General features: G+C 33.8%; 4 protein-coding genes, 1 long non-coding RNA gene and 1 pseudogene across 6 annotated transcripts; 5 read left to right on the plus strand and 1 right to left on the minus strand.

Annotated features, from left to right (window-relative positions):
• Window positions 1–5,441: 5,441 nt before the first annotated feature.
• On the plus strand, window positions 5,442–7,250 carry LOC140173775 (uncharacterized). The gene is made up of 2 exons (XM_072198358.1): window positions 5,442–6,383; window positions 6,549–7,250. Exons 1-2 carry the CDS (start codon window positions 5,442–5,444, stop codon window positions 7,248–7,250), a joined length of 1,644 nt encoding a protein of 547 aa, XP_072054459.1.
• A 14,209-nt stretch (window positions 7,251–21,459) lies between these two features.
• On the plus strand, window positions 21,460–29,362 carry LOC112755782 (sister chromatid cohesion protein PDS5 homolog C). Of its 2 annotated transcripts, none has more exons than XM_025804078.2 (14): window positions 21,460–22,015; window positions 23,644–23,847; window positions 23,941–24,122; window positions 24,773–24,899; window positions 24,987–25,184; window positions 25,274–25,321; window positions 25,413–26,333; window positions 26,422–26,529; window positions 26,972–27,042; window positions 27,620–27,671; window positions 27,848–27,931; window positions 28,003–28,052; window positions 28,336–28,401; window positions 28,480–29,362. In XM_025804078.2, exons 1-14 carry the CDS (start codon window positions 21,914–21,916, stop codon window positions 28,964–28,966), a joined length of 2,700 nt encoding a protein of 899 aa, XP_025659863.1. In that variant the 5' UTR covers window positions 21,460–21,913; the 3' UTR covers window positions 28,967–29,362. The 2 variants fall into 2 exon arrangements, with proteins under 2 accessions (XP_025659863.1, XP_072053814.1); XM_072197713.1 differs by having other exon boundaries at window positions 21,578–22,015; window positions 23,305–23,847.
• An 8,352-nt stretch (window positions 29,363–37,714) lies between these two features.
• On the plus strand, window positions 37,715–40,495 carry LOC140173524 (uncharacterized). Its single transcript, XR_011862689.1, has 2 exons — window positions 37,715–39,254; window positions 39,939–40,495. It is a non-coding gene; the product is annotated as an uncharacterized lncRNA (long non-coding RNA).
• Window positions 40,496–49,816: 9,321 nt separating this feature from the next.
• LOC112757836 (serine/threonine-protein phosphatase 7 long form homolog) lies at window positions 49,817–50,824 on the plus strand. The gene is made up of 3 exons (XM_025806388.1): window positions 49,817–50,523; window positions 50,598–50,688; window positions 50,807–50,824. The coding sequence occupies exons 1-3, from the start codon at window positions 49,817–49,819 to the stop codon at window positions 50,822–50,824; spliced, it is 816 nt and encodes a 271-aa protein (XP_025662173.1).
• Window positions 50,825–52,505: 1,681 nt separating this feature from the next.
• Window positions 52,506–54,440, minus strand: LOC112757837 (uncharacterized). The gene is made up of 4 exons (XM_025806389.1): window positions 54,348–54,440; window positions 54,031–54,264; window positions 53,430–53,772; window positions 52,506–53,329 (listed from the first exon to the last, which is right to left on the minus strand). The coding sequence occupies exons 1-4, from the start codon at window positions 54,438–54,440 to the stop codon at window positions 52,506–52,508; spliced, it is 1,494 nt and encodes a 497-aa protein (XP_025662174.1).
• Window positions 54,441–70,125: 15,685 nt separating this feature from the next.
• The window catches only part of LOC112755783 (aspartate--tRNA ligase 2, cytoplasmic-like), a 4,785-nt pseudogene continuing 2,821 nt past the window's right edge, over window positions 70,126–72,089 (plus strand).

Below are 72,089 nucleotides of genomic sequence, written 5' to 3' on the forward strand. Positions count from 1 at the left end.
AAAAATAAACGTGCACGCATAAATATAAACGACTTGTATAAAATTGTATCAAAAAATGACTTATATATGAAGAATAATTGAAACAATAATTTGAAAAAATACTATACATGAAGAAAAATTTAATGTTGTTATTCAGTCAAATGAATATAAACTTTAATTCAGGCAACTAATTAAATACTTTTATTGAGGAGAGAAGGTAAAATTAATTATTTCTGTGAAATTCTTCTGGTAAAAGTATACATAATCAACTAATTCAATCTATATTGTAAATAATTTAAATTGGTCTAGTAGTTAGTTTACTAGTTCGCTTAAATAAATATTGAGAGTTTGAATCCTGTATCGCATATACAACAATTAATTAGTCACCAACAAACTTCTAAATAACAATTTATATCTATGATAAATTAATCCTTAACTTATTGGGTTGGAAAACACAGTGAAAAAAAAAATCAATATATATTGTACTAAAAGAATATCAAAATATTAATACATTTTTATATGTATATTGAGATTAATTTTGATGTACAATTATTTTAACTAAAATTTATGTGTTTATATAATTACTTAGTTAATTTAAACAAATACATTACAAATATGATAAATATGAAATATTATTCACCTACAGAATCATAAACTACTAACGAAAAAATTAAGTAGAATCAAACCACACTCCAGCCGCTTAATTGGATTCAAAATAATAATCAATTTCGTTCTGGTTCAATTGACAATCTAAACTTGAATTATTCATTATATTCAATAACGAGATAATTGATGATGGAGGATAAGGAGAAAAAGGATGGAGGAGAAGAAATTACAATGAAAAAAGATGGAGGAGAAGAAGGAGGAGGAGGTGGTGTTAGTAAGACCGATAACGAAAGAGAAAAATAATAAAGAAGAAGAAGAAGAACGTGCAATAACAGCACGAAAATAAACGTGCACGCATAAATATAAACGACTTGTATAAAATTGTATCAAAAAATGACTTATATATGGAGAATAATTGAAACAATAATTTGAAAAAATACTATAGGTGAAGAAAAATTTAATGTTGTTATTCAGTCAAATGAATATAAACTTTAATTCAGGCAACTAATTAAATACTTTTATTGAGGAGAGAAAGTAAAATTAATTATTTCCGTAGAAATCTTCTGGTAATAGTATACATATTCAACTAATTCAATCTATATTTGTAAATAATTTGAATTGGTCTAATAGTTAGTTTACTAGTTCGCTTAAATAAATATTGAGAGTTTGAATCCTGTATCGCATATACAACAATTAATTAGTCAGCTACAAACTTCCAAATAACAATTCATATCTACGATAAATTAATTCTTGACTTATCGGGTTGGAGAATACAGTGAAAAAAAAAAATTCAATATATATTGTACTAAAAGAATATATAAATATTAATACACTTTTATATGTATATTGAGATTAATTTTGATGTACAATAATTTTAACTAAAATTTATGTGTTTATATAATTATTTAGTTAATTTAAACAATTACATTACAAATATGATAAATATGAAACATTATTCACCTACAGAATCATAAACTATTAACGAAAAAATTAAGTAGAATCGAACCACACCTCAGCCACTTGATTGGATTCAAACAATAATCAATTTCGTTCTGGTTCAATTGACAATCTGAACTTGAATTATTCATTATATTCAATAACAAGATAACTGATGATGGAGGATAAGGAGGAAAAGGAATGAGGAGAAGAAATTACAATGAAAAAAGAAGGAGGAAGAGGTGGTGTTAGTGAGGACGATAACGAAAGAGAAAAATAACAAAGAAGAAGAAGAAAAAGAAAAAGAGGAAGAAGAATAAGAACGTGCAGCAAGTAGAAGAAGAAGTAGAAGAAGAAGAACGTGCAATAATAGCACGAAAATAAACGTGCACGCATAAATATAAACGACTTGTATAAAATTGTATCAAAAAATGACTTATATAGTGAGAATAATTGAAACAATAATTTGAAAAAATACTATACAATAAGAAAAATTTAATGTTGTTATTCAGTCAAATGAATATAAGCTTAAATTCAGGCAACTTATTAAATACTTTTATTGAGGAGAGAAGGTAAAATTAATTATTTCAATAGAATTCTTCTAGTAATAGTATACATATTCAACTAATTCAATCTATATTGTAAATAATTTGAATTGGTCTAATAGTTAGTTTACTAGTTCGCTTAAATAAATATTGAGAGTTTGAATCATGTATCGCATATACAACAATTAATTAGTCACCGACAAACTTCTAAATAACAATTTATATCTACGATAAATTAATCCTTGACTTATCGGGTTGGAAAACATAGTGAAAAAAAAATTAATATATATTGTACTAAAAGAATATCAAAATATTAATACATTTTTATATGTATATTGAGATTAATTTTGATGTACAATTATTTTAACTAAAATTTATGTGTTTATATAATTACTTTGTTAATTTAAACAAATACATTACAAATATGATAAATATGAAATATTATTCACCTACAGAATCATAAACTACTAACGAAAAAATTAAGTAGAATCAAACCACACCCCAGCCGCTTAATTGGATTCAAAACAATAATCAATTTCGTTCTGGTTCAATTGACAATCTGAACTTGAATTATTCATTATATTCAATAACGAGATAACTGATGATGGAGGATAAGGAGGAAAAGGAAGGAGGAGAAGAAATTAAAATGAAAAAAGAAGGAGGAGTAGAAGGAGGAGGATGTGGTGTTAGTGACGATGATAACGAAAGAGAAAAATAACAAAGAAGAAGAAGAAGAAGAAGAAGAAGAAGGTGGTGCAGCAAGAAGAAGAAGAAGTAGAAGAAGAAGAACGTGCAATAACAGCACGAAAATAAACGTGCACGCGTAAATATAAACGACTTGTATAAAATTGTATCAAAAAATGACTTATATATGGGGAATAATTGAAACAATAATTTGAAAAAAAACTATACGTGAAGAAAAATTTAATGTTGTTATTCAGTCAAATGAATATAAACTTTAATTCAGGCAACTAATTAAATGCTTTTATTGAGGAGAGAAGGTAAAATTAATTATTTCCGTATAATTCTTCTGGTAATAGTATACATATTCAACTAATTCAATCTATATTTGTAAATAATTTGAATTGGTCTAATAGTTAGTTTACTAGTTCGCTTAAATAATTATTGAGGGTTTTAATCCTGTATCGCATATACAACAATTAATTAGTCAGCTACAAACTTCCAAATAACAATTCATATCTACGATAAATTAATCCTTGACTTATCGGGTTGGAGAATACAGTGAAAAAAAAAATCAATATATATTGTACTAAAAGAATATCAAAATATTAATACATTTTTATATGTATATTGAGATTAATTTTGATGTACAATTATTTTAACTAAAATTTATGTGTTTATATAATTACTTAGTTAATTTAAACAAATACATTACAAATATGATAAATATGTGTTACGGATCCAGCCCGCGGATCCCGGACCCGAGGTTGAGCCCGAACCCGGCACCTCGGGTCCGACCCGCCTCTTTCTCCTAGAAGGCTCAAAACCGGCCCTCTGGAAATCCTAAACCGACTTTCGAATTCAAACGTCTCCCTTATCTTAGCCAGATAAGATAAGATAAAATATTCACCATCACCTATAAATAAGAGGACCCAGGTCCCTTCAGGTATTCATTCATTCCACACATCTTACACCTCTCAGATCCATTCTGACTTGAGCGTCGGAGTGTCTTTGCAGGTACCTCCCCCCATTGCTCCAGTCAAGCGACCCAGCTTCCGCTTTGATCCGCAGGTTCCCGATCCACCCTTCAACCCGTACCAGAGACTTCTCGTACATTGGCGCCGTCTGTGGGAAACTTGCGCCAGCAGAGCCGGATGGGGGACGTCCTAGAGGAAACCCCCTCAAGCCAGGATGACTCCCGACCGCGTAACCCAACCCCGGAACACCGGGAGGTCACAAACCAAGCAAAGATAGCAAGTACTGTCCACCACACGAACGACCACGTCGTCACGGACCAGCGACATCTGGAGAAAGCAAGGGACAAAGCGGCACAGATCATCCAGGATCTCTGCCTCCGGGTCCAGGAGCTCGAAGGCAAACTCATTAATAGAGAAAAACACAACAACGAACGCGGAAGCCAGGCAACTTCCAGATCAAGATCCCGCCACGGCAGGTCACCAACCCGACGACACGATAGGAGAGACGGTCGCAGCGCCTCACACGACCACGATCACGAGAAATCGCCGGAATGCCGATATAACAAGAAACACAACCGCAACGCTTCCCGAGATCTAAGTCGTCAACACGACTCAGACGAAGATCGGAGATACCGAAATACCAAGCGCACAAGAAACGACCACACAATAATGGGAGCTACACCCTTCACAAAAAGAATCTTAAGAGCAAAACTCCCCAAAGGTTTCGACAAACCTACCGACATGAAGTACGATGGGACCAAGGACCCCCAGGAACATCTAACGGCCTTCGAGGCCAGGATGAACCTAGAAGGAGTGGCCGACGCGGTCCGATGCAGAGCCTTCCCGGTAACCCTTGCAGGGCCGGCAATCAAATGGTTCAACGCCCTCCCAAACGGATCCATAGCCAGTTTCCACGATATAACACGAAAGTTCATGGCCCAGTTCACAACTAGAATCACCAAAGCCAAACACCCCATCAGCTTGCTAGGGATCACGCAAAAACAAGAAGAATCCACAAGGAAATACCTCGACCGCTTCAACGATGAATGCCTGACGGTCGACGGACTCATGAACGAAGATTTTCACAAACACCTCACCACCAAACCAGTATGGACCATGCACGAGATCCAGAATGTCGCCAAAGATTACATCAATGACGAAGAAGTCAGCCAGGTTGTCGCCGCCAACAAACGGCAGCACGGCAACACCCAACTCGGCTTCTCGCCAAAATCCACCACCCAGAGAGAATCAAAGGGACCACCCTAGACCGACAAATACAAACCGACCACCAAGAATTGGCAAATTCTCTAATTACACGCCCCTGACAGCACCAATTACTGAAATATACCACCAAATAGAAGATCGAGGCATCATTCCGAAAGCCCGACAACTCAAAGAAAGGACGGGAGGCAACAAAACCCTCTACTGCGACTACCACCGAGGTTACGGTCACAAAACACAAGATTGTTTTGACCTTAAAGATGCCCTCGAACAAGCCATACGAGACGGCAAACTCCCAGAATTTGCCAAAATCATCAGAGAACCAAGACATATGGAAAAAGACAGGTCGCCAGAAAAAGACGGGCGTAACCCGAGAACCCAAAAGCAACCCCCCAGGGAAAGCCCAAAAGACGACCTGACCATCATCGTAAACGTCATCACGGGCAAGGACATATCGAGCAAGTCGAAACTAACAATGAAAAAAGATCTCAAAATAATGGCGGTCAGAAACCAAACTCCAACCATTGCGGCCGACAACACAATAACCTTCTTACCAGAGGATTGCCAGCACGGCACCTCGGCCGAAGATGCCCCCTTCGTCATCTCGGCAAGAATCGGAACAGGACTAGTACGAAGGATACTAGTAGACACCGGGGCAGACTCGAACATCCTCTTCCGAGGAGCCTTCGATAAGCTCGGGCTCCACAACGACAACCTCCAAACACACCGCAACGGTGTCACGGGACTCAGAGACAACTTTTTCAAACCAGATGGCTCAATCACCCTCCCCATCACCATAGGAACAAGCAACCAAAAGAAGACAATCTTATTCGAATTCGTAGTTCTAAAAGACTCCACAGCCTATAACGTGATTCTCGGAAGAAAAACAATCAACGACTTCTCCGCAGTCATCTTTACCAAATACCTCCTCATGAAGTTTAGAACCGACGACGGCTCCGTCAGTACCATCCACGGAGACCAAGAAGTCGCAGCCGAATGCGACAACACCAGCCTAGCCCTAAGAAAGAAATCTCGAGATGCGGCCGGGGTATTCCTAGCCGATCTGGACGCTCGGCAAGACGGCCAACCCAGGCCAGAGCCAGAAGGAGACATGGAAAAGCTACAAATAGGGCCAAGCAAAGAAGAATACACCTTCATTAATAGGAACCTCCCATATGATCTCAAGGAAGAACTCTCCCAACTCTTGAAGCAAAACAGAGATTTGTTCGCATTTACACCAGCCGACATGCCGGGAATAAACCCCGACCTAATGTCCCACCGGCTAGCCGTGGACCCCAAAGCTAAACCATTGGCACAAAGGAGGCGAAAAATGTCACCAGACCGAGCCACCGAGGTCAAGAAGCAAGTCAAAGCCCTACTCGAAGCCAACTTCATCAGGGAACTCCCTTACACGACCTGGCTAGCAAACATCGTGCTAGTGAAAAAATCTAACGGGAAATGGCGAATGTGTGTCGACTACACCGACCTCAACAAAGCCTGTCCGAAGGACGCCTTTTCCCTACCAAACATTGACGGATTAGTAGATGCTGCATCCGGCCATCGATACCTCAGCTTCATGGACGCATATTCTGGCTACAACCAGATTCCGATGCACCGACCAGACGAAGAAAAGACAACGTTCATCACCTCAGAAGGGACATACTGCTACACAGTGATGCCCTTCGGCCTGAAAAACGCTGGAGCCACCTATCAAAGACTCGTCAACAAGATATTTCAAAACCTATCCGGAAGCAAACTAGAAGTCTACATAGACGACATGCTCGCTAAGACCGAATCCGACGAACAACTCACCGACGACCTCAAGGTCATAATGAACACCCTACGAAAGCACCAAATGCGACTCAACCCGGCAAAATGTGCTTTCGGGATGGAGGCAGGGAAGTTCCTCGGCTTTATGATCACGCAACGCGGAGTTGAAGCAAACCCGGAGAAATGTCGCGCCGTCCTCGAAATGACGAGCCCAAAAAACCTCAAGGACATCCAAAAGCTCACCGGCCGATTGACGGCGTTATCACGCTTTCTCGGGGCATCGGCTCAAAAAGCGATCCCTTTCTTCAAACTAATGAAAAAAGGGGCCCCTTTTAAATGGGAGACGGAATGTGAAGAAGCATTCCAGCATTTCAAGAAAGTCCTAGCGGAACCACCAATCCTCGCCAAACCCCAAACAGGGGAAACACTCTACCCGTACCTTTCCATTACGGAAGAGGAACTCGCAGCAGCACTCATCCGTGAAAACATGAAAAAAGAACAAGAACCTATCTACTTCATAAGCAAAGTCTTGTAAGAAGCGGAAACTCGCTACTCACGACTAGAAAAATTAGCTTTTACACTCCTCACGGCCTCCCGGCGCCTGCGACAATACTTCCAGGCCCACCCCTTGACGGTCTGAACCGACCAGGCGGTCAAACAAGTACTACAAAAACCCGACCTTGCGGGAAGAATGTTAGCATGGTCCATCGAACTATCTCAATTCCAAATCAAGTTCGAACCCCGGTACGCGATCAAAGCACAGGCCATGGCCGACTTTATCGCCGAGATGACCCCAGGAAACTCCACCCCCGAATCGTGGAAACTACATGTTGACGGCTCATCGAACGTCACCTCTGGAGGTGCCGGAGTCATTCTCGAAAGTTAGAACGGAGTCGTAATCGAACAATCATTACGATACGAATTCCCAGTCTCAAACAACCAGGCAGAATATGAGGCCCTCCTGGCAGGCCTATCCCTAGCTCGGGAGGTCGGAGCAAAGGTCCTAGAGGTAAATACCGACTCACAGGTAGTCAGCTCCCAAATCAACGGAGACTACCAGACACGAGACCCCCTACTCCAACAATACCTCGCCAAGGTAAACAAACTAAAAGAAGGATTCGAGCGAGTTACCATACAACATGTCCCTAGAGAACGAAACGCCAGGGCAGACCTACTTTCCAAACTAGCCAGTACCAAACCAGGACACGATAACAAATCGCTAATCCAGGAAGTCGTCAAAAGTCACCCTCCGTGTCAACGACAACCAACGCTCATCTGATACTCTCGAACCAAGGATCTTGGACCTACCCTATCCTATAGTACCTCCTTGACGGAACACTGCCGCCGGATCCCAAAGCGGGAAAACGAATAAAACGGGAAGCCGCCAACTATACCGTTGTCACAGGACAATTATACAAACGCGGATTCTCGCAACCCCTGCTCAAATGCGTCGAAACCGAGAACACGGAGTACATACTCCGTGAAATCCACGAAGGTTGCTGCGGCCACCACGTCGGAGGCAAAACATTAGCCCAAAAAATCATCAGAGCAGGCTACTTCTGGCCCACGGTTATCCGGGATTCCATACAAATAGTTAAAAGCTGCGACAAATGCCAAAGGCACGCCAATATCCACCAAGCCGCGCCACATCAGCTCAGCATCATATCGGTAGAACGGCCATTCGGCACCTGGGGGATCGACCTCGTCGGACCCTTCCCTACGGCACCCGGTCAACTCCGGTATCTCATCGTCGCCATAGATTACTACACCAAGTGGATCGAAGCCGAACCCTTAGCCTCCATAACGGCAGCCCAATGCCGTAAATTCCTCTGGCGACAGATCATCACCCGATTTGGGATCCCCGAGATCGTTATCTCGGACAACGGAACCCAATTTGCTGACAAAAAGTTCAGAGAATTCTTAGAAGGACTACGCGTATCTCACCGTTTCAGCTCGGTAGAACACCCCCAAACAAACGGACAGGTGGAATCCGCAAACAAGATAATTGTCAAGGGACTCAAGAAACGGCTCGACGAAGCCAAAGGACTATGGGCCGACGAACTCGGATCGGTCCTATGGTCATACCGAACCACACCGCAAATGACCACAGGAGAAATACCCTTCCGATTAACATACGGTGTGGAAGCGGTCATCCCGGTAGAAATCGGAGACCCAAGCCCCAGAAAAACGGTCGGCGGTAACGACGAAGAAGCAGAAAGAGACCTCATTGACGAGGAAAGAACCATAGCTCATATCAAAGAGCTAGCCCTAAAACAGAGAATCAGCTTAAGATACAACCATGGCGTCATCCGACGAGAATTCACAACCGACGATCTCGTCCTACAACGAAACGACATCGGTCCTCCGACCCCAGGAGAAGGGAAACTCACCCCCAACTAGGAAGGACCATACATAATCAAGGCGGTAATCGGAAAGGGAGCATATAAACTCAAGCGACTTAACGGCGACGAAGTCCCAAGGACCTGGAACACCACCAACTTACGGCGATACTACACTTAGGCCGACCTAACTAGGTCACCCCTTCTTATTTGTATTTTACAAAACCTGAATTTTAAATTTTCGCTTAAGTATCTATCCCGGGTACTCTTTCCCCCCGAAGACGGAGGGTTTTAATGAGGCCCGACCTTAAATAAATATTTCGTTAAAAGCTATTTTCACCTTTCTAACCGTCCCAAATACGGAACAAAAGACACGGCCACGACTGGGGGACTGATCACCCCCCAGGCCCAGCACACGGATATCCACAAAAATCCGACCAAACGACAGTCCAAGAAAACAAACGGAATAGCTCAAAACAAAACACATAAAAAGGCCCGAACGGCCGAAAAAACCATAATACGGAACATACAAAGGCCTGAACGGCCGAAAATACCATTAAACAGAACCCAATGTCACGGCCCTTGGCCATCCAAAATATTCAAAAACAAACAGTTCAACATAAAAATTACAAAGATAAAAAAGCTACTCAAGGTCGACAATCTGGCCGTCACGAACAATCTTGAAGGCTCCCATCACGGACACATCCACTCCCGGAGCCAGCACTAAAGCCTGAGCCTTCATTGTCTCCTCGGTAGCCGCAATCGCATCCTTTGCATCATCCAACAATTCCGTCTTCTCCCTCTTCAAAGCAGCAATCTCGGCCTTCAGAGCCTCCGACTCAGCGAGAAGCACGGCAGCTTGAGAACCTGCATCTGAAGCTCGCTGCCACTCCTCTGCCAATTGGGAAAGAAGCGAAGTCTCAACCTCGGAAAGCCGAAGAATCTCTGCCCCGGCCTCCTCAGAAGACTTCGCTGCCTTTTCCCTCGCAATCTCGGCAGCCTCAAGCTTCTCCTTCAGCTTAACCATTTCAGCCTGAGAGTGACGGAGTTTCTTATCCAGCAAACCAACCTGAGCCATCACGGGCTCAGCCTTCCGAACAACGACAGCAGATCGAAGGAGGGCACGGTACACCGACTTGGCCTGGAACGAAACATCGCAACCATAAAAAAACGGCTCCGTACCAGGCATCAAATGTTGATCAATAAAACCCGGGGCATCGAAACGACGATCCATCACACTAGGCACCAAACCCTCCTCCTCAAAAGTCTCACTGCTCGGGTCCTCAGGCCTTTTTCTCTTCCGAGAAGCCTCAGTAGCCGTCACCACGATGACTTAAGGAGAATTCGCAGGACCAGGAGAAACTTGAGCATCGGCCCGCGCACCCGAGGAAACCACCTCCTGAGAAACCGGCTGAGAATCCACGGCAGGGTTAGAAACAGGAGTAGCTGGAGATGACGACCCCTCCTCCTGGGCCATCGCCGCCTTCAACCGTGCCAAGGAAGTCAAACCACCAGCCATCTCAACTGAAAGAAAACAAAAATCCCAAGTTACAAAAACGGGAAAACAAACATAAAAACCAAAGGAAAGAACAGACACACACCAACATACGACCGACAAGCAACCGGATCACCCATCACATCCCGAGGATTAAGAGGATGCTCTCCAAACAACTGCCACAGAACAAGAGCGACATCCCGCTCCTCCGAGGAAAGGAACTCTTTCGAAACCCGAGTAAACACCGACGGCCCCGCCTTAAAGTTCCAATAGGTGGGGAACCGACGCTCACTCTCCAATGTCAGCCAAAAAGGATGATGCCCCCTTGCGGGACGAACCTTAAAATACCCACTCTTAAAACCATGAAAAGAATCTTCGTACAACCCGAAGACTCGACGATGAGGCTGAGCCCTAAAAGACACATATCCCTTCTTGTGCTTCCCCTCCTTAGTTGGAAGGGTACACAAGAAGAGAAAAAGGAAGACGTTTACCGAGGCAGGAAGCTCCAAAAACTCGCAAACAAGCTCGAAAGACCGTATCGCCGCCCGGCTATTCGGATGTAACTGGGACGGCGCCATGGAGCACCGACTCAATAACTGTTGAACAAATGGAGAAAAGGGGAGCCGAACGCCGAGCCGGGTAAACATCGCCTCGTACACCCACATCCAATCCGGCACAGTCGGGGAGTCAAGGTTAGTATAGCAGACCCTCTCGTCAACCCCAGGGAGGGAAAGCTCATAATGGCGTTCGGCGTCGCCACCCCCACAAACAGCTCCTTGATCACAGAGCCGCTGAAGGTCCGCCTCCGTCATTCGCGACGGCGTCCCCCACACGTCACTTGTGACCCAAGAAAAAAGATCGGGGACAACCCCCGCCGGGGCCACCGGAGCCCTCACACCCTCAGTCCTTCGACGAGCCATACCTAAAATAGCGACGAGCACCACCGTCAGCCAAACCCCGCGGCAGAAAACGGTGGATCAAACCAAACAAACACTACTAAACGCCACCAATTATACGACGGCGCTCGCCCCCTTACAAAACCCACTACCCCAACAGACCTATCTACCATAACACAATGCCATCATACACCAGAAAACAAAATTCTAATCTACACTAGGCAGAGACAAAACAAAACACGAAGGAAGATAAAAGGAAACAGAAAGAAGCAGAAGAACACCAACCTGATAATGCGAAGGAAATAAACCCAAGGAGAAGATGATACGGCAGAAGATCAAACCAAAACCACAGAGTGCGAAAGGAAAGAAGAAAATGCTCTTTTGGAAGAAGAGAGCAAATAGAGAAATGAAGCAAAACGAGGGAACTGAAGGAAGAAAACCAAAACAGATTTGAAAAAGTAAAATAACGCAAACACCCCCGGAAAGCAAAACAAAGTAAGGGCAAAAAAGGGAAAAGCCCCCTCACAATAAATGCCCCCTTGGAAAAAGCAATTAATAAATCACGCCTCGAAGAACGCAACAGGTGCAGCAGACACGGAAGGGTCACGTCAGACCAAAACGGTCAGACGAATCTTCCACGAGACGAAACCGAGGCGCCGACCTCACCTTAGAATAACCAAACGGCCACTAAAGGCCTAAACCCGTAGAAAAAACAGCATCTCCCAGCGACAGACTGACCTCGCTCGCTCTCCCGCTGCGGGGGCAACTGTTATGGATCCAGCCCGCGGATCCCGGACCCGAGGTTGAGCTCGAACCTGGCACCTCGGGTCCGACCTGCCTCTCTCTCCTAGAAGGCTCAAAACTGGCCCTCTGGAAATCCTAAACCGACTTTCGAATTCAAACGTCTCCCTTATCTTAGCCAGATAAGATAAGATAAGATATTCACCATCACCTATAAATAAGAGGACCCAGGTCCCTTCAGGTATTCATTCATTCCACACATCTTACACCTCTCAGATCCATTCTGACTTGAGCGTCGGAGTATCTTTGCAGGTACCTCCCCCCCATTGCTCCAGTCAAGCGACCCGGCTTCCGCTTTGATCCGCAGGTTCCCGATCCACCCTTCAACCCGTACCAGAGACTTCTCGTACAATATGAAATATTATTCACCTACAGAATCATAAACTACTAACGAAAACATTAAGTAGAATCGAACCACACCCCAGCCGCTTAATTGGATTCAAAACAATAATCAATTTCGTTCTGGTTCAATTGACAATCTGAACTTGAATTATTCATTATATTCAATAACGAGATAACTGATGATGGAGGATAAGGAGGAAAAGGAAGGAGGAGAAGAAATTAAAATGAAAAAAAAAGGAGGAGTAGAAGGAGGAGGATGTGGTGTTAGTGAGGATGATAACGAAATGAAAAATAACAAAGAAGAAGAAGAAGAAGAAGAAGAAGAAGAGGAAGAAGAAGAAGAACGTGCAGCAAGAAGAAGAAGAAGTAGAAGAAGAAGAACGTGCAATAACAGCACAAAATAAACGTGCACGCGTAAATATAAACGACTTGTATAAAATTGAATAAAAAAATGACTTATATATGAAGAATAATTGAAACAATAATTTGAAAAAAAACTATACGTGAAGAAAAATTTAATGTTGTTATTCAGTCAAATGAATATAAACTTTAATTCAGACAACTAATTAAATACTTTTATTGAGGAGGGAAGGTAAAATTAATTATTTCCGTAGAATTCTTCTGGTAATAGTATACATATTCAACTAATTCAATCTATATTGTAAATAATTTGAATTGGTCTAATAGTTAGTTTACTAGTTCGCTTAAATAAATATTGAGAGTTTGAATCATGTATCGCATATACAACAATTAATTAGTCACCGACAAACTCCTAAATAACAATTTATATCTACGATAAATTAATCATTGACTTATCGGGTTGGATAATACAGTAAAAAAAAATCAATATATATTGTACTAAAAGAATATCAAAATATTAATACATTTTTATATGTATATTGAGATAAATTTTGATGTACAATAATTTTAACTAAAATTTATGTGTCTATATAATTATTTAGTTAATTTAAACAATTAGATTACAAATATGATAAATATGAAATATTATTCACCTACAGAATCATAAACTACTAACGAAATAATTAAGTAGAATCAAACCACACCTCAGCCACTTGATTGGATTCAAAACAATAATCAATTTCATTCTGGTTCAATTGACAATCTGAACTTGAATTATTCATTATATTCAATAACGAGATAACTGATGATGGAGGATAAGGAGGAAAAGGAAGGAAGAGAAGAAATTACAATGAAAAAAGATGGAGGAGTAGAAGGAGGAGGAGGTGGTGTTAGTGAGACCGATAACGAAAGAGAAAAATAACAAAGAAGAAGAAGAAGAATAATAAGTGAAGAAAAATTTAATGATGTTATTCAGTCAAATGAATATAAACTTTAATTCATGCAACTAATTAAATACTTTTATTGAGGAGAAAGGTAAAATTAATTATTTCTGTAGAATTCTTCTGGTAATAGTATACATATTCAACTAATTCAATCTATATTGTAAATAATTTGGATTGGTCTAATAGTTAGTTTACTAGTTTGCTTAAATAAATATTGAGAGTTTGAATCATGTATCGCATATATAACAATTAATTAGTCACCGACAAACTTCTAAATAACAATTCATATCTATGATAAATTAATCCTTGACTTATCGGGTTGGAGAATACAGTGAAAAAAAAATCAATATATATTGTACTAAAAGAATATCAAAATATTAATACATTTTTATATGTATATTGAGATTAATTTTGATGTACAATTATTTTAACTAAAATTTATGTGTTTATATAATTACTTAGTTAATTTAAACAATTACATTACAAATATGATAAATATGAAATATTATTCACCTACAGAATCATAAACTACTAACGAAAAAATTAAGTAGAATCGAACCACACCCCAACCGCTTGATTGGATTTAAAACAATAACCAATTTCGTTCTGGTTCAATTGACAATCTGGACTTGAATTATTCATTATATTCAATAACGAGATAACTGATGATGGAGGATAAGGAGGAAAAGGAAGGAGGAGAAAAAACTAAAATGAATAAAGAAGGAGGAGTAGAAGGAGGAGGATGTGGTGTTAGTGATGACAATAACGAAAGAGAAAAATAACAAAGAAGAAGAAGAAAAAGAAGAGGAAGAAGAAGAAGAACGTGCAGCAAGAAGAAGAAGAACGTGCAGCAAGAAGAACGTGCAATAACAACACGAAAATAAACGTGCACGCGTAAATATAAACGACTTGTATAAAATTGTATCAAAAAATGACTTATATATGGAGAATAATTGAAACAATAATTTGAAAAAATACTATACGTGAAGAAAAATTTAATGTTGTTATTCAGTCAAATGAATATAAACTTTAATTCAGGCAACTAATTAAATACTTTTATTGAGGAGAGAAGGTAAAATTAATTATTTCCGTAGAATTCTTCTGGTAATAGTATACATATTCAACTAATTCAATATATATTTGTAAATAATTTGAATTGGTCTAATAGTTAGTTTACTAGTTCGCTTAAATAAATATTGAGAGTTTGAATCCTGTATCGCATATACAACAATTAATTAGTCAGCTACAAACTTCTAAATAACAATTCATATCTACGATAAATTAATCATTGACTTATCGGATTGGAGAATACAGTGAAAAAAAAATTCAATATATATTGTACTAAAAGAATATCAAAATATTAATACTTTTTTATATGTATATTGAGATTAATTTTGATGTACAATAATTTTAACTAAAATTTATGTGTTTATATAATTATTTAGTTAATTTAAACAATTACATTACAAATATGATAAATATGAAACATTATTCACCTACAGAATCATAAACTACTAACGAAAAAATTAAGTAGAATCGAACCACACCTCAGCCACTTGATTGGATTCAAAACAATAATCAATTTCGTTCTAGTTCAATTGACAATCTGAACTTGAATTATTCATTATATTCAATAACGAGATAACTGATGATGGAGGATAAGGAGGAAAAGGAATGAGGAGAATAATTTACAATGAAAAAAGGAGGAGGAGGTATTGTTAGTGAGAACGATAACGAAAGAGAAAAATAACAAAGAAGAAGAAGAAAAAGAAGAAGAGGAAGAAGAAGAAGAAAAAGTAGAAGAAGAAGAACGTACAATAACAGCACGAAAATAAACGTGCACGCGTAAATATAAACGACTTGTATAAAATTGTATCAAAAAATGACTTATATATGGAGAATAATTGAAACAATAATTTGAAAAAATACTATACATGAAGAAAAATTTAATGTTGTTATTTAGTCAAATGAATATAAGTTTTAATTCAGGCAACTAATTAAATACTTTTATTGAGGAGAGAAGGTAAAATTAATTATTTCTATAGAATTCTTCTAGTAATAGTATACATATTCAACTATTTCAATCTATATTGTAAATAATCTGAATTGGTCTAATAGTTAGTTTACTAGTTCGCTTAAATAAATATTGAGAGTTTGAATCATGTATCGCATATACAACAATTAATTAGTCACCGACAAACTTCTAAATAACAATCTATATCTACGATAAATTAATCCTTGACTTATCGGGTTGGAGAATACAGTGAAAAAAAATCAATATATATTGTACTAAAAGAATAACAAAATATTAATACATTTTTATATGTATATTGAGATTAATTTTGATGTACAATTATTTTAACTAAAATTTATGTGTTTATATAATTACTTAGTTAATTTAAACAAATACATTACAAATATGATAAATATGAAATATTATTCACCTACAGAATCATAAACTACTAACGAAAAAATTAAGTAGAATCAAACCACACCCCAGCCGCTTAATTGGATTCAAAACAATAATCAATTTCGTTCTGGTTCAATTAACAATCTGAACTTGAATTATTCATTATATTCAATAACGAGATAACTGATGATGGAAGATAAGGAGGAGAAAAAATTAAAATGAAAAAAGAAGGAGGAGTAGAAGGAGGAGGATGTGGTGTTAGTGAGGATGATAACGAAAGAGAAAAATAACAAAGAAGAAGAAGCAGAAGAGGAAGAAGAAGAAGAATGTGCAGCAAGAAGAAGAAGAAGTAGAAGAAGAAGAACGTACAATAACAGCACAAAAATAAACGTGCACGCGTAAATATAAACGACTTGTATAAAATTGTATCAAAAAATGACTTATATATGGAGAATAATTGAAACAATAATTTGAAAAAAAACTATACGTGAAGAAAAATTTAATGTTGTTATTCAGTCAAATGAATATAAACTTTAATTCAGGCAACTAATTAAATACTTTTATTGAGGAGAGAAGGTACAATTAATTATTTTCGTAGAATTCTTCTGGTAATAGTATACATATTCAACTAATTCAATCTATATTTGTAAATAATTTGAATTGGTCTAATAGTTAGTTTACAAGTTCGCTTAAATAAATATTGAGGGTTTTAATCCTGTATCGCATATACAACAATTAATTAGTCAGCTACAAACTTCCAAATAACAATTCATATCTACGATAAATTAATCATTGACTTACCGGGTTGGAGAATACTGTGAAAAAAAAATCAATATATATTGTACTAAAAGAATATCAAAATATTAATACATTTTTATATGTATATTGATATTAATTTTGATGTACAATAATTTTAACTAAAATTTATGTGTTTATATAATTATTTAGTTAATTTAAACAATTACATTACAAATATGATAAATATGAAATATTATTCACCTATAGAATCATAAACTACTAACGAAATAATTAAGTAGAATCAAACCACACCTCAGCCGCTTGATTGGATTCAAAACAATAATCACTTTTGTTCTGGTTCAATTGACAATCTAAACTTGAATTATTCATTATATTCAATAACGAGATAACTGATGATAGAGGATAAGGAGGAAAAGGAAGGAAGAGAAAAAATTACAATGAAAAAGGATGGAGGAGTAGAAGGAGGAGGAGGTGGTGTTAGTGAGACCGATAACGAAAGAGAAAAATAACAAAGAAGAAAAAGAAGAAGAAGAGGAAGTGAAGAAAAATTTAATGTTGTTATTCACTCAAATGAATATAAACTTTAATTCAGGCAACTAATTAAATACTTTTTATTGAGGAGAGAAGGTAACATTAATTATTTCTGTAGAATTCTTCTGGTAATAGTATACATATTCAACAAATTCAATCTATATTGTAAATAATTTGAATTGGTCTAATAGTTAGTTTACTAGTTCGCTTAAATAAATATTGAGAGTTTGAATCATGTATCGCATATATAACAATTAATTAGTCACCGACAAACTTCTAAATAACAATTCATATCTACGATAAATTAATCCTTGACTTATCGGGTTGGAGAATACAGTGAAAAAAAAATTCAATATATATTGTACTAAAAGAATATTAAAATATTAATACTTTTTTATATGTATATTGAGATTAATTTTGATGTACAATAATTTTAACTAAAATTTATGTGTTTATATAGTTATTAAGTTAATTTAAACAATTACATTACAAATATGATAAATATGAAACATTATTCACCTACAGAATCATAAACTACTAACGAAAAAATTAAGTAGAATTGAACCACACCTCAGCCACTTGATTGGATTCAAAATAATAATTAATTTCGTTCTGGTTCAATTGACAATCTGAACTTGAAATATTCATTATATTCAATAACGAGATAACTGGTGATGGAGGATAAGGAGGAAAAGGAATGAGGAGAATAAATTACAATGAAAAAAGGAGGAGGAGGTGGTGTTAGTGAGGACGATAACGAAAGAGAAAAATAACAAAGAAGAAGAAGAAAAAGAAGAAGAGGAAGAAGAAGAAGAACGTGCAGCAAGAAGAATAAAAAGTAGAAGAAGAAGAACGTACAATAACAGCACGAAAATAAACATGCACGCGTAAATATAAATGACTTGTATAAAATTGTATTAGAAAATGACTTATACAGGGATAATTGAAACAATAATTTGAAAAAATACTATACATGAAGAAAAATTTAATGTTATTATTTAGTCAAATGAATATAAGCTTTAATTCAGGCAACTAATTAAATACTTTTATTGAGGAGAGAAGGTAAAATTAATTATTTCTATAGAATTCTTCTAGTAATAGTATACATATTCAACTAATTCAATCTAATTGGTCTAATAGTTAGTTTACTAGTTCGCTTAAATAAATATTGAGAGTTTGAATCATGTATCGCATATACAACAATTAATTAGTCACCGACAAACTTCTAAATAACAATTTATATCTACGATAAATTAATCCTTGACTTATCGGGTTGTAGAATACAGTGAAAAAAAAATCAATATATATTGTACTAAAAGAATATCAAAATATTAATACATTTTTATATGTATATTGAGATTAATTTTGATGTACAATTATTTTAACTAAAATTTATGTGTTTATATAATTACTTAGTTAATTTAAACAAATACATTACAAATATGATAAATATGAAATATTATTCACCTACAGAATCATAAACTACTAACAAAAAAATTAAGTAGAATTGAATCACACCCCAGCCGCTTAATTGGATTCATAACAATAATCAATTTCGTTCTGGTTCAATTGACAATCTGAACTTGAATTATTCATTATATTCAATAACGAGATAACTGATGATGGTGGATAAGGAGGAAAAGGAAGAAGGAGAAGAAATTAAAATGAAAAAAGAAGGAGGAGTAGAAGGAGGAGGATGTGGTGTTAGTGAGGATGATAACGAAAGAGAAAAATAACAAAGAAGAAGAAGAAGAAGAAGAGGAAGAAGAAGAAGAACGTACAGCAAGAAGAAGAATAAGAAGTAGAAGAAGAAGAACGTGCAATAACAGCACGAAAATAAACGTGCACGCGTAAATATAAACGACTTGTATAAAATTGTATCAAAAAATTACTTATATAGGAAGAATATTGAAACAATAATTTGAAAAAATACTATACATGAAGAAAAATTTAATGTTGTTATTGAGTCAAATGAATATAAGCTTTAATTCAGGCAACTAATTAAATACATTTATTGAGGAGAGAAGGTGAAATTAATTATTTCTATAGAATTCTTCTGGTAATAGTTTACATATTCAACTAATTCAATCTATATTGTAAATAATTTGAATTGGTCTAATTGTTAGTTTACTAGTTCGCATAAATAAATATTGAGAGTTTGAATCCTGTATCGCATATACAACAATTAATTAGTCAGCGACAAACTTCCAAATAACAATTCATATATACGATAAATTAATCCTTGACTTATCGGGTTGGAGAATACAGTGAAAAAAAAAATTCAATATATATTGTACTAAAGAATATCGAAATATTAATACATTTTTTTATGTATATTGAGATTAATTTTGATGTACAATAATTTTAACTAAAATTTATGTGTTTATATAATTATTTAGTTAATTTAAACAATTACATTACAAATATGATAAATATAAAACATTATTCACCTACAGAATCATAAACTACTAACGAAAAAATTAAGTAGAATCGAACCACACCTCAACTACTTGATTGGATTCATAACAATAATCAATTTCGTTCTGGTTCAATTGACAATCTGAACTTGAATTTTTCATTATATTCAATAACGAGATAACTGATGATGGAGGATAAAGAGGAAAAGGAAGGAGGAGAAGAAATTTCAATGAAAAAAGAAGGAGGAGTAGAAGGAAGAGGAGGTGGTGTTAGTGAGGACGATAACGAAAGAGAAAAATAACAAAGAAGAAGAAGAAGAAGAACGTGCAATAACAGCACGAAAATAAACGTGCACGCATAAATATAAACTACTTGTAAAAAATTGTATCAAAAAATGACTTATATATGGAGAATAATTGAAACAATAATTTGAAAAAATACTATACGTGAAGAAAAATTTAATGTTGTTATTCAGTCAAATGAATATAAACTTTAATTCAGCCAACTAATTAAATACTTTTATTGAGGAGAGAAGGTAAAATTAATTATTTCTGTAGAATTCTTTTTATAATATTATACATATTCAACTAATTCAATCTATATTGTAAATAATTTGAATTGATCTAATAGTTAGTTTACTAATTCGTTTAAATATATATTGAGAGTTTGAATCCTGTATCGCATATACAACAATTAATTAGTCAGCGACAAACTTCTAAATAACAATTCATATCTACGATAAATTAATCCTTGACTTATCGGGTTGGATAATACAGTGGAAAAAATTAAATATATATTGTACTAAAAGAATATCAAAATATTAATACATTTTTATATGTATATTGAGATTAATTTAAATGTACAATTATTTTAACTAAATTTATGTGTTTATATAATTATTTAGTTAATTGAAACAATTACATTACAAATATGATAATACATAATTAATTATTTATATAAAATTAATTTTTACTAAGTATGGAAATTGAACTTATATATATTTAATTCAATGTTGTTAATATTTGTTTTAGACTTATAAATTGATAAAATAATTAGTTAATATTTTTAATATAAAAATAATTAAATTTGTTAACATCAATACAAATGTAACACAAAATAAAAAATATTGGTTACCTAATTTTTTTAATAATGTTTTATAATATAAAATTAAATTAAATTAATATAGTAAATTAATAATTAATTTACTTAAATTAGTGTTAAAAATTTAAATTTTATATTGTGTATGTAATAATTTATTGACTAATATTAAATAAAATTTTAAAAATATTCTAAAATATAAGGGATATATATAGTAAAATATATATGTCAAATCTTGCATTAAATACCAAACCAAATTATGGTAAAAAAGTTAAAAAATCCTGGGTGACGCAATAGCTACGTGGACCTCAAAACCACAAATGAAAATCCAAAACGCGGATTTCAAAACCCAACTTTAACTTAAATTCACAGACCCCGCGAGATCCGAGCCTCAATTCTCCTTTGAACCGCCCAAATTAAAATCCACAAAAACTTTCAATAAAACAAAAAATTAGTTTCCTTTTTTCCAATTCTCATTTTCTTTAACTCGCATATAAATCATTTCCCTGTCTTTAATTTTCTCACACAACCAGAAAAAAAAAAAAAAAGAAACACACTTTACTCTCTCTCTCCCCCCTCTCTCCGTTTCTCTGTATCGGAACGGAAGAAAGAAAAGTAAAAGAGAGGAAAAATAAAACATTGAGCGAAAAACCCTAACCTTTCTCTGTGTGTGTTCATTTCCGCATTTAGGGTTCCGATTTGGAATTGAGAGAGAAAGAGTGGTTTCTAGGGTTTCGATGGAGTGAGTGAGACAACGTTTGTGAGATCTGCGAAGAAGAGAACCCCCCTTGAAGGACCGTTAACAATGGCTTCTGCTGAGAGGCAGCTCGAAGAGCAGCTTCGTGAAGCTGGGAACAAGCTTCTAGATCCTCCTTCATCCGTCGACGAACTTCTACCTCTTCTCGATGTAAGCGCTTTCTTTTTCTTTTCTTTTTTTTTCCCCTTCAGTTATTTTCATCAATCGTTGTTAACCCTAAACCGTTAACAATGGTTTCCTTTTGCTTGTGATTCCATACCTGTACGGTATCGTGCTGTGTTGTTTGCTGAACCTCATTTTCAAAAGATTCGTGAATCAGTTTTTGAGTTGCAGATGTGTTACGTTTGCTGATTCTGTGTTTCTTCTGTTCTTCTTTTGAATTTGTAGAAATCTGATATTGCTCCGTATTCTTAAATTTTGTAAAAAAAATTTCAATTGTTTGCAAGTCCTCAAATTTTGATGCAGGGGGATGATTTGGAAGTGAATTAGATTGCTAATTTATTGTCACTTGAATGAATTATTTGTGTGAATGAAATGAAGCCTTTTGTATTTGAGATTCCGAACACATTGTCTCGTAATATTATTTTAGTATTTACACGTGTGATGCTCTTTTGCCACTTCTCTAGCCGTACTGACTACTGAGTATACAATGTGCTGGGATAGAGTGTGAGTTACATTAATATCTACTGTTGTCTGCTTAAGGAAAAACAAAACGTTTTAGTTGCCCGCATCTACTGACTGAGCTGATATAAAAGATTGATGCAAGTGGCAAACATGGAATTGTATGCTGTCTTGTGTAGTTTTTATTGATTACAGAGAGTTATTGTTCGGGATAGTGGAAGATACTGCTGGGTGTGTTTGGATTTCTCTTTGATAAGTAGCATTTGCTGTAGATAAAATTATTCTGTATTAGATTTCATTTTGGGAGAAAATATCATCGTATAAAATCATATGATAGCATAATAATTTTTACTACAAAACATTAAATGTTTGCTGTTAATGGTTGGTAACAAGGAAAATTTACTCATCCAGTCACTTAGGTTAAACATATGATCATGATATCAAATTTTAATTTTGAATCCATATATCTTATATTTACAAGTTAAAGTCTTGGCCACAGTTTTAAATTTTGGTTTTGCTGTGACTACTGCAATGCTGATACGGTGGGTGCTGCAACAGTGTTGTGGCTGCCAGAACACTGTACTTGGCTATGAAAAAGCAGGTTTTATGGTTTTAATATAAAAGAGAAAGAAATTATGTGCAAAATTTTTATCATTAGTGGCTCTTATGTTACAGTAGGGTGTTCTTATTTATGAAAAAGCCTCATTATACTAGTGTTTGTTGATATGCTTAATATTGTGTTGGAGAAATTACATAAATTGGTAATGTTCCACTGGCCAAACTTGGCTGTCAATTTTGATTCTTCTTAATGTCCACAGAATGATGGTTTCCTGTTTGGGAAAGCCCAGACTTTGACCTGAGCAAAAGCTGTCTTCCTATATTGAGTAGTATGTGTGTGGTTTTAGATGTCTGTTTCTTGTTCATTCTTTACCTACACTTAAGTTGGTCATTTGATGTTGCTGTTCTTGGAGAAAATTAGGGGTTGGGGGTTTTGAGAAATATTGCACATTTTGCAAAACAAAAGGAGTGTTCAATATTCTCTGAGAAGTGTTTAAGATGAACATGATTTGAAGTAAAGTCAAATCAAGAATTCCGTTTTTGATGAAACTTGATAATAAGGTTGATTGCTTAATACATGTGTCCCACTGGCACTGCAGCAAATTGAGAATTGCCTATCAAGGGTTGAACAGTCACCTAGCCAATCTACACAAAATGCACTCTCTCCGGCGTTGAAAGCATTAATTGCAGATAAACTTTTCAAGCATTCGGATGTTGATGTTAAAGTCGCAGTTGCCTCTTGCATCAGTGAGATAACAAGAATAACTGCACCTGATGCTCCTTATGACGATGACCAGATGAAGGTGTGCATGATTATTTTATACCACAAATTGGTTGGTGCTTCTTTTATCATGAATTATGTCTCAATTTTTTACCAATATAATTTTCTCTTTCAGGAGGTTTTTCAATTAATTGTATCTTCATTTGAAAGTCTGCATGATATGGCAAGCCGATCATATACAAAGAGGACTTCAATTCTCGAAACAGTTGCAAAAGTCAGGTCGTGTGTGGTAATGTTGGATCTGGAATGTGATACCCTGATTGTAGAGATGTTTAAGCATTTCCTGAAGTCTGTTAGGTAAGAGCTGCTGTATATAAAGTTCTTTGAAACATAATTTTTGATGATTTTATTAGTTACTTTATGATGTAATCTTTTAGAATATATTCTACCTAAGCTTTTTCATTCAGCTGGCAAGTTTTTGAGAATTAATTGCTATTGATTTGTCTTTTTAAATGATAATTATGTTAGTTTCCGGTGACTTGCCAGTGCCACTTGATTTTTTTTTTGTGTTGCTAGGTTTTGACATTTATTCCACTTTAATAATAATATTATTAGCATAGAAAAAGCATATAATATGAATGTCGGTAGTATTAGTATATGAGAACATTAATTAAATGAACGTCATTTTTACATATCTGTCTATTCTCCATAATAGAATTTCTTTTTTGTAACAAAAGAGATCCAAGACAATGTCCAGCATCCCAATCATTAGTTCTTAGCAAGGCATGTTACATCTTTTACTGATTGTTTACAATTGCTATTAGGCTATGTAGAATGAGCATTATCATTACATCAATCAAAAGGTTTTCTTTCCCACTAGATGGACTTGACTAGATTAATAAATTGATGTAATGGTGATATTGTAAAAGTGATAAAAATTTATTTAATGATTAGAGTTGGTGTTTGTAGTGTGAATGGAGTTGACAAGCTTGATTTGAAACTTACAGGGAGGAACATCCAGAGAATGTTTTTTCATCTATGGAAACTATCATGACCCTTGTTATAGAGGAAAGTGAAGATATTCCCCTGGAATTACTTTCCCCAATCTTAGGCAGTGTAAAGAAAGACAATGAGGTTGGTTACAATTCTTTTATATTTAATTATAGCACGTTTTGTTCTCAAATTATATAAATTTTCATGATCAATATCATTGTGATTCAGGAAGTTTTGCCAATCGCTCGAAAGTTGGGGGAGAGAGTCCTTGAATGTAGTGCAAGCAAGCTTAAACCTTCTTTGGTGCAAGCAGTGAATACATTGGGCATTTCTTTGGATAATTACAGTAATGTTCTTGCTTCAATATGCCAAGATACACCTGGAAGCATGGAGCAAAATGATGCATGTGCTACGAGTGAGCATGTGGTATATCTCTCTGTTTTTATCTTAATGATATTCTGATTCAGTTGGATAATTTTCATGACATGGTAGCTAATAAGTGTCTTATCTTCCAGGAAGGTGAGAGCAAATCAACGAAAGAGCCAGTTGAGGAGTCAGCACAGGTGTGTTCTTCTCTCTCTTGAGTTAATTTTTCTTTTTTCTCTTTTATCCTGGGCAACTGGAAACTAGAACATTTCAATTATGCTTCGCCAGGTGGCCGGGGAGGATGCTAAAGAAGCTGAACCACCCCAGCAAGATAGTTCTATCACTGGCAGATCCCCTAAGTCTGTCATGAGCAATGGCATTGCACAGGCTGGAGAAGAAGATGCTTTGGTAGATTCAAAATCTGGAAAGACGGAAGATGATACCAATTGTTCTAATCAGACAAAAGGTATTGATATGCCAGGTAAGGAGGAGCCCAATGATTTGGACGCTGGTAAACCCGACAAAAGTGAAAAAAAGTTGGTACAAGCTACTAAGAGGAGAGGAAGAAAAATCAACCCATCAGTAAGATCGGCTGAGCCTTCTGAGGGTTCACATCTTGCTGTCGAGAAGGAAGCTGAAAAACAGACCGACTCTAAAAGTGACAGAAAGGAAGTTCCCAGTTCTCCTCAACAAGATGGGTGTGTTGAGGCTGCAGAACCATCAGAGAATGACAAGGAGACTGACACCAAGGTTCCATCACCCAAAACAACTGAAGGTGAACCTGATATCGCTTCTCCTTCGCCAAGTGAAAACAAGGATGAAAACGATTCAAAGAAACATGTACGGTCCAAAAAGAAAGATAGCTCTGCAAAAGAAGTCACTATAAAAGAAGTGGCCACAGATGATGGTTTGAAAAAGGTGGATGAAGGAACCAGTGATTCAGAAGCAAAACCCTCCAGGCGATCAGGAAAAAAGATAATTGATCGTAGTTCTGATGGGAAAAAGACTACTGTAGCTGATTCAGATAAAAAGGGAAGCGGGATAAGTGATGCAGATGCTAAAAAGCAGTCAGCAAAGAAGGTGGAAGAAAGCAAGAAGGGTAGTGTTGGATCCTCCTCAAGGCAGTCGGAGGTCAAGAAAAAGCGTGCACCGGGCAAAGTGAGCTCAGATAAGGGCATAGCAAAATCTGCCACTAAAGATGAAGAGAAGGTATTTTGTCATTTCTTGCCCTGCTTTTGGAACTATGCTGTTATTTGTTCAGATTATATCAGTTTGTTTAGTAATGATTCTACTTTAGGAATTGGTGTTGTCACCCAAGCCCGCTTCAAAATCAACTAAAGATGACCATCCAGAGGAGACTCCCAAGACAAGTGCAAAGAGGAAGCGCACTCCAGCAAAAGAAAATGTAAGAATCTAGTTTTTTTTCTTTTTGAAATTATGACTTCGTGATGTATTTATTAGGGTGGATGCTCTATTGGAGTTTATTAGTGTATCTAGCAGTAGCTATGCACTGTCAGATATATGCAGTACGGTCAAATCCTGTTTGTTTCTTTCTCATTAGCTTGCTGTTATGGTGAAAGATTAGTAAGCACGGCTCAATCCATTTGTTTCCTTTCTGTGCCTTTTGTCTTTCTTCTAGGTTTATTCGACCTTTATAGTATTTAGTATCAGTATGGTAATTTATGTGCAGCCTACATATTTAATGTATACACCAATTCAAAAAAGTCTAATTCTGACACCCCCCCCCCCCCAAACACACACAAAACCCTCCTTCTTCTTGTGCTCGTTAAGTAGAGTACACTTACAACTCTCATTTTGGTTGCCTAATCTTTTGGCTTATGTCCCAGGAATCAAATATCAAAGATGGTGAAGGTCTTGTTGGTACACGGGTAAAAGTGTTTTGGCCAGATGATGACATGTGAGTACTTGGTGTTATTCATTTGCAACATGCTAAAACTGGAAATTAGATTTGAATTGGGACACTGAATGTAATATACTAGTGAATTTAGCTGAAATTTGCTATATGCAAGCATGTCTGCATAAGCTGTTTGTTTCCTTTATAATATGGTTTCAAGGCCCCCACACATGTCATCTTGATTGCTGCTGCCTTGATCAACAGTTATTATATTGCTTTATCTCATATTGGCAGTCTATCAAGAAATAGATTTATAAACAGTGAATGTTTCTGGAGGAGATGATGTTTCCGTGAACTCTTGGTATTCAATTCATCAACAGAATGTTAACTTTAGATTTCTCTTAAAGGCTTATTTCTTTCTTGTTTTAACTGCTTTTATAATCGCTGAGCATGCCCATTGGACTTTGGTAGAGAATAAAGAATTTAGTTGAAACAGGCGCTATGTTGAACTTTTTTATAAATAAATTTATTTGGGTTGGTTTTTCAGTCTATTATGTGCCTGTGTTTGTGCATAAATTCCCTTATCATTTTGGTGCAATTACAGTATAAAAATCTATTCTTGTTGGCATGTTCTTTACAGGTATTATGAAGGTGTAGTTGATTCCTTTGATCGTTCCAAAAAGAAGCACAAGGTGATTTTGCAGCTATGCCACCATCTCTTTACCCTTCCATCTCCTTCCTGTTCTGTCACTCACCAAAACATTTTGGCTTCTGTTTGTTGAATGGTTTCCTATTTGAGTGGTACATCTTACAACCCAGTCTATCTTAGATTCTTGTCTTTCCTGACAATCTTGATTTTTCCATTTAGGTTTTGTATGATGATGGTGATATGGAGATATTAAATCTTAAAAAGGAAAGATGGGAAATCCTTGATAGTGCTGCTCCAGATGGGGTGGGTCTCGTCTCATAATTTTAAACTCTCCTGCATTGCATAAATACTAATGACGGCCATAATGTTAACAGGAGGAAGGGAGCGAGCATAGAAGTCCTGATGTTTCTGATGATAATGACATGTAAGTGCTGCTTATAAGTCGTGTCGTTTATTGTAGAATATACTTATTGTTATGCCCCCCCCCTCCCCCCCCAAACACAAAAAAAAAATCAATATTGATTTGTTTCTGTGCTTCAAACCTCCGGGAAGCATATCCATGTGTGCTTGGTCTAATTGTTATACAGCTGTGTTGTGCATGTTTGATGGATATCTTGTTGTCACTGCTGTATATGGTTGGTGATGTGCTGTGGATTTGTTTGTCAGCTTTTATGTTTGACCTTATTTATTTTTGTCATGATATTCAGCCTGCCCGAGCCAGCAAAGAAGAAAGGAAAAACAAGTGATGGGAAAAAGGCCGCTTTTTCTAAAAGGTTTGTAAATGTTACTAATTGGTGTATGTTTCATCCCTTGATTGTTGTCTTATTATCTTCACTTCAATCTCCTTATAGTGGAGGAGCCACATCCAGCAAATCAAAGGGATCATCTGGGAAGTCGAGCCAGAAGTCCAAAGACAGTAGCAAAGTTGATCGCAAAACCAAGGACAATACTCCCAAAACAGGTGGCAGTAAATCTATTGATGCTGCACCGAAAGCATCTGGCAAGTCAAAGAACTCTGACGGTTCGAAGATAAGCAAGCCAAAAGATGATGATGTTAGTGTATCGAAACCCTCTGCCAAGTCTAAGCAAGAAACTCCGAAGACAGGAAAATCAAAGCAAGAAACATCCAAGAGTGCTGCTTCCAAATCAAAATCCACCAAAGGTGGGAAGTCCAATGGCACAGGCAAGATGAAAGCTAGTTTATTGCAGGTAAAAGATTCAGAGAGCGAGGACTCGGAGGGTTCAACCAAAGAGATGGAAGAAGTGAAGGTGAAGGCAACTAGTTCATCAAAGTCTGGAACTGAGGTGAAGAGTGGAAAGAAACGTGGAAGAAACTAAAGGTTGATGCCTACTTTGTAATTGTTCATTCCTTGCTGCTCGCTCGTCTTATGGTCTCTGCATTTGGGATATTATATGTTCTGGACCTTCTAGTGCGATCTAGGCCGTTCTTCATCTCTGTTAAATATTGTGGTCATGCCTTGATTATTGGTAGCATTTTATTATGTGGTTAGCCTAGTTTAGTGGTGGTAGGGGCTAGTATTTATTGTTTTCTTTCATCGCCAGATTTCTAGATGGATTTTGTTTGGAGTACAGTAGAAAAACATTTGGTTAGCCGTAAATTAAGTGAATGTTTTGGCGCTCGTGATTATTAAGTTCGCAAAATTTTCCTACATAAGTGCATGAATACATGATTACTTAGATTTAATAATAAATAGGTCAATTTTACTTTTCAAACAATGTGTTTGGTAACATTGAGTTAACGTAGCATTGTGTATGTTACATGCCATTATTAGTCCCTACGATAAGTAATTGTGGACTGGATCAAATGTGTTGACAAAAGTAGGTAATAATTGCTTGACTACTATAGTTCTCGATCTTATGCAAGTTTTTGGAAGTTAGGCCCACTGATCCCTGAAGTGCCACTGGAGGACCTTAAAAAGGGAAGTGTACCAGTCCAATTGTCCAATATACTTAAATTGGTTTTCAAAGAATTTTAATTTTTAAATAGAATACTTTGATTCTTAACCAACTTTTATTCTCTGCAAGTCTTTGATAATTATTTTTGTTAGATAAAATGGTTTCTTCGTCTTTTTTAATCAAATTTTTAATATGTATAATAGACAAATGAATTTCTAAAAATTCAATTATATAATATTTGGGATAATTCACGTCAATATGATGAATATAGTTTAAAATTATGCAAATATCTTAAATTAAAACTTGTTATATGTTCTATCATAAACACATGTATATAATTCAATCAGGGTAATTCGATTTTAGTTATTTATATGTAAATCGAATTTGCTTGATTTAATTTACTAAGTATATATTGTATTTGTGGTAAATCAAATCAGTATGTAAATAGTTAAAAACTTAAAATTGAGTTATCCTAATTTGATTTATATATATGTATGTAACCAGTTTTAATTTAAAATATTTACATAATTTTAAATTCTATTTATTTTATGCAACTGAATTATCCTAATATTTAGGTCAGATATTTTGTTGAAGACGAGATGTCTTGTATGAATTTTTAAAGACTAATTTAAAGTTTATTAAGAAAAAATAAAAAACATCTAATCAAATCGATCCAAAGAAGTCACCAAAAAAAAAAAAAAAATAATAAATCGATCCAAAGAGGGCAAGTAGTTGAATGGTAGCAAATAGCAATATCCTTTGTGTCGGTAAAAATCTAAATCTCAGTATTCCAACCAATGGTTGCCTCCCCAAATGTCGCAGCCTTTATGTCCTATCACCCTAATTCCCTAGAAGATTACACCACACTTTATTAAATAACTAACATGAATGGGACCCCCAACACTGAACAATCTAACGGCAGGGAATAAGGTACAACGACATCAACGGCTGTGACATAACCACCATCTTGTAATCACAGCTACTAATGCTGCCTTTATTACTTTGTCGTTTACTCTTTGTTTTGTCGTTTGTCATTGGAAAATGTTTCGTCTTCTTTCTTCTTTTGTCTTCCCAAAACAAAAGAGATAGGGCGTTTGGGTGGTCATCAGACTCGTCTTAATAAATGGTTTTAGTAAACGACAGAATGATACATATAAATTTCATGAAATAATCATAATATTTTTAAAAAAGAATATATTTATAATTTTAGCCCTTGTAATTATAAAAAAGATTTTTCTAAGAGTACTTGTCAAGAGTATTTATCTACAAATATTTTGCAAGTAATTTTATACATTCTCATATAAAATAAAAATTTAATTATAATATACTAATAATATAAAATATTTTATACAGTAATCGAGTCTTTTAAAAATAATGGGGCCATATCTCCCTCTTCCCAAATATTTTGTAAAATATATAGTAAAAATATTATAATTAACATGATAAGCTCATTTGACAAAAGTGTTAAATAACAATTTAAGGTATTTTTGTTCAACTTTTCATTTACGCACTCGATAATTTTTCAAATTCAACACGATGGGTTGTTCAATTCTTCACCCACCATTCACTCAATACTTATTTTTCAAATTCAATATGTACTATTTGGCTAATTAAAAAGGTTCATCATCATAATCATTACAATAATTTATTTATCTTTTTAATGTTATTTTATGTTTTATTGATTTTTATGGATAATTTAATTATTTATATTACAAAAAATTTGTTCTGATTCAATTATTAAAAAATTTAAATAACTTAATATGAAAAATACAATTTTAAGATATTTTATAATATTTATCTTTAAAAGAATTCATTTATTGTCATGGTAATGACAAAATATTAAAAAATTGTGATATTTATAAATTTTGTTTTTATATAATGCTGTTATGTTTATTTTTTGTTAAAATTTTTGGCTTTCAAAATTTTTTTTCAAGTTTGCTATTGCGTCCAATTATATGTTCTTTTTACAACAATTCACATAGTCAATATATGAAAGATAATTATTTTTATTAATGTGACATTACATCATTAGATATACGTATACAATTTTATTATATTGATAATATATCAAAATAAATTTTTAAAATAATGGCTTAAAAATTCAAAATTTTAAATTTTTCAACACAAATTTTATGCATTCGAAAAATTAACCTTATAAAACTCTTTTTTTTTTTTTTTAATTTAGCTAAGAAAGCATTTTAAGATACTTGTTCAAAGGACAATAATAAAAAATTGAGAATTTATTTGTGTATTAAATACATTGAAAATATATAAACAAATATTTTTAATGATACTGTTTTGTGATATTTTTAAAAACGATACTAATAGATGAACGAATCATTATTCAACCAAACTCCTAACAAATGCGCTAAAAGTACCCAAAACATATACACATTAATTTTCATATTTCTTTGCAAATGAGATATGATCGATTAACTATTTACTTAATTCGTTTATTCTAGTAAATATGATATATGTATTTTTTTTTTCCTTCAAGGGTAAATAAAATGTGTAATAATATATGAAAGGATTTGATTAACATACATCTGCTCTAAAAACACATTTCAAGAATACTATGAAAGAAAATCATTTATTAAAAATTATTGTAAAAATAAACTTTTATATTTTCAAAATATTAAATACATCTAAAAATTTAAAAATTTTCTATTATTATGTATGTAGCAATTTATTAATGAACGACAAACTTTTACATAGAACTCACATTTATAGTAGATTAATTTTTAATAACCAGTCCAGTTGAAAGATTTCGTGGGCATCCAAATCCCACATAAAAATATATATTTTTTTAATTTATAGAATTACATATATTGATATTTGATAACCTTTAATTTTCTTCTCCTTTTGTGTTCGTGTGTTTTTTTTTTATACATAATTTGAATTTTTATGTTTTTATAAAAAAACATTTTTAATTTTGTTTTGCTTTTAAAAAAATTTGTTATTAAACAAAATAATTTATAAAAGATGAAAATATTATTTTTAAATTAATAATACCACTCACTCTTAATTATACTTTTTATCTTTTTCTAAAACTATATACAATCCTTATATATATAAATATACATGACAAAAAGTATTAAAAAGTTTTGATATGACAAATAAGAATTTTAAAAATAATTTAAAAAAATAAAAATATCATTAAGATTAAGACTGCGTTTGTTTACAGAGACAGGACACTAAGATAGGAACATAGATATACAAAATCGTATTTGACAGAAGAGATATAGACAGAGATAATGTGTCCAGCGATACTAAATTAGTGTATTTTGTGTCCATCCTAATAGAAAAGATAGATACGGAGACACTAACAAATGACACAACTTATTTTTCATTTTTTCTTTTATTATTTTTGTTAATTTTTTATAATTATATTTTTTATTATTATAATTTTCGTCTCAAATTTTTGTAATAAAAAAAATAAATTAAATTTTCATAATTTATTATAATTTATCACCAAATAGAATATAAGAACATAAAAATTTATGTTTTTGTACTTTTTATCTTATTTTCAATGTTTTATCTTATTCTATTTTAAAAAACAAACGAGACTAAGTGTGGCTGTCAATTTGAGAATAACATTTTTTTCAAACTCTTTTAACGAGTGCTATTAGGCATTCCTTTAGCCAAATAAAAAAAATGGAAAAGATAACGTTCACAACATCATTATTGTTAATAATTTAAGTCTCTTTGGACCTTTCACACACCTCACAATAAAGGCTACTCCATCCGCTTATTGCTGTGTCTGTGAGAGAGAGAGAGAGAGGGAGAGAGAGATTTCAAGCTCCAAACTTTCTTTGTTCACTTCTTCTGAACAAACACACAGCAATATCAATTCGATGTTGTTCCTCATATTTAAGATCTGGATTGGACATACGTGTCATCCAGTTTGCATCAACAACCTAAAAATGAAGAGAGAGAGATTGATATTGTTTGTGTCAAAACTAGTTTAATTTCTTGCTTCTAGATTATGGCATTAGTTTTATACATATATGTAAATATTTTTCCTATATATATTTTTCCTCATCTCTTTGTCTCTAAAGTCTACTCTTTCTCAACTCATATGATGATGCACTTCTTGTTATGTTTCTTTATTTCTTTTTTTCACTCTTAATTTTATCCCTTTTACTTGTACGGATGCAGGTTCTTTGTCTCAAACCCTAATTTTTTTTACCAAATAATTATTGATTTTATTTTTGAGCATATGATGCATACATATAGGTTTTGTTTTCCTTTCCATTAATGTATATATATAACTCTTTGACTCTCTTTTCATCAGATCTGTAAAATTATGAGTTTTCTTTTCTTTCCTCTTCCCCCAATTTTTTCATCCTGGGAAGTTTCTAAATTTGGGAAATTATTAATTTGGCACATAGAAATTGACAGAAGAGAGTGAGCACACAGAAAATATATTGTATAAATTTATGCAATTTTTTTTGTGTGCTCACTACTCTTTCTGTCAGATTCTGTCCAAAAATTTGTTGTTTCTGGTTCTTATTTGCTCGTTTCAACCATTTTCTCTCTCATATATATCTCCCTCTCTCTCTCAATGGAGCTCAAAGACAAACATCACTGAGTGAAGCAAGTTAATTAATAGTTATGGTAGGGTAATAATATATTAATATCATATTATTCAACATTACTCAATATAATTATGTATCAGTACTTCCTTTTTGTTCATTAATATAAAATACATTTTAAAATATAAATTATACATTAAAAATAAATTAAATATATATATTTATATATAAAAGCTGATTTTGATAAATAATTTTAGTATGTATACTACATAAATTTTTTTCTACACTATATCATTATTATTATTATTATCAAGTGTATGATGAATCTAAACATTCTTGCTTGCGTTGTATTGATCCTGGTGATTTAGTATACTAGTCATAATTGTTAATTATTCAATTTTATTACTTATTCTAGTCATAAATCTCATTTTCAACATTATTAAAAAATAATATATGCTTTCTTTTTATGTATTTATTTATTTATTGTACATTACTTTTTTATTTTCTCATACTGATAGTACTATTTATAATCGTATTGTCTAATTATATATATTGATTTATTTTATTTTATTGAATTGCAATTGACAATTGCCCTTCATTGCTAATAATGCTTCAACTTTTATATTGGCGTTACCAAACTTAAAAGTCAAAACTCTGACTTTTGATGGTGCACAAGAAGTTGCCCTGATTACTATGCAGATCTTAAGCGACAAATTTTTTTTTTCTATACATGCGAAAATAAAAATATATTGTTACAAATATATGTAGCCTAGCATGGAATGGGACTTATATATATATATTGGTCCTCACAAGCTTTTTCTCTGGCTGTTCCATTTCACAACTAGTCTCTATCTCTCTCTATATATAGAGAGAGGATATTGGATTAATATGCATGTATGCACAACCTTGTATTGTTATATTTTTTAATAAATGTTTTATACAATTATTTTATTTATTATATAGTCTTCATGGTTTCTTATTATTACCCTTTAATTTATTTTGAATATATATAGAGAAATTATCTACATCTATATTTACATTAGGCATGCGTAATGTTCTGACGGACACATTAGGTAAGTGTGTGCTCGTTTACTGGTGTTGTTCTCACCTGAAATGTGGTTAGATATAAATTGTATTATGATTAGTTCTTGAATATATAAAAACCCTATGATTCATAGGGTTATTTTGTTGTTGAAGAGAAAATTCTATAATGCGTATGAATAAATTCTTTCTGTTACTTCAATTAGTTTGTTAGTTTAATTTCATTTTTTTAATTTTCTGAGAATTTTTTTATTTAAATCTGGTGAGTGCCTACTTTCTTTTTGAAATCATATTGAATCAGAACTCACGAGTAACATTTTAATTTGTTATTAGGAGTGACAATGGATAAGATAAAGTTTAAATCTAGTCTTTAACTCTAATTTTATCTTCGAATTATTTTTTTATTCAAACTTAATCTTATTCTATCTTTTTTTTGGATTTATAACTTGTTAATTTTAATCTTATCCGCCCTTAAATCGTGAATAGGGGTGTTCATGAATTGGCCCGGCCTCAAATTTTTTAGAGATTAATTTGGTATAATTTTACCGGGTCTAGGGTCGGATAAGGATATTAAAATAGATCCGGTCATTATTTCGGGTCGGGTACAGGCCATAGCTCGGGCCGTCCGAATTTGACTCGATAGTCCGGTCATCATACACAACTAATATTTTGTGTTATTAGTGATGGATGATGACTATTCTTATGTAGAATTTAAATATTGTAAATCTTAATATTTTATGTTATTAGTCATTATAAGATTATTTTAAAATGCATAAGACTTTAGACTAATACATAATATTGTATTATTTGTATTGATTTAAATATTTGGTGTTATTAGACAATATTAGTATTGATTGTGGTTATGCTTTAATTTTAGGTAAGGGTTGGTTCTTGTTATATTTTTCTAAGTGAATTTTATCATGTCAAATAATGGTTGGAGTCTTGGAAATTTGGATATTTTCACATGCTAGTTTATAAGAAGGTAATGTTAACGGTCTGATTTTTACCCAGTATAATCGTGGCTCGAAAGTGTGTAAGATTCATCAGGTTTAGGGTCAGGTTCGGGTCTAACAAATAATTCCGGTATAAATTTTGGGTCGAGTCTGAGTCACATCAAATCCGGTTTCACCCGACCCATGAACATTTCTACTCGTGGATATCTGCCGCAATAAGTAAGTTATAAAAAAATGTAATATTTAAAATAAAAGAAAGTCTAGGGGTCAATAAGTTTATTAAAATCTGACCCATATTTAATCATAAAAAAAATGAGTAATTTGACATCATTAAATATAATTTTATTATACTATTAAAAATATTAATAATGGTTAATTAATAGCTACAAATTATAAAATTGTTGACCTTCTAACACTTTATACTCCTCATTTAATAATCTGACAAGATTTTAAAATTATAATTTGATATTTATATATCACTAAATAGATTTAATTTTATATAAACAAAAGTGTTAAATTTCTAATTGATAATCTTATTTTAGTGATTTTTTTATATAAATGAACGATTCTTAGTAATATATAGATCGACATGCTTGATACCTAACTCGATGTAATATTATATAAAAATATGTTATAATAAGCCAAGGTTGAACCAAAAACTCGAGTATTTACGAATTAAAAACAGATAAAATTAGAGTTGATATATTTTCAATCCAAAAATAAAATAAAATTAAATTTTAATAAAAAATTTAACTCATAAATAGAATTAGAATTAAATTTAAATTCTACCCTACTTTATCTATTGTGGTCCTTATTTTATTACAGTTTATGTTTGTCTCTACGATGGTTTAAACCTAGGTGTTGACTGTTGAGGGCATTGAAGGGTCGAAGACTTGAAGTGTTAATATAACAATATCAATTAATTTCATTTTCATATTTTCAATAATCTTGATTGACTTTATCACTGGCACCTTGTCCTGCATAGTGCATAGTGTATTGTGCTTGTCAAGCCATATCTTTATTGATTTCTTTTTTAATTTTTTTTTTGGGTTTGCTATCTTATATTCTTAAGGCATAGATTAAGTAATGTTTTAATGTTATTTATTATATTTTTATGTATTAAAAATATAAAAAATTATTTTTGCTAAAAAAAAATAATAATAAAATATTTTCGTTTACGATATGTTTAATTTATATCCTTGGCCATAGGATAACAAAACCTTTTTTTATATATGATAACACAATAAAGACAAGGGAACTACTAGTGTACAGATGTAGTTGTAAAGGTTTTTGTCTTTTATGGCTGAAAAAAGCGTATCACTCAAAGTGTTGCTTAAAAAGAAAGTGTTATCTTTAATCGTTAATTTGGCTCTGATACCAAATTTTATCATTTTTACTAGTCCTTGATGTATATTGTGATTTCATTTTTATAGTTTTTAATCTTGTTTTAGTTTATAATATTTTTTTTTGCATGGATTATTGTATATAATATCTTTTATCTGTTTGTCTTTTTCTTTAATATAATTTCTTAAATCCTCAAAAACTTCTTTTATTTCTACACTTTCTGTTGTTTCTAAACACCTTCTTAATTTTTCGACTTCATTCTCCATTTTTTCTTTCAACAGTTTTAATTCTTTTAAGTCATAATATGGTTTTCCAGGCATTTATAAATTTTTTAAATTTAATTCCAACTTATTTATATTTATTCTTATTTCTATCCTTTTTATTATAAGGTCATCAATTTCGATCTGAAGGTTATTTAATTCCCTTTTATACTTTTTTATTTTACTTTTTAATTTTTCCGCCCTTTTTCTTTTTATTTTATTTTCTGGTTTTTCAATCTTTTTATGCTTCATTATTTATTTTAAAATTTCTACAAATTCTATCATCGATTCATCACTATTTTCTAGAGATTCTATTAATTTTTCTAGCTCTTCAACTTCTTTTCTTAACTTGTCATAGATTATTTTTAGAGCTTCAAATGCTCTTTGATTTATTTCAGAAAACTGTAAATAATTCAAACGATTTTCTCTTTCAAAGAGCTCTTGTTTCTTGTCTTGATAAGTTACATATATTTCTTCTTTATTTATTGTCATAATTTAGTATTTAGGGTTTCATTTAATTTTTCGACCTTTTTTGTTAATTCTTTTATTTCAGAATTTTCTTCTTTAATCTTAGATAAACTTAAAGGGCTATTAATTTTAGATTCTCTTATTAGAAAATTCGATGAGAATAATTTTCCTGATGGTTCTTTTAATAATAGACCTGGGTTTTCAATAGCTTTATATTTTGGTATTTCTGTTTTTACAATTTTCTGAAATAATTCATCAACATAAATTCTTTCTCTGTTTTTAAATATTATACTATGATGGCTATTTGTTAAAGCATAATTTATTGCATATGTAATTGAAAATGGTTCATCATCTTGGTCCATTAGATTCTTTCTGTGAAATTTATAAGCCAAACTTATAGATCTTCCAAGATTTTCAGTTGATAAAGGTATAGCATACCCAAGATGGGCATTGAATTTAACATTTACGTTTGCCAAGTTTCCATGAACAATTCCAATTATTTGATCCAATGTTGTCAGAACCGGACCGACCCGGCCGGTCGGACCGGAAAACCGGTGAACCGGTGCTATAACCGGTTCGGGCGAGACATATAACCAGACAAGGAATCAAACCGGAATGACCCGGATTGAACCGGCCGGGTTTGGTAAGAATCGGAGAACCGGCGGGTTTCATTTAACCCGGGCCGGTTCGAACCTTTTTTTTTTTTTTTCCTTTTCGCTGGAAACGACGTCGTTTCCTAATAAAAATAAAAAGAGCTGCTGCTGAAACTAACCCTAGCCTCCATCCGTCTCATACCCTCATTCACTGCATCTATCCCCTGTTTCCCCCTTTCCCTTCCCAAACGGTTACTTTGGCCATGAGAGCTGACAGCTGAGAGATAGAGAGTCTGCTACTCTGCTTCAGTTCGTCGCCGGCGCGGAGACCCAGCAGCCAGCAGCCAGCAGCTTCAGCCAGAGTTCGTGCGCCACTCACCACCGCGAAGAAGCAGTTGCCTCCTCGTCGCCTACTGCCTCCAGGTTGTCAGTCGTGAGTCGCCACCTCCTGTCTCCCTCTTCTCTGCTCTGCTCGTCCCTCCATCCCTCCAGGGTCCAGCCGTCCAGCCGTCCAGGTATGTAGTTTTAATTTTTTTTCATTTTTTGAAGTTAATTTTCAATAATTTATTACCGAACTACTACTGAATACTGATAGTTAGAAACTTAGAATTAATTGATTATTGTAGATTGATTATGTATGCTGGTTTCTGTTTGATTTCTGTTAGAATTTACCCAAATTGGTTGTTCACATATGTTTGATACTTTGATTTCTGTTTGATTTTTGTATGTTTTCAATACTTCCACATGTTTTTCTGTTTGATTTTTGTATGTTGGCATTACTTTCACATGTTTTTCTGTTTGATTTAGTACTGATAGTCAGAATTAATTGATTATTGTAGATTGATTCTGTATGTTGGCAGATGAGAACATGAATACTTCCACATGTTTTTCTGTTTGATTATCCATTGTTGTTAGATTGTTATTGTTATCTGTTATAGTGTTATATATGTTGGTTGCTGTTGTATATTATTCTTAGTAGTTAGTGGATTGTTGTTGTGGATTATTCTTGGAGATTAGTGTTATATATGTTTGCACACATAGGACACTCCTTGATCCTGTTTTTTTAAGCACTTGTTTGGCTAAGCCTTTGATTGCAGTCACATATAGCTTGAGTAAGGTGTCAGAGTTCATAGCTCCAATTAGGATTGTTACTCACAAGGGATAGAAAACAAGATTGTGATTTGGTGTGTGGAAAACAGGTGACTTGATAGTATGTCCAGAAGGAACAACTTGTAGGGAGCCATATCTATTAAGATTCAGCTCATTGTTTGCTGAGTTGCTGATGAAATAGTTTCTGTGGCTATGAATGCTCATGTCAGCATGTTCTATGGGACCACAGCGGCAGGCTTGAAGTGTTGGACCCATCTTCTTCTTCATGAATCCTCGGCCATGTTACCACATTCACATTATGTTTATTTTTAGGATTTGAGACTTAATGTTTATTAAAATGTTATTGGAGATATGTTTTTTAACTGTTAATTTTTAAGTTTTTAGTTATTTTATACGTTTTACTTATGTGGGACCGGGTTAACCGGTTCAACCAGTGACCCACCGGTTGAACCAGTAATCCAGTGACCCAGTAACCTGACCGGTTCGATCACCGGTTCGGTTCTGACAACTATGATTTGATCTATTGGGTCATCAGTAATTCTTTTGTCACAGATTGCTAAGCTTATTGGTGAATTAATTCCTTTCATATATGTTGATTTGATTAAGACTTGTATAGTACTAATATGAATCCATCCAATTTTAGATCTTTTTTGTTGATCCTTAATTTTTCCAATCTGTTTACTTAATTCTTCATCGTTTATTAAAGCTATTTCAAGTTCTCCATTGGCGGATTTTATCTTTATAGGGGCTTCAAGTTGAATTTTTCCATAGTATATTATATTTTTTCTATTAAAAACTTCTTTTAAAAGGTTCTGTTTATTAAAATTTTCATTTGATTTGAGATTTAATTCTGTTTTTAGAACAGCCTATTTTTCATTATCTAATAAAGCAGTTAATCTATAATAATCAGATTCTTCTGTTAATTCTAAACTTTCTAAATAATTCATAAATGAAAGACTAGGATGAAGATGTACCTTTCTGGAGAAAAACTTCCTTTATTTAATATATTTTACATAAGATGTTTTTATCTCCAGAGGGGAGATTGTAAATACTAACTCTAGAGGGGAGTTTAGAACTATTTTTTCCCTAAGGGGATTCTTCCTCAGACTATAGAATCGCCTCGGCAGCTTCCTCCTTGCTCTCCTAGCATATGAGTACTCTTAGCCTCCTGCTTCCTATTGTCTGATGATTCTACAATTGCCTAAGCAACCTATTTATAATGGTTGGGTCTAATGGACAATTCCCATCCTTACCCTTCTTATGACGTCATTGCTTACGTCATTTTTTATTATCTTGCACCAGCTACATTGTTGGTGCTCTATGACCTAAGCGCTTACGTCACTATGCAATAATGTTGAGAGATGCTTCAGATGTGCTGTCTTCCTCTTTCATTATGTGACCTTCAGATGCGTTGTCTTCTTCCTTTATCATGTGGGTTGATTCCGTTTTATTATTGCTTTCTTCAGATAACTCTGAGACGCATAGCTGGCACTTGTGGTCTTCTCTGTCTTTTATCAAGTAGCAGAGATTCCTCTTTATCCCTTCAGGGAGCTTTTCTAAGAGTCCAGATAAGTTGTAGAATGCTGATTCAAATTCCACTAAGAGTCTCATCTCTCTTTCTTCAATTTCATTCTTTTTACTAGACACAAGCAAAGTATTTCTACTTTTATAATTAATTCTTGTGTGAGATTCCCTTGTTATCTTTTGAGTTCTTTCGAAGACCCTTGCTAGTGTGCTGGCTAGCCTTCCTTCATGACTGTAGATTGTTAAATCTTGAACTTGATCAATTGGTTGAAAATTTCCTGGGAAGACGGACATGAATATTACTTGGTGTGCTGGAACCAAGCATTCTTCTTCTTCATTAAAAATAGGCTGACTGTTCGTAAATTTTAGGGATATATCCCTTGGATTTACGTTGTCAATCATATTTTTAAATCTCTTCACTGCATCAACGAATCCTGCAGAAAACTCACTAATAATTTTTAGATCATTAAAAATTAAAATTGTATCAATTAATCCATACTGGAAAAACTGATAGGTGTCCGATGGGGATGCGTCTGGAAATATAACCAGCTTTGTTAGCTGTTCTTTGGCAATAGGATAATATCCCAAAATTGCTCTTTTTTCTTCAGTCCAGTTCAGGACTATATTAAGGGTTTCTCTGAGATTTGATCTACAGACCCTTTTCTTTTCTTTGATTTCAGCCCTTGTAGGAATGTTTCTTATTATCCCTGTTCTCTGGGTTTAAATTGGAGCTTTATCTGCTCTTTTTAGGGTTTGCTCTGGATGAAGAGCTTCATATTCCCTGAAAGATTCCTTTGCTTCTTCCAGTGTTAAAAACCCTCCTTTATGAATTATCCTTGATTGATGTGTAAATGGTGCTGCTTTTTCCCAGGCATCATATACTCCTTTCATGGGGCCATTATAAATTACATAATATTTTTTATCTTGGGTGGATTTTTTGATAATTTCAGCAATTGTTTTATTTTCTGGAATTTTTTCACCTGATTTGTCCACCACGCTTAGCTGGCTGAGCTCTGATGGTTTTGGTTGTTGTGTTGATTTCATTGCTTCGATGGCCTTCTTGAGGGATTGGATCTGTGTCCTTATTTGCTGACAATGCTTGCATTTTTCAAGTTCTTGTTCGTATTTCTGAATTTCTTGATCTAATGCGTTGTAGACGAACTCCATTCTCTTGTTAATGTATCTGCAATAACATTTTTGTCACCCTTAATATATTCAATTTTTATTGGATATTGTAACAAAAATAATTGCCATCTTACCAATCGTCCATGATTATAATCAACTTTTAAATTATATCGTATGAAACCTGTTAGGTAACTTGAATCTGTCCTTAATGTAAATTCTCTGGGTAGTAAATCAATTTTCCATTTCTTAAGAGATTTAATTGCTGCTAGAGTTTCCTTTTCATGAGTGGTATATCTCTGTTCTGTTGGAGTAAAAGTCCCTGAAATATACCTGCAAAGTAATTCCTTTGGGGAATATTTAGAATCTAGTGATTCTTTTTCCTGTTCCAAACTTTTTATAGCTTTCTTAGCTTTTAGACATCCTGACCAGGTTATGTCTGAAGCATCTGTTTCTACTATTAAATAGTCATTTTCTTCTGGAATATAAAGTTCTGAAAGTTTTTCACACAATTCTTTAATTCTTTGAATTTGCATACTATCTTTTTCATCCCATTTCCATTCTTTTTTAGTACTTATTTTTGGAAATAAGCTTTTAGTGTATTCTGTTATATTCTTTAAAAATCCTTGATCAGAAATATAATTTATACACCCTAAAAATCTTTGTAATTGTTTTCTATCTTCTATCTTATTAGGAAATAAATTTACTTTTTCTAGGACATTTGGTTGAAGTTTTAGCTTTCCTTGAGTGGATAGAATTAATCCAAGAAACTCTATTTCTTATTTTGCTATTCTTGCTTTCTTTTTGCTAAGAACTAATCCTTTTTCTTTACATCTTTCTAAAACTATTAATAATTTTTGAAGATGATCTTCCTTATCCTGTTTTGTAAAAATTAGTATATCGTCAATGTATACTAAAACAAATTCATTTAACTCTTTTAGATTTTCTTCCATAAATCTTTGATAAATACCTGGGGCTTGTTTTAATCCGAATGGTAATACATTCCATTCGTAGAGCAACACACTTGTTGATTCCTTTGTTGGGCAAGTAAAAGCAGTTAATTTCTTCGTTTCTTCGTTTAAACGAAGTTGCCAATATCCTGATTTTGCATCAAGGGATGAAAACCAAGTTGCTCCTTTGATTTTTTCTAAAATAGAATCTTTTCTTGGAAGTTTATGAGCATCACCAATAGTTGCTTCATTCATCTTCTTATAGTTAATAACCATTCTTCGTTTTCCCCTTTTAATTTCATTATTGTTTTCGACATAAAAGGCTGGAGCCGCATGAGGACTTTTACTTAATCTTATAATTCCTTTTTCCAAAAGATCTCTACATTCTAATGAAAACTCTTCTTTATCTCTTGCGGAATAAGGAATTTTATTTGAAACATTTATCTCTTTTGTAGGATCTTTTAATTTAATACTTACTAATTCGTTATTTGTATTTTTAATATCTAAAGGATTTTCAGCACAGATTTCATCCAAAAGTTCTTCTATCTTTATTTCAAGATTATTTTTTGGGATATTTATCTGAAAGTATAGATTTAAATAACATGTTTCTAATATAGAGAATATTTTAAATTTTAAGATCTTATCTATAGTAGTAGTTGGTATTTTTATACGTTTTGATTTTTGATTTATTGAAGAATCGTGTGGAGCTTTTAAAACTATATATGTTAATTCTTGAATAAATGGATGATATAGCTTTAAAAAGTTATTTCCTATGATAAAATCCATTCCGGAATCTAACATATATATAGATGGAACAATGAACCTATAATTTTGAATAAAAATTTCAACCATTTCTGCTTTTTGGTCAATTTTATGTATTGATTTGTCAGCTATTCTAACTCTTAATGGTTTCTTTAATTTTTTCCAATCAAGTTTTATATTTGAACTAGCAAAGCATTGTGTTGCTCCAGAATCTATAAAAGCATTTATAAACTTTTCTGTTATTTTTATAGAAATAAATGTAGCATTATTACTCAGTCTCTGAGTCTGTTTCCGAGACATACTCAAAAATATAGTCTAAGTTATCATCAGATTCTTCTAATGGTTCCATGAAACAAGACTTAGCAATTTCTATTTGTTTAGTAAGATCCTTTTTATCCTTCTTTTTCGGGCATTCATTTGCATAGTGTCCTTCTTCTTGGCAATACCAACATTTACAATTTTCTTTTTTATTCGGGCAATAGTTATTTCTTTGTCTTTTGTTTTTATTATTATTTTCCTTTCTAAAATATCTCTTTTTTCTCCAGTTTGGATAGTATTTTCTTTTTCTAAAATGATATTTTCTTTTTCTTTGAAAATTTTTATTAAGACCATATTTTTGAGGTATCTCTTCATTATCCTGACAGCAAATTTTAATTATATTTGCAAATCTTTTTTGAGTTGCTTCTTGCATACAACGTTCTTTTATTTCCTCTCTTATTACAGAAGTTGCTCCACCAAAATTATTCTCAATTGTCCCTCTATTTATTTCTCTTATAAATCTTCCCATTATAAATTCGTTAGCAGGATATGGAAGTTTTGTTATATACATACTAAGATAATGATTTTTATCTTCTTCTTTTAATTTGTAATAATGTATTCTATATTCACATATATAAGATTCCACATTACATAAATCATATATCTGAATATTAGCTAAATGGTTTTTTGCTTCTTGATATTCTTTATTATAGACTTCTTGTCTATGATCTATAATATTTTTTCCAAAAAATTCTTTATATAGAATCATCATTATGTATAGTATTTTATCATAAGCTGATGTTTTTGTTTCTAATTCTTCTATTACTTGGTTTTCTATTGATGTCATATAATCTCTTATAGTTCCTTTAGTATGAAACCCTATGTAGTTCCAAATGTCTCTTCCAGACAATTCACTAAGTTTTGGATTAGTAAAGGCTTCTAATAAGAAGGAATTCAACCAGTTTTCGAAAATTTCTTTTTCATTCTTTTTACAGTCTAGATCGAGCATTCTATCTCCTTCCATTTCCTGGATTTTAGGAACGTATTTTGATGGTATTTTTGTATATTTTGAATCTTTATTTATAAACCCTTTTTTAAAAGCATAATTATCAAAACCTGTTTCCCATTTAAATTGAGATTGATTATCCTTAGATGTTCCAGCTTCATTTTTTACTTGTATTGGAATTGCTGGTTCTTCATCACTTGAATAATCTAGGATGTGTTCTTCATTTTCTATATTTTCAGGGTTTACTAATTCTTCTTCTATTTGAAAACCATGTTCCATAATATTATTTTCTTGAGCCATCTTTAATTGTTTAAAAAGCATTGTAACTTCTTCTAATTTTTCTTCAATATTCATAATTTTAGTGGTGGTTTTACTTTTAAATCTGTTATGTTGATTATATTGTGAAATTTTTCTTCTTTGGGATTCTCTTTTTCCTTATTTCTTTGAAATTTTATAGATACTAATATTTCTTCAAGCATGTCTACTATCGAATTTAATTGTGGGTTAAAGGTATGATAAAGATGTGGTGAATCATTTCCATGGTAACATTTTTTAGAAATTCCATGTGAAAAATAAGTTTTTTCAGGTTTTTGAAGTCCTTCAATAAAACTTATAGTAAAATAAAGATTTTGAGAAAAATCATTTTGTATTGATTTTAAGAATTCGGTGTCATTACAGTTGACATTAGTTAAAATCATTAATTTTTGATCTATTAATTTTGACAACTTAATTATTTCTTCTCTTAAATCTTCTAATTTACTTTTTTCCATTAGGTGACGCTTTTCTTTTTGAAGAGTTACGGTTTTAAGTAAAAAGTGTGGCTTTAGAGTGTGTGGTTAAGATTTTGCCACATAGACAAATCTTTAAAATTGCATCTGTACCTTAAAAATGTCCTAAAGACAAATATTTATAATTCATTATTGGTTAAAGAATTTGTAAGGAATCTAACTTAGCTTGAAGGGACTAAAAAGACGATTTCTACAATAATGGTAAGCTTTTGGTTGGGTAAATAACTTAATTAAATTATTTTTGAAAAAATAATTTAAACAATAAATATTTATATTAAAAGTAATTTATAAATAAGTTATTTTGTATTTAGTTTTTTAGTTCTAAAATTACTTATTTTAAGAGAAAAGTGATAAAAAAAATTTATTACGAGAGAAGTTATTTTTTTTTTAATTTTTTCTTAAGCACCAAAATAACTTTTTAAAAAATTATAATTTTGCTTTAAAAATTATACCACATTAATATTATACTTTTTTATAAATTAAAAAAAAAATCACTTATAAACCTATCCGAACGGACCTAAATATATAAACAATGCTTATATGCTTGTTACAGCTCATTTATATATCTATAATGATTAATGAATTTATATATATATGGGTTGCGATTAATTGACATAAGAGTAACTCCAATAAATGTTATACGTTGTTTAGTAACTTTTTATTCGTCTAACTTATTTTTCCCCTAAAAAAATAACCATTGTATTAAAATTTTATATATTATACATTATCGCTAAAATCTTTCATGTCAATCTAAAATCGTTTGGTATATTTTGTACATATTTAAAAATCAGCATCATATATATATTCCTTCAAGATATATATTACATAAACAAAGGATTATTCAATTACATGATTATTGATGTTCAATTCCAATGAAATTTGGTATAAACAAATTTTATATATTCATTGGAAAATATCTATCTTCAACTTCGTAAACTTTTGTGTTTTCATTAGAATTCTGCAACTTTTTGTTTCAATTTTTTTTTTATCTTAACAATAAATATAAAAACTTTTAAAAGATAATATAACTAGTCACCAAAAAAATATATATATAACTTTATAAATAAGAGTGTCAAAAATATCTAGAAGGTGGGAACCCCGCCGGGACCGCCCCGAATGGAGCCCAATGATAAAAAAATTTTTCCGTGGGGATGAGAATAGGAAGCAAAATTTTTTCGAGACAGGCGCAGGACCCGAGCGGGGATCTCCGCCCCATTCCCATAATTTTCCAAATTTTTTAACTTACTTAATAGTCCTTACTTTATTTTTAATATAGGAATTTTTTTAGTAATTTCACTCGTTGAAAAACTCTAACCCTATTGTTCAAGATTTTATTTTATGAACTATGATTTGTTATGTTATATTTCTGGACTTATAATATTAGATAAGATATGTTTGTGTGTTTGTAATAATATTTTGTAGTTTGTTTTTTGATTTTTTTGATATTTTTTATTATAATTTTCATATGAATGTTAAACATAAAGAGATGGAGAATAGGGCCCGCAAAAAGTACGGAAAACGCAAAAAATGGGGATGGAGACAATTATTCCCTCATGGCGGAGAATAGAGCGAAAACAGAAATTAATTCTAGGAGTGAGGACGGAGAGCAAAAAGGCATCCCTCGCTCCTATCCCGCCCCACCCCATTGACATCTCTATTTATAAATAATAATACATAAATTTTATGTTTTTTTTTCCTTCCTTCTTTTGTTTCTCCCTCTAAAAAAAATGAAACACTATAAAAAATTAAAAATGCAAGAAGAGGAGGGATTCACACCCGTTTTATTTGAGTGGTATATTTGTTAGACCATTCAGTAACTGGACAAACTTAATTAAATTTATTTACCAAAATGCTTGTACTTGTGGCAATACCATTAAGGCATTAATAATATATTGGCTGCAAATTACAACAAACAAAATTTCAAGATCATAGAGATCAATTAATTTGAAATATAAGAGTATTGATGTCAACTTATTGCTCCTTCCCATCCCATGGAAGGAATTTAGATTTTTGTATTTAACTGAACAAAATTATCCTTCCTATTGACGCTTTTTAATTTACATATTGGTGCATGGATGGTGTAGTACTTTAGTATGGGAGTGGGAAGTGCTTCACAAAATTGTGGTGTTAGTCTCGGACCCTCCGAGTGCCAAGCAGAACACGCACGGTCCGAGAGGTGTGGATTTCGTTCACTGAAGCTTGCAACTCGGACCCTCCGAGATCGATGCAGCACACGGACCGTCCGATTACCTCTCCACCCATTGCACGGTCCGAGTTCCTCACCAAGTTGACACGCGTCGCGCTCATACTTAACCCTGAACGGTGCCCCTGAAACCCAACAAAGACCCCTCAACACCCTCTCTCACCATCCGATTACCATTTACTCTCTCACATTTCACTCTCAACTTCAATCACCTTCTTCATCCTTTCTCTTTGGCTGCTTTGCATGGTGGAGGAGCTCTAATCATGCCAAAAAAATATAAAGTTAAAGATGTTGATCGATTTGAGCTTCACATTATTCATTATCTCAATGATATCGATTATGTAAGTTTTTTTAAAATTTTTTTAAATTTTATAAATTTAGTATGTTTATATTTATTAATATTATAAATTTAATTATTATGGCTGTTGTGAAAAATGCAATCAAAGAAAATAAATAGAATGATTACTACTAAATTTTCAGTATTTGTTAGATTTTTAAAAAAATGTTTTACAGATTTTTAATTATAAATATTATTATGAGAAAATTAATATTGAAAATTTAATTATTATGGCTGTTGTGAAAAATGAAATTAAAGAAAATAAATAGAATGATTATTACTAATTTTTCAATATTTGTTAGATTTTTCAAAAAATTTTTTACAGATTTTTAATTATAAATATTATTATAAGAAATTTTTTATTATTATTGTTGTTAGTTAGTTTTTCCGCCTGTAATAGAAAAAGAGAAGTGAAGTAAACAGAGTGATTTTAGTAGAGAATGTAATTTTTGTTTAAATTTTTAATTAAATTTTAGGATAATTATGTGTGAGGAACGTAGGTTCATTTTTAAATGTTATTTTAAAAAATTAAATATAACTGTTATTGATGAAGTTGATGTTAATGTTATTGTTATTGTGAGATAGTGTTATTGTTGAATGATTAGTAGGATTATTGTAGGCATGTTAGCTTTTTTGTTATGAGAATATTTAAATTTTTTTAATTGTAGTAATTAGTATTAGCAAGTTACTTATTGGTACCGTTGTTAGAATATGAATGATGGCATATACTGATTAGAAAAATTTTTTTATTGTTGAGAAAAAAATGTTTAACAAATGAGTCATTAATATTAGATATTATTGTAGATGTTGTAATATGGTTGAGAATTTTGATTAGGAATATATGTATTAGTAATGATTTTTATTTGCAGTTATAAATAATTTTAAGGATTAATTAAATAATTTTAGAAGTTAGAATAATTAGTTATATAAGGATTCAGTAAAATGATTGATGATAGTAAGGTAGTAAATTTTTTTATCTGACTAGTAATTTGTTAATTTTTTTTGTAGAAATCAAGAATGTTGATATGTAACCACCCAATTCTTCCGGATCGGTACAACGATAGGGTGGAGGAGCATTTAAGAATTACCGGTTTCTATCATGTATCTCAGATTGGGATAGTGCAGTGTCAGAAAGCATTGGTAAATGCTCTAATCGAACGTTGGCACCCTGACACACATACGTTTCACCTTCCCATTGGTAAATGTTCCGTGACTCTTGAAGATGTGGCTCTAATTCTTGGTCTTCCCACAGATGGTCTTCCAGTTACAGGGATGACAATGAGTAGTTTTGAAGCCATGGAGGTGGAGTGTTTGCTTCAATTTGGCGTTGCACCGCGTAAGGAGCACTGTAGATCTAGCTGCATAAAACTCACCTGGCTGCGGAATCTAAAAGAGAATTTAGAATTGAACGATGAAATCAGTATACAAAGGTATGTGAGGTGCCACATTATGTTGCTGATTGGGATGATCTTGTTTGGGGATAAGTCTGGGGCAGGCGTGCACTGGAAGTTTCTACCCTTGCTTCGTGATTTTGTCAATATTGGACAGTATAGCTGGGGTTCGGCATGCCTAGCACACCTTTACAGGGCGTTATGCAGGGCATCTCGCTATAACTGTAAGGAAATAGATGGTCCACTGACACTTCTGCTCGGTTGGGCTTGGATCCGACTGCCATATCTATCACCGCTTCCTAGAGAACCCCGCAGCTTTTCACTAGCAAATAGGTAATATTATGTTACAATGTACCCGTTTATTGATATTTAAAAATCAGTTGAGCTAATTGAAAACATCATATTAGGTGGCGTAACTGGGAGCGTGGTGACCGACGATATAGATATCTGAAGCTAGCTCACTTTAGGAAAGTCTTTGATGAACTTCAGGAAGGCCAGGTGCGTTTTAATTAAAGAAGTATTAATTTTGGGTTTAGGGTCTTCAACAAAAATATGATACATTGTTATTGTTATTTGAATTGTGGGTTGTAATCATGAGTTTCTTGAATTTTTCCAGTTTGTCTGGGTTGCTTAAGATATGGATCGTGTGGATCCGAACATAATTCCTCCGGAAATCTACATGCAATCGGTTGTATGGAGCGCTACAGTTCCATTGGTGTCCTTTGAGTGTATCGAGTGGCATGTCACCGATAGGGTAAGGCGACAGTTCGGTTTCGTTCAGGGAGTACCTAATCAGGAGCAGAATCTGGATAAGGCGCATGGGGAGGTTCTTACTGGTCCTAAGAATCTGAACTGGGCCACGGCACCAAGTCATTCAATTTGGGTTATGCATTGGACAAACAGGTATCACTACGTTCTTTCTGAGCTTCCCATCCCTTCACAGCATCCATTGGATACTTACATGAACTGGTACCGATCAAAATTTGGGAACCGCTTAGCCTTGTCAAATCTTGTAGGTGAAGAGGATGCGGGTAATGAGGATATGGATGAGGGTAATCAGGATACCGATGAAGGTAGTCAGGATATGGATGAGGACAATGAAGAACATGAGCCACATATATCACCTCCAAATCCGCTTCCACAAGAACAACCTCAGTCCTCAAACCAGTTTGTACCTCATACACAGTTCACCCCATCATTTCCAATGCACCAACAATATCGGGGTATGTCACAGTTTGAAACAGGCGAATGAGGTTCTTTTAGCCAGTTGCTTGGGTTCATGGCTGCAGATGCCGCACAATCACAATATGGCCATCAACCTGAGTTCATGCCAGGCAGGTATTCGTTGGATGCGAGGTATCCAGGCCATACCTCTTCCGTTGCTTCCGGGGGGTTCGTATCTGTTGATGACTCAAGTAGGAGTGAGGGTGGACGAGGTGTTCTCAATAGTCAAAATCCTAACCGTCTTAACATGAGACTCATTGAGGAAGACACTAACACACTCGAGCAAGAAACCGATGCTTATCTAGTAGACGACCCGGATGTCGAGGGCGATGGTGAGGATGATGAAATTGAGGAGTTCGATGAGGATGAAGAATCTCGTAACGATGGTATTATGTTAACTATTTTGCTTTACATATACGATAAGTTATTTTTTTGGTTCTCATACATGGCATCTTTGACTTGGTTATCCTTCTTGATTTGTGGTATCTATGTTGGTAATGAATATGTAATGTGCTGCATATACTTGTTTATTCAAAATTGTATACAGGTCAGGCGGACACTCCGGAGGACAACGTCAAAGGTTACAATCTGAGGATTGATCCGCCACGTCGGAGTGCTAATCGCTTCACTCCTTCTGTCTTCAAGAAAGCGGCCAAGAAATGCAAGAACTTTGTGAAGGATGTAAAGTGGGCAATGAAAAAGTAATTGTGGAGTTATGTTTAGGGTAATTTGTATGTGTTGGACTTTGTATTGAGTAATTTGTATGTGTTGGATTTTTCATTGAGTAATTTGTATGTGTTGGACATTATGTATTAATGACTTGGACTATGGTAAGATTATATTGTATGTTTATTATCACATAGTTGTAATGAACTTTTTGATGTATTAACCATCTGGAGTATGTAATAATGTTTCATAAAATACTAATATGTTCATACAGATATTGATGTATTAACCATCATATTATATAATGCAACAGATATGTGATAATACTAGATTGTCATAATTTATAAGGTTACATATAGCAGGTCATGTTAACTCAGATTGCTCAATCAGGTTACATTATACAAGATCATCTTAAAACTATGAACCTAGGGGGCATCTCTGTTGGTATTTGAACCAGCTGACTGACGGCATCTGCTACGACTATGTCCCTCAGCCCCACATAGCGTACATCGCCTGGGACGATGTAACATCCGCGTGTCCATCTCATTCAAAAAGCGGGTCATCCTGGGGCGACCTTTCGTGACCCGTCTTAGGTACGGATTTGGTATGAACCGAGGTCCGTTATAAGCAGGCCATGTGATAGGATTACCTAGTGGCATAAACCTAGCTCGGTACACCCGCCGAACTTGGTCCATCTTATACACATCATTCACGTATAGTTGCCAATCCAGTCGTTGGTTGGCACAACATGCGAACACATGTCTGCAGGGGATCCGGTCCACCTGAAACTCACCACAGTCACATCGAAGGCCACGTAGATCGACTGCAAACTCCAGCCTGCTTGGCATCTCACGAACCTCAAAGACCTCATTCTGGCGGTCAAAGCAACTAACTTGGATGTTTCCTGATGCAAGTTGGTTTGCATGCAACTTCGATGTCACGATATCAGAAAACACATGGCCAGCATTGATCCGGGCTTCCGCCTCTGCTCTTTTCCGGGTGAACAACTCGTTTAGTCTGTAGAATGTTGCCTTCACAAGAGCAGTAATGGGAAGATTGCGTGCACCCTTCAAAACTGAATTGATGCACTCCACTAGATTCGTCGTCATGTGACCCCATCGGTACCCATCATCAAAGGCCAATGCGTACTGTTCGCGAGGAATTCGGTTTAACCAGTTTGTGTACGCCTCGCCACGTTCCCGTAACCGCTGGTAACGCACTTCGTACTCCCGCACCGTCCTCGAATATCCTGGTAGATGTCGACAAATAGAAAGAAAACTAATCGTTTTCAATAGAATTATTTAAGGAAGAATCTATTAATAATTTGATTAAATTTACTAAATGCTTACCAATGTTGACGATCAATTTTTGGAGGTACGGGGCCTTGAACTTTCTCAGAAAATTTGACTCTATATGTCTGATGCAAAACATATGAAAAGCTCTAGGCGGTGACCAAGCTCCGTTACTGCGTTCCACAGCTGCATTGATGGACTCGTGCCTGTCGGATATTAGACCGACACGATCCCGAGTTACAACATATTGACGCAGGTTACTAAGAAAAAAATGCCATGCATCAGAAGTCTCTCCCTCCACAATAGCAAACGCAATTGGGACGATATTGTTGTTGTCATCCTGTGAAACTGCCACAAGCAGACAACCCTTATACTTTCCGTACAAGTGAGTCCCATCCACCTGGACAATTGGCTTACAATGTCTGAATGCCCTAATACAAGGGTAATAACTCCAAAATACACGATGCAGTACCCGAATATCAGCCACCAAGTCATCGCCTTGATATGCAGGCATAGTCTCAAAATGGACAACAGCAGATGGCTCCTTGTGACACATGGCCTCAAACCATATAGGCAACGCCTCATAAGAGGCTTCCCAACCTCCAAATATTTTTTCTACTGCCCTTTGCTTAGCCAACCATGCTTTCCGGTAGCTCACGGTGTAGTTGAACTTCGATTGCACTTCTGCTATAACCGATTTTACCTTCAAGGAGGGGTCAGCCTCAACCAGTGGCTTTATTGCTTCTGCAATTGTGATAGAATCCAGTTTCGAATGATCCTGTGAAATGGTGGCTCTGGTACAGGTGTGGCTACCATTATACCTCCTTATAACCCAACAGTACTTCCTGCTGATCAAGCTAACCTTGATAACCCAATCACACCCTGACCCATACTGTGTACACTTGGCATAAAATGTCAACGGCTCAGACTCATACACCCGGTAGTCTACGCTTGTCGTATCGTATACTCTTTTACCGCCTTAATAACAGCTTCTCTGGAACTGAACTCCATACCAATGGCAAATTCACCATCTGCGACAATAGGAACTTCTGCTGCGACAGCCACCATTGGAAAAAATTTCATTAATACACAGGTATTTCAAAACCGATTCTAAAGGTAAATCAAATTTCACTGCATCCAGTATGCTATAACTCCAGACTTTGCAACATGTTATTATGTCACTCTAAACAAAATAAGAACATAAGCAGCAAATATAAAAAATAGAGCGGACCGACCGGTTCAACCGGCAAACCAAACAAACTGGACCGATCCGGTTCAGTTCACGGAGTTTGAACCGTACAACGGGTCGAACCTGTGCAAATAATAATGTCCACAAACTCACGCATTTTGTCATAACCATATTATAGAGAATTTAAATATTATTTTTTAATAAATACTAGTAGTATATAATAGTTAAAAAAGTCAATTTTCTATTAGTGGTAAATATTGTAATAACCCGGTTCTATCCTGACAACAACTACATTCAACTAATTAATGGTAAATAAAAAGTAAATTATTCATAACTCAATCAATGTCTAACCAAAAAAATCTTTGTACCACGATTACTTTACCTGCAGTCATATATTCCGGATATTCCGGAACATGCATGGCTTCCAAGTCCAACACTCGCATGAATGATGGCTCCTCAAACGGCACTTCGTTTGCGAGTGCATTTGCCACTTCTGTCACATCTGGGGCCATGGTTCCGTCACCTTGATCTTCATCTCCATCTGGACCAACAAATTCGTAGTTGCTTTCGAACTCTTCTTCACTGTCACTATTATAATCTTCCCGTAGAATATTCCGGTCAGCCTCATATTGTTCAAACTCAACATACAACTCGATGAACGAGATCTGAGACTGGTTTTCAATATACATTGAAAACATCTCCTGCATGCTCGCTTCGTCCGTCACATATTTGGTTTGATACTGGATGAATCCACCAAACACCGGTACGGGATATCTGTATAGGATACAGGATATCTTTCTTGCCCGCTCAGAATTAATCTTTTCGCAGATTACACCTTTGAGTTCTTCAAATGAGATAATAAAAGGAATAATAAGATCTAATGGGTTTTCACAAATAAATTTTACTCCTTCACTCGTTTGTAACAAAATCTGACCAAAATAGTATATTTTTAGCAATACTCTGTCACTCATTTTTTTCACTCAACAAAAAGTAAGCATAAACTTATCCTTAGCAACTAGACTTTCAAAATCAAAACTGAAACTCACCAAGATAGAAGAAGAGAGGAAGCAACCGTTCAACAAGGAAGAAGACGGAACTAAGCTCCCACCAGTACACTTCACTCTTTTATATCAGCATGCTTAACGAACTCGAACCCTTCGACTAGGTTAAACTGAACCCAAAAAAAAAAAAATGTTTAAGAACTCGGACCATCCGAGTTCCTCTTAGCCCTTCCACAAAACGGAGGATCCGAGTTCATTGTGCCTCAAACTTATAATTATCTAAAATCGTAGGGTCCGAGTTCTTTGATTCCTTTAGCTACTAAAGAAATCGTAGGGTACGATTTCAATTACCCCAAATTTTTCTCCTCCAATGCAAATCGGACCGTACGATTTGTTATTCAAAAATTAAATCCAAAGAACTCACACGGTCCGAGTTTCTCAATATCACACTGACAACAAAATTGTCCCACATATTTGTCCAATATTAAACTTGAAAGCGCATTAAATGAATGAAGAAAAATACGACAAGCATACCAATTACCGACTTCAAAATTTGAAAATGGAAAAAAATCTTTCATAAGATACCGTAGATACGTGTATAACCAACATTACAATACAAATTTGACGGTGCTTCCTTTTGTTTTATTCACAATGTTTCATATCTCAAAAGTTTATGGTTAATTGTGCTGAATATTATTTGGATAGTACTTACACATTAAAAAAGTATTTTTTCTCTTTTAAATTTAAAAATTATTTAAATAAAATTATAAAAATAACTAAAAATACGATATTATCATCATCTTTTTATTTCGAATTTTTAATGTCTTAAATTTATTATTTTTAATAATGAGAGGTATATTTATAGAAATTCTTACACTCAACTTAACATAAACTAAGAAAAGAATTAAAATAAAAATCATACATGAATACATGTATTTAGTATATATATTTTGAGATTGTGATATTATAAACTTTTCTTTTTATATCATTTTGAGACTATGAGATACATTTTAAGTTCAATTAATCTAGAAGAATAAATTGTTCTTTTTTCATGAGTTGTTTGATGTTTTAATTTGTTGTGGTATCATATATTTAATCATGACAAATCTATAATTTATGATAATTTTTAGATTGAAAGAATGAAATTATCAACTTAATTAACTTGTACTTATTTTTTAAAAATACATATTTTTATGAACTTTTTTTTAAATTGTACTTAATTGATTGAAACATATTTGTTAGGTCTTTAGAATCTTTAAATTAATTTCATTTTTTTTATTCGATATCTTGATATGTTTGTTTAAGGTTTTAGAGGTAAGAATGATTTAGAAAGATCGAAAAAAATCATGCAAAAATAAAAATGTCGTGAAAAAATAAAAAATTGTTAAAGTTGGATATGGTACGTACGCATCCATGATGCGTACGTTAATCACATTTTCCTAGATACATATATAATTAGAGAAAGTATGGGGAGCTAATGGAATATTTGTACAATACGTATAATGGAGGTTTAGGGAGTATTAGAGATATAACTATTAGTGTTACCTTTTTTCATTAGTGTAAGCTTTTGGGATGAGTGGTATCATGACATGGTATAAGAGTTCTAGATCCAAAAGGTCAAGAGTTCGATCTTTGGTAAACCCCAAAATCAGTTTATGCTTTTGGGATGAGTATGTTTGTAATTCATATAGCCATTGTACACATTGTACAAATAAGTCATTGGCTCCCTAGCAGAACTCAATTAATTAATAATGTCATTCGTAATGTTTTTCTTTTGAGAAAGACTTTTTTTGAGTTTTAGATCTCAACCCAATTGTTTCATCATTCTCGCTGAAATTTTTTATTTTACTTACCTTTCTTATAAAGTCTAAATTCTAACCATAACTTCTATCAGTCATAAGTTACCACCTTGATTTATGAGTTTATAAATCGAAGTTTTTAATCAAATTTTACATATTATAATTTATAATTCTAGCTTCATGAGTTGACGTTTTTATTCCTTAAATGTCAGATTGATTGACCTCCAAATTTGGTATGTCCTTTTTTTTAGAAAGACTTTTGAATTTCAAATCTCAACCAAAAGTATTTTTTTTTTAAGGTGTTTAATTAAAGTTTTTAATGTCATTTTTTATTAATAGAGAACAAATTTTCATCTTCCAACTTTGTAAATTTAATCTCTATAACATCAAGTAGTGTTTTTTGTGATAATTTTTTAAAAAATTCCAATCGTTATTTAATTAATCTAATAATTATAAGCATTTGAAGCATATATAGTGATATGTAAAGTAGTAATTTCTATGAGAGAATGTGCTCATTTATTAAATCAAATCAATGTATTTTAAACACATTTATTATTCATATACATTTATTTTTTAATGCACTAAATAAAAAAAAACTAAAGTTAAGATTTTATTATTTTTATCAGTTATCATCAATTCGTTTATAAAATCCTTTTTCTGGGTAATTTTTATTTATAAAATCTTAAAAATTATATAGGCCCTTTTTATCTATTAGTTTTTTATTTTGGGCTGATCTATCAATTGGTTTCATGCCATTGATTTATTACATAGTATTTTGCCAGCAATATTCACCCATGGTGAGTGGCCATTGTTTTCAAGGTCTAAAAACTGTAAGCAAAATGCATTTAATTTCCAAAATATTTTTTGGTATTATACAGGGCTAATGCCCAAAGAAACAGACTAAGAACACACTACACGGGATAAGGTAGTCCCTAAAACATGCAAAAAAAGATCTTACAAAAGAGTCCATTTTATGGCCTAGAAACTTAGTTTGAAGCCCATTTAGATAAGACCAAAACCGCTCATTCAGACAAGGCACAATAATTTCTTCTCTATCATTTAACTGTTTCAAACATAACTGTACAGGACCAAAAAAGGAAACAAACTAAAAAACAAAGTGCGAGGTGTGCGTTACAAATTTCCTGGTAGAGGTGAGCACGAGTAGCGGGTACTTGATTATCCGTTCGAAATCGAACCGAACCAATTAAATTAGTTCTGAAACTAATAGATAATCGGTTTAAATCCGAACCAAACTTATGGTTTTTTTTAGTGATTGGTTCGGGTATCGATTTTAGAGGTGCGGAACCCGAATCAACCAACGAACCCGATTATATATTAATTAAATAAAAAAATAAAAAAATATATATGGTTTTTTTATTAGACAATGATTATTCATTATTAATATATTTAGATTTTAATGAGTTTAATTTTTAATGTATTTGGTGTTTAACATGTTTGGATTATTTCTATTGATGTTACATGTTTATTGTACTTGTTGAATTTTAAAGATAAAAATTTGGTTTTTTTTATGAATTTCAAAGTCATCGGGTATCCAATTATCCGAACAGAACTAATCCGTTCTTAATCGGTTTGGTTTGATTCGGGTACATATACAAAAAAATACAAATCTGAACCAAACCTAACCAATTACATTTTGATCGGTTCGCTTCTAATTTTACTATAAACCGAACCAAACCGACCCGTGCTCACCCCTAATCCCTAGGACTGATAGTCCAAAACTCAAAATAATCCAACAGATAACTGGTGTGTCAAATTCTTTTTTCCTCGCCAATGAGCCTTAGTTCACACAGCATTCTGCTCCCCCTCTGTCTCAAAGGTCTCGGACTCAACTCCTACCAACTAAAACCGAGAAGAAAAAATTGGTAAATATGTGAAGAGTGTGTGGGTGTGTATTGTATCTAGGATTGTGAGTTGTCTAATTCATTTGAGGTACCTAGAATTGGGGATTGTTTAATCCACCTGACCAAAAAAAAAAAATCTTTTTTCCTCCTCTACCTCAGTGCCTCCTAACCGTGAGAAGTCAAAAATTAATTCGTCGTAAATCGAAATTTTATTTAATAATTTATTATTGACTGACTGCATACACAAAACTGATTCGAACCACTAACACTTATTTAAGTGGATTAATAAATTAACTGTTAGACTAACTCAAATTAATTCTAGTGTGTTAATTTAGTCATTAATAATCTAACAACGGACAATTATTTTTAATAAAAACACAATAACAATAATAAAAGAAGAATAAATGACCATTTGTACCCATAAAAGATGAAAACGCCGACATATGTATCCATATTAAATCGAAACTAAACTTGTAACCACGCAAGATGTTCTCTGTGTGACAAAAGTACTCTGTCTTTGGAGGGTTGGAGTGCCACGTAGGATACTTTTGTCACACGGAAGGCATCTTGCATGGGTACAAATTTAGTTTTGATCTAGTGTGAGTACATATATCAGTGTTTTTATTTTTTATGGATACAAATGGTCATTTATTCGTAAAAGAATAACCTTAAAGAAAAAAATATGCAAAAAAAAAATTCAAAAAGTATATATAATTCGCACATATTTTATATAAATAACTTTTTGTAAGTTTAAATTAATTTAATTAAATTTAATTGACAAAAATATTTAAATTTGTGAAATTCTAAGTGTAATAGTGTATAATATATTAATATGAAAATCATTGTCATATCAATTCAAACTTGCTTCTTATAATGCCATGGCCCATGTCCTAAATAGCACGGGCGGTCAAATGCCACCCGAAAAAAATTGTATCACATTTTCATTAAAATTTTAATGTATATTATTTTTTCTCTTTCATTACAAAACAGCCCCTTCACAAAAGTTAAGCAATTTTTATAAATTTTAATTTTATTAAATTTGTTTATACAATCATAAAATTACAATTTTTTTTTATAATAACTCTTAAGTAGAGATAGAAATGACTTACGCTACCCGACAAAAGTTTATAATTCTGTTTATTTTAGGCTTGATTTAGTTTGATCCATTTTATTAAACATGACAGCTTTAAATTTTTTATAAAATCTATTAATTAAAAGATCAGGTTATAGATTTTAAATTTTTTTTTGTGTATTGATTGAGCCGACTTGTCAAAATACTTTTTGGTAATAATAAATTATTCTTAATTTAAACTTTTAACTATTCACCTATATTAAACGTAAAATTAAACTAAAAAAAAAATAATAGTCAAAATTAGTTAAGATTGTAATTTTTTTGTTCAAATAAAAATTTTATAGATTGTAAATATGATTATGATATGTGACTAATGATTAATATATAAATGAATAAAATTCTACATTCAAGTAAAATACTTAACCAAATATAACCAAGTTGTTATAACCGCTTTTCAAATCACGCGCATCTTTCTTCTTAGCTGTTTTTTCTTCTCCTTCCTTTTTTTCTCTTTCGTTATCATCGTCACCATCACCATTACTATATTCTCCTCCTCATCTTTTTTTTTTTCATTTGATTTCTTCTTTTCATTCATTTTCCTCCTCCTCGTTCTCCATCATCATCATCATTATCGTTATCATTATATTGTCATTCATCTTTTTTATCGTTATCGCCGTTCTTATTATCGCTATCATTGAATTTTTGTCATATTAATGATGTTACCTTATTCAAAATTAATTTAGATGGGTTTTTATTCATGATTCAGTCTTGTTTGTATGCTTATTTTTTAACTGAGTTTGTGTGTCGCACTCATCAAGTAATTTTAGTATAAAAACTAAGAAAATTATGTGTATTTGTTAAAAAATTTCAGTGTATTTTTATTCTAATAAGTTTTGCATAATTTAAAACTCATCAGCACAACGATGAGGGGTCTAACCCTTTCTTCTTCAAGTTGAGGGAGAATATTATCTACAACCCAACCAAAAAAAATACACAATTTAGCCGATTATTCCTGCACATTAATTGTTAATGAGATGTCACAGTACTAAAGTGTAAATCATTCTATAACTACTTGCGATAGGCCATGATAAATTACTCTAGCTATTGCAACTGCTTCTTCTTCTTCTTCATCTTCTTTTTTTTTTCTTATTCATCTTTTCCTTTTTGTTTTTCCTTCTCAAGTTTTTTCTTATTTTACTCTCTTAATAAGAATAAAAACAATGAACCTGCATTTCTTCAATTAAAAGAAAGAAGGAAATAAAAAAAAAAGAAAAAAATACATCATTAAAGAAAATATTTTGTGCTTTTGTAACAAAATTTCAGTGTAAAAACAAAAAAAAATTATATGTATTTGTTAATAAATTTTGGTGTATTTTTATTCTGATAAGTTTTGCATAATTCAAAACTCTTTTTCTTCCTCCTCATCATCTTCTACTTCTTCTTTTTCATCATCATCTTTTTTTTGTATTCATCTTTTTCTTCTTATCTCACCTTCTTAAGTTTCTTCTTGTTTTATTCTCTTAAGTCTTAACAAAAATAAAAAAAATCAAATAATAAAGTAAAAGAAACTCATAATGCTGCAAAATTATTAGGAAGATAATGAATATACATTCATTCAACTAAAAAAAAGAAAAAAAATGTAACATTCAAAAAAAGACATTTTTGTACTTTTGTAGCAAAATGTTGGTATAAAAAATAAGAAATTTATGTGTATTTGTTAAGAAATTTCAGTGTATTTTTATTCTGATAAGTTATATATAATTCGAAACTCTTCCTTTTCCTCCTCGTCATATTCTGCTGCTGCTTCTTCTTATTTCAATTTCTCATAATTCTTTTTGTTTGACTCTCTTAAGAGGAATAAAATAAAAAAATGTTAAAAAATTACTAGGAAGAAAAGGAGGAAAAGAAAAAACACAGCAACAATAATAACAATAAAAGAACGACGATGGAGAAAAAATACGCGAATAAGAAGAAGGAACACGACTAAGAAGAAGGAAGAACACGAATAAGAAGAAGGAAGAACTCGAAGAAGAAGAATGATGCAAAGATAAAGAAGAATATGTTTGCATTAGTGAATTGCACATGTGTACATGCTGCGTGTAATGAAAGTAGTTTTTGTTAGGTTTGGGCAAACTTGATTGGAATTGGTTGCCAAAAAGACTTGAATGTTTAACAGGACTGATTATAAATTTAGAATGCATTTAATGTCAATTTAAAAATTTTGAATTTATTGTTTTGAGTTATACTTCATAAAATATGCTTTTTAAATAAACTCGTGAGCTTGTCAAACTTTAAACAAGTCAGACTTGAGCAGAAGTAACAAGCCTAGATTTAGGCCATCTATTTACCATATAGGGCAGACTTGTCAAAAATGAAAATTTAGTTTTCACTCCTACTCACAAATAAAATTAAATTATTTTTCTAATTTCATAATTTTATAAAAGAATAATACAAATAAAATTTTTTTTTTCTAAAAATAAATCAAGGAGTAATTTCTCTAACTCTGCCCTCAATTTCTTACTAAAATCTAAGGGTGCACATGGAAAAGGATGAAGTCGGATTTATATTGACCCGAATCATACCCTAAATAACAATTGAGTCTATTTTTTAGACTCTTACCCAACCATAGATCCAATTTAATTATACTATGTTCAGATCACACTAAAATCAGGTTTATATCGGATGAAATCTGGATCGTAATAAATTTTATGCCAAAAAATTACGATGACAACTAATTATAAAGAAGAAAAAAAATTTATTTGTTGCCGAAAAATTGATATCCATATTTGAACTTGAATTTGTCTATAAATTCTAATTTCATAATTTTTTGATCTATTTTTCAATTCAATAAATTTGATTAAAAACAGATCAATAAACTTATAATTAATATAAGGGTTAAGTATTTTTTTCATCCCTAAGGTCTGTGGTCAAAATAAAAATCGTCCCCGACCTTTTTTCTTTATTAAAATCATCCTCAACGTTACAAAACGTTATAAAATCATCCTTTTGTCTATAAATAATATTTTTCGGACAATTTTACCCTTTAACAAAAATTAAAAAATCCTCCCCATTTCCACCCCTAACACCCCCTGCATCATCAGTCATCACGACTACCACCACACCATTCTTCATCCATCCATCAATCTAAACCCATCACAACACCACTCCTTCATCCAAACAACACCAACAATAGCAACAACAACTCAATTTTAAAGTGAAAATAGAGGAAAAAATCTTGGCAGCAACGGCTTAGGACTCTCAAAAAAGTAACCTGGCCTGATACCTATTCACTTTTCTGGCCCACTCGAGTTTATCACTGACTAAGATATTGATGTTGCTGGTTTCATCCCGAGTTGAAGAGCGGGTAGGGAGGATCTTACGTTGATACAGGCAACCGGCCGACTGCTACGGGTAGCTCTCAAGGGTGAAACCTCCACTCTGGAAGAGCTAGAATTCTAACATTGTGCCAGGACCTACGGGCCAAGCTTCGTTAGCTTAGTTCGAAATCCCCTTATATAGGAGCATGAAGGAATTAACGATACTTCTTTATCTTTTGAGTTGTTCACCTGACCAACTGAAACATCTTAGTAGTCAGAGGAAAAGAGTAAAATCCCAAAGAAAAAGTCATTGTCGGGATGGAAAGCTACTCTTCAACCACTTATTTTAGCGACCGTTTACAAGAGTTAATACCGAAACAGACAATTCAATTCAATGACAACAACTCAAAAGTTATATTTTTTTATTTCATCTCTATTAAATTACCAGCAATGCTATAACACAGTACAGTGTTTAAAAACTTATCATTTAAATTGTAATTCAGACATACACGTATTATTAGGGATAATATAGACCATCAATGGAAAACAGAGAAGTAGAGAAGGGAGGCGTGTGCAGCCACAAGCTCAAAATTTTATTCTAATTTAAAGATCTCAGAATACAAAATAATAAAAACACTGATGTATATATTCTTCAAAAATAAAAATGAAAAATTGGAAGAACAAAATAAGAACATCGAACAAGAATAGAGAGCAAGGAAAGAAAATAGGAATAGAAAATTCGAGGTGGTGAAGAGGGTGGCTGAGTTGGTCTGTTGAGGACGACAAAGACGGCGGAGTAGGAGACCCAACTCGAGATTCAACTTCAAAATAAGATTTTTGGACTTGACACTGGAGTAGGAGACTCAAATCGGTGGCTTCAGCTGAAACGACGTCATTGAAGTTGATACCAACATGGTTCTCGTGGAGGTCTAAGGAGGAGTCGGGATCACCGAGAGAGTTGTCGTCGGGGAGATGAGGAAGGCGAGACTGACGCTAATGGAGGAAGGGTTGAAATTGGCGATGGAGAGAGATAGCGAAGTTGAAGAAGGAGGCAGAGGACGGAGGTGGTAAGGTGGCGAAAAGGGAGAAAAGAAGAGTTTTGGGAAGGGGGAGAGGGGGAGTCCGATGAGAAAGTGGTAGGTGAAAGGGGATGGAGAGGGAAGAAAGTAAAGAGATATCTAGAAGGGGTGGGTTTAATTTTGTTTTTTAATATCATTTTTATTATTGTTAAGGGTAATTTGGTCAAAAAAATTAAAATTGAGATAGAAAATGACGATTTTATAACGTTTAGTAACGTTGAGCATAATTTTCATGACAAAAAAAATGTCGGGGACAAATTTGATTTTCATCCCATACCTTAAGGACGAAAAAAGTACTTAACCCTTTATATAACATAATATCAAAATTAATTTAGAAGACATATATTTTTTTATAGTGCATCACAAGCAATATGACTAAAGTTTGAATCTTTCATTTTTTGAACTTCTAAATTTTTAAAAAGAATTATTTCATAACATTATAATATTTACGTAATAATAACTTAGAGTCTAATAATAATAATTTAAAGTTTTACAATAATAATTAAGTCAATTACATAATAAACATAATGCATATTTTTATTTTTTTTTACGACCACAGGGGTGGATCTCCAGTACTTCAAGATGACAATAATATAATATATTGTATGCTTATCCCAGTCACTCTTTACAACCATTTTAACGAGTGAGATTAACGGGTCCAAGCAAAACTTAGTATTACAACATTGAGTCCCTTTTCCACTATGAGAAATTCCTGTGAATTGTCCATGCCATTTTTTGATGAGTAGGATCTTCTGTAGAGGCAGAGGCAAACTCAGAGCATATTTTATGGCACTGGATTGAGGAAGAAGGAAATAATACTAGTTAAGCTTTCAGAGAGAGAAGAAAAATTTAAAATATTTTGTAAGATAGAAAAAGTAGATATATTACAATGTTCATTGAGATCTGATTACAACTGAGGTGAGCTCCTCCTTTTATAGAGTTCTCTAGATAGCAGCAATATCTTACAGAATCTAAACAAACCTATCATACAATGCCAGCTGGAGGATAAGGATAAGCCTTATCTCTTTTTGGCTTTTCTTAGACATGTGACAGAGGTCACTTTATTTTAGTACACTCAATAATTATACATAGTTGGGACATTGTCTTAATAAAGGGACGGCTTGAAATAGTCTTCTAGAAGGGTCCCATCACCATCTGAGAAGCATGATGTCTCATCAGAGGCCAAATTGACAGCTCTAAGATCCATATCCAGGTCTTGTAGATAGGTAAACATGTCTTCAATGTTTCCTTCATTAGGATCTTGGGCATCTTGCAGATACAGGTCATATGGGTCTGAGTATGGGGCTTCAGCGTCATTGGGTATCCCTGCATCAATTCTGGTTGAGTTTGGTGGTAAGGCATATCCTCTTCCATTTAGATCCTCAAAATTCAGATCTTCCTCAGAATTTCTGTTTGGGATATGTCTAGATGTGCTAGGCTGGTCTCTTGGAGTATAAAAAGAGTATTGTCCAAATTGATTAATTATTCCTGAAGTTATGAATTTGGACTGGAACTCTTGAAGAGTTATTGGCGGAACATCTGTTTGAAATGGGAGTCCTTCAACTGCATCTCTTTATCCATATAGTCCAAGTTGCCAAAGTTGACAAAGGTATTTGGCCAAGGCATTTAGAACTGTCTTTTCATCCGTGGGCCATATGGTAGAGTATCCAACAATATCAACCCTATTCATGGTGTGTGGGTCTCCTCTAGTAAAATAATTCCTCTGTAAGGTGACAAAATAACAGAATTTCTGTTTTGCCTGAGAAGGTTTATCCCACAGTTGGTGCCGGTCGAGCATGTTATATAACATTCCTCTCCTTGCATCGAGTGGGGCATACATTGAGAATAACCTGACTAGATGGGATTGTGCTTGAGTGCGATTACACAGGATATGATATACATGAAAGATTGACACTATGATGGCACATGTATATATAGAAGACAAAGCCCAAATATACCACATCATTTCCTCTGGTATAGGTCTTTGGATTATTGGTATAGTGCAGAAAGGGGTATCCATGTTGAAGTACCTTGGGTTTGGATGGATTTGGGTTATGATAAGGAGTTGGTGTAGCCAGTAGAATAAGTTTTGTCTCGCTAGACAATCTATTTGAAATTCTGTCTGGGGTCTTGCTTTGAGGGGAAAAGGACCAATCTTTTTCTCTGTATGGGCTTCTGTGGAGCGGAAAATCAGGGAATGGAATGGTGTATGGATTGTGGGTACTCATAGTGCAGATGTAATGGATTGGTTTTTGGATTGGTTTTTTAGTAGGTTTGGAGAGAAAATCAGCAAGTGTGTTTTGGTGTCCCTTTATGTATCTCACTTCAAATTTATAGCGAGAAAATCAGTCTTTCCACTGCAACAATTGAGAGTCAGGTAGAATTTTTTTCTTGATTTTCAGCATAGATGGGAAAGAGGTGTTATCCATCTCCACAGTGAAATGATAAGAACTGAGGTAAAAATTGAATTTTTCTATCCCTCGTTTAACAGCGAGAATCTCTTTGTAAGTGACATGGTAATGTTTTTCAGATTTTTTGAATTGTCCATTAGCATGCGTACAGTAGTGTCTTGTCCTATCAATTTCTTCAAGTAGCACAGCTCCCCAGAATTCATCACTAGCATCTGTCTGTAGTATCCTTTTTCCCGTGTTGGGAATCTTTAAAGGAGGAGGGTATTGTGCTATCTTCTTCAGGATTTTGACAACTGTGGTTTGCTAAAGTCCCCATGGTGGGAGGCTTCTTTTTTAGGAGTTTTGACAGCTGGCTGCTGTGTCTGGTCACATCTGGGATAAAGTCTTTGATGTAGTTTACAATTCCCAAGAATTGTTGGACTTGTTTGACCGTCATGTTTTCATCAGGGAAGTGAATTAATTCTTTGGCAATATGATCTCCTGGTTGAAAGAATCCATCTTCAAAGACCATCCCAAGGAATTCAATTTTTGTTTTAGCAAGAGAGCTCTTTTTTATGATAGCATGATTCCCTGTTTTTTGACAATTTGAGTGAATTGGGCCAGGAGTGCCTTATGGGCTTCACTGTCCTTTGAGAACAGTAAGATATCATCTATGTAAATAAGTGTGGAGTGTAGTATGGGCCAAAGATTTTGGTCATGGCCTTTTTGAAAAGGGATGGGGCTACTTTGAGTCTAAATGGCATTACTATCCATTGATATTGGATTTCAGGGATGCAAAATGCTGTTTTGTATCTATATTCAGGATGGAGCCCAATTTGCCAAAAGCTAGTCTTTAGATCAAACTTGTTGAATATTTTTGCTCTACTTAACGTCTGTGTAATAACTGAGATCCTTGGTAAAGGAAACTTATCATCTTGCAAAAAGACATTAAGTGGCTTATAATCAATAACAAGCCTCTTTTTTTCTCTATTTTGCTCGGCCCTTTTTTCAACGTAAAAGACTTGACATGCCCTGTTAGAGTTGGTTGGTTCAATGAGTCCTTGCACAAGAAGGGCTACACATTCAGCTCTTGCCAACCTGAGATTTTCAGGATTCATTCCTGAGTGTGTGGCCTTTGTTGGGTTGATGTCCTCATTCTTTTTAAAAGGGAGACGAACATAAAATTCTGGATTCTTTCACAAAGGTACATAATGGTTGAATTGATCATGACTGTCACAACAGGCACTAAGGAGTTGTTGCTGGACCTCCTTATATTCTTCTGGGGCTTCTTGGATTTCAAGGATGCTTTGTATTTCTATAAAAGGCAAAAACTGCCCTTTGTAACTTAGGCCAGGGGTTTGATATGTAGTCCATGGGTTCGGAAAAAAATATCAAATCCGAACAGAACATCTTTGTCTGGAAGATAACTTTCCAGTACCCTGAACCAAGTGGTCTGGCCTGCAAATATCTCCAATTCAATAGGTTTTTTAAAAATGAGATTGATGGTGAAGACTTCACTGTTAGCTGCTGCGAACCTCTTGAAAAAAGGTGCCCACATTTTTTTTGGTAAGACATGTGATTTTAGGACAGTGGCATAAGATCCAGTATTCATTAGTGCAACAGTCTTTATTAGTTTGTCATGACGGATGTCTTGACTTTTAAATCGAAGTGAGGACAATGAGTACCATCAATCTGTTTTATTCCCGAGGATCCAAGGTATCTAAATTCTTCTTTTGGGATGTTTGATCCTTTAAGAATTCTTGTGGTGATAGACGCAATGGAGGATATGGAAAATATTGACCTATTTGGTGGGAGGTCTTCTTCTGAATTGCTTCATCCTGAATCAGAGTCTTAGAAAACATATTGGGTATCATCATTTTTGCTTTCTTGCTCTTCAAGTACTGATTCAAGATCTTCTTCATATTCGATGGAAGCTGCATCCATTAAAGACTGAAGCATTTTTATCTCCTTCTTTATCTTATGAGGATATGATTTAGCAACGTGATCTTATTTTCCACAAATGAAACATCTGTTTGACTTAGTATGGGATTTTCTTCTTTTGAAATAACGGTATCTTTGCTTCATTCTTCCCCTTAGAGCTATCAATTTGGCCTCTGATGAGACATCATCCTTCTCAGATGGTGATGGAACCCTTCCAGAAGACTATTTCAATCCGTCCCGTTATTAAGACAATGCCTCCACTATGTATAATTATTGAGTGCACTAAAATAAAGTGACATCTGTCACATGTCTAAGAAAAGCTAGAAAGAGATAAGGCTTATCCTTATCCTCCAGGTGACATTGTATGATAGGTTTGTTTAGATTCTGTAAGATATTGTTGCTATCTAGAGACCTCTATAAAAGGAGGAGCTCACCTCAGTTGTAATCAGATCTCAATGAACATTGTAATATATCCAATTTTTCTATCTTACAAAATGTTATAAATTTTCATTCTCTCTCTAAAAGCTTAGCTAGTGTTATTTTCTTCTTCCTCAATCCAGTGTCATAAAGTATACTCTGAGTTTGTCTTTGCCTCTGCAGAGGATCCTACTCATAAAAAAATGGCATGGATAGGATCAACAGGAATTTCTCATAGTGAAAAAGGGACTTAATGTTGTAATACTAAATTTTGCTCATACCCATTAATCTCACTTGTTAAAATAGTTGTAAAGAGTGATTGAGACAAACATATAATGTATTATAGAAAAGTCTAGGGGGCCAGCAATTTTATTGAATGTTGGCCAGCATGCAACCAGCAGAGAAATGTGAGCCATTGGATAAAATCTCACATCATTAAATCATCATTGATGACTATTTGATGGCTACTAATCATAAAAGTTACTGGCCCCTAACATTGCTCATGTATTATATCATTGTCATCCTAAAATAATGGAGATCCACCCTGTGGTCATTTATTGAAATTTCAGATCTAACCAGATCACAACAATACCAAATCAAGTTAATCCCAAAGCGGGCGGATCCGGATCGGATCTTCGGATCAGGCCTGGTCATCAGCAAACCCTACTAGAATCATCAACACCAAGCGGGGTGTTTTCACAGTTTCACTTTCCCTGTTTTCGGCAGATTTCCTTCTCCATATAAACACACAACTCTGTTAAATCGCTCTGAAGCCACACTCTCACTCGCATTCACATCATCACTACAAAACGATGTCGTCTTCTGAACCCCAAGAACCCTCAGCACCATCTTCCGAGCCACCGTCATCGGACCAATCCATCAGCAAGAAGGCGGCCAAGAAGGAAGCCATGAAGCAGGAAAAGCTCCGCCGCCGCCAGGAGACTGCCATTGCCTCCGCCACATCGAAGCTCGCTGTCGACGAGGACGACCCCCTCGCCGGAAACTACGGCGACATCCCAATGGAGGAGCTGCAGTCGAAGACCCCCGTGGACCCCAGCCGATGGACACGTGTGGAGAATCTGGAGAAGTCTCTAGAAGGGAAGCACGTCATGATCCGAGGTAGGGCTCAGGCCATCCGTCCCGTTGGGAAGAAGATGGCGTTCTTGGTTGTGAGAGAGAGCGGCTTCACCGTGCAGTGTTTGGTGCAAGCGCAGCAAGATTTGGTTAGCGTGCAGATGGTGAAGTACGCTGCGGCGCTGAGCCGCGAGTCTGTTATCGATGTTGAAGGTCTTGTTTCGGTCCCTTCTGAACCAATCAAAGGTGCCACACAGCAGGTTAGTTAGCTTCTGAGATTTGATTTTGGATATAAATGAAGGGAAACAGTAGCAATCTATTTAGTAGGGTTTAACAATAGCTTTTCTCTTTCCGGAAGTTAGACTTTGAAATCTTAACAACTACTGTGTTGAATTTGGTTGCATAGTGGTTTTGGGTTTAGAAATATTTGTAAGGTTTATAACATAGAATAGAAAATGGGAGGCATTGTTTTTTATGATAGAGATGGTAAAATTGCTTGATTACAATGATGCTAATTGTAGCGCACACCAAGATGAAGGTTGTACAAGTAAACGGGTAGAATGGCATCTAAGGCTTCCTCTTATTCTCCTTAACTTGTATAACTTGTAGTTCAATTTTTTTCAAGTAATTGAACATTTTGTTGGGGATCTATAGCTTATGTGGTTTGTTCTGATAGGTGGAGGTTCAAGTGAGGAAGTTGTATTGTGTTAGCAGGGCCCTTCCAACTCTACCAATTAATCTCGAGGATGCTGCTCGAAGTGAAGCTGAAATTGAGAAGGCACTTCAGGTACATTGATTGGAGGTGTTGGGTCTTTGTCAACCTGTTTGACTCCTTCTTTGTTAGGGTGATTTGTTTGCAGGATCTTATCTTTTACGTTATTTCTTTTCATCCATTGGTTAACTAGTTCTGTTAATGAATGCAGGCTGGTGAACAACTTGTTCGTGTTAATCAGGATACACGTTTGAACTTTAGAGTACTTGACCTAAGAACCCCAGCTAATCAAGGAATTTTCTCCATTCAGTCTCAAGTTGAAAATGTAAAGCATTTCATCTGAATTTTCTTCTGAAGAGTTTACTTATTTGCGTTCATTCTTGATTTGCATGTTGTTGACATCATGGTTGCTTTAAATTCTAACGTTACTGCAATAAATGCATACTAAGACATTTATAGAATATATTTTTCCCTTGATGCCAAGTTGAATGGTCACATTATTTTTCATTCTATTGTTGTGTAGGCATTTAGACAATTCTTATTATCTGAAGGACTCCAAAATTGATTGCTGGTTCAAGTGAGGGTGGAGCTGCTGTTTTCAGACTGGACTATAAAGGGCACCCCGCTTGCCTTGCCCAATCACCACAGCTTCACAAGCAAATGGCAATATGTGCTGATTTTGGCCGTGTTTTTGAGATTGGTCCTGTTTTTAGGGCTGAAGATTCCTTCACACACCGACATCTGTGTGAGTTTACTGGTCTTGATGTTGAAATGGAGATTAAGAAGCATTATTTTGAGGTATATATCACTTTTAGGCGTATGTTTCTTGGTATGGTTTTGAAATTATTGTGGTACATAACCTGT

This window comes from Arachis hypogaea, chromosome 6 (genome assembly GCF_003086295.3).
Source record: "Arachis hypogaea cultivar Tifrunner chromosome 6, arahy.Tifrunner.gnm2.J5K5, whole genome shotgun sequence".
Taxonomy (NCBI): domain Eukaryota; kingdom Viridiplantae; phylum Streptophyta; class Magnoliopsida; order Fabales; family Fabaceae; genus Arachis; species Arachis hypogaea.

Coding starts and splice junctions, on each gene's coding strand:
- LOC140173775 (XM_072198358.1), top strand. CDS start 5,442: ATGGCGGTCAGAAACCAAACTCCAACCATTGCGGCCGACAACACAATA. Junction 6,384..6,548: donor GGCTAGCAAACATCGTGCTA/GTGAAAAAATCT, acceptor GGCTACAACCAG/ATTCCGATGCACCGACCAGA.
- LOC112755782 (XM_025804078.2), top strand. CDS start 21,914: ATGGCTTCTGCTGAGAGGCAGCTCGAAGAGCAGCTTCGTGAAGCTGGG. Junction 22,016..23,643: donor AACTTCTACCTCTTCTCGAT/GTAAGCGCTTTC, acceptor CTGGCACTGCAG/CAAATTGAGAATTGCCTATC. Junction 26,530..26,971: donor GCACTCCAGCAAAAGAAAAT/GTAAGAATCTAG, acceptor CTTATGTCCCAG/GAATCAAATATCAAAGATGG.
- LOC112757836 (XM_025806388.1), top strand. CDS start 49,817: ATGTTGATATGTAACCACCCAATTCTTCCGGATCGGTACAACGATAGG. Junction 50,524..50,597: donor AGCTTTTCACTAGCAAATAG/GTAATATTATGT, acceptor ACATCATATTAG/GTGGCGTAACTGGGAGCGTG.
- LOC112757837 (XM_025806389.1), bottom strand. CDS start 54,440: ATGGTGGCTGTCGCAGCAGAAGTTCCTATTGTCGCAGATGGTGAATTT. Junction 54,265..54,347: donor GAGAAGCTGTTATTAAGGCG/GTAAAAGAGTAT, acceptor AAGTGTACACAG/TATGGGTCAGGGTGTGATTG. Junction 53,330..53,429: donor AAAATTGATCGTCAACATTG/GTAAGCATTTAG, acceptor GACATCTACCAG/GATATTCGAGGACGGTGCGG.